General features: G+C 49.5%; 4 protein-coding genes and 2 long non-coding RNA genes across 22 annotated transcripts; 2 read left to right on the forward strand and 4 right to left on the reverse strand.

The window, feature by feature from the left end:
• Positions 1-10161: 10161 nt before the first annotated feature.
• Positions 10162-13950, reverse strand: LOC103629300 (uncharacterized). Its single transcript, XR_004850149.1, has 3 exons — positions 13210-13950; positions 11753-12153; positions 10162-11413 (listed from the first exon to the last, which is right to left on the reverse strand). It is a non-coding gene; the product is annotated as an uncharacterized lncRNA (long non-coding RNA).
• LOC100383420 (Protein MEI2-like 1) lies at positions 13319-21866 on the forward strand. Of its 17 annotated transcripts, none has more exons than XM_020539094.3 (17): positions 13326-13643; positions 13748-13837; positions 14358-14461; positions 14764-15002; positions 15091-15139; positions 15863-16186; positions 16328-16725; positions 16828-16986; positions 18124-18240; positions 18321-18472; positions 19152-19231; positions 19320-19712; positions 19942-20536; positions 20641-20725; positions 20806-20874; positions 20984-21163; positions 21250-21846. In XM_020539094.3, exons 4-17 carry the CDS (start codon positions 14892-14894, stop codon positions 21358-21360), a joined length of 2823 nt encoding a protein of 940 aa, XP_020394683.1. In that variant the 5' UTR covers positions 13326-13643; positions 13748-13837; positions 14358-14461; positions 14764-14891; the 3' UTR covers positions 21361-21846. The 17 variants fall into 17 exon arrangements, with proteins under 17 accessions (XP_008648112.1, XP_020394683.1, XP_008648116.1 ...); XM_008649894.4 differs by having other exon boundaries at positions 14767-15002; positions 16331-16725; XM_008649888.4 differs by having other exon boundaries at positions 13344-13643; positions 14767-15002.
• LOC109940631 (uncharacterized) lies at positions 17098-18116 on the reverse strand. The gene is made up of 2 exons (XR_002263248.1): positions 17660-18116; positions 17098-17279 (listed from the first exon to the last, which is right to left on the reverse strand). It is a non-coding gene; the product is annotated as an uncharacterized lncRNA (long non-coding RNA).
• Positions 21867-21883: 17 nt separating the features above from the next.
• LOC100384551 (uncharacterized) lies at positions 21884-25949 on the reverse strand. The gene is made up of 9 exons (NM_001366862.1): positions 25464-25949; positions 24452-24984; positions 24224-24349; positions 23920-24019; positions 23732-23796; positions 23529-23631; positions 23319-23457; positions 23001-23215; positions 21884-22908 (listed from the first exon to the last, which is right to left on the reverse strand). The coding sequence occupies exons 1-9, from the start codon at positions 25878-25880 to the stop codon at positions 22327-22329; spliced, it is 2280 nt and encodes a 759-aa protein (NP_001353791.1). The 5' UTR covers positions 25881-25949; the 3' UTR covers positions 21884-22326.
• A 555-nt stretch (positions 25950-26504) lies between these two features.
• LOC100276945 (uncharacterized) lies at positions 26505-28988 on the forward strand. Its single transcript, NM_001150635.3, has 4 exons — positions 26505-26566; positions 27284-27505; positions 28234-28294; positions 28416-28988. The coding sequence occupies exons 2-4, from the start codon at positions 27315-27317 to the stop codon at positions 28677-28679; spliced, it is 516 nt and encodes a 171-aa protein (NP_001144107.2). The 5' UTR covers positions 26505-26566; positions 27284-27314; the 3' UTR covers positions 28680-28988.
• Positions 28989-29139: 151 nt separating this feature from the next.
• Positions 29140-30699, reverse strand: LOC103629301 (Protein NEN4). The gene is made up of 2 exons (XM_008650465.4): positions 30064-30699; positions 29140-29968 (listed from the first exon to the last, which is right to left on the reverse strand). Exons 1-2 carry the CDS (start codon positions 30323-30325, stop codon positions 29304-29306), a joined length of 927 nt encoding a protein of 308 aa, XP_008648687.1. The 5' UTR covers positions 30326-30699; the 3' UTR covers positions 29140-29303.
• Between the last annotated feature and the right edge of the window lie 39528 nt (positions 30700-70227).

Genomic DNA, 70227 nt, shown 5'->3' on the forward strand with positions numbered 1-70227 from the left:
GCCCAGAACACCCGATACCCCTTCGTCTTGTCATTTTCTTAAACAGGCCCCCGGTTTCTTAGAAATAAATCCATCGTCCTGTCTTCTTACACCTGAGCCCCTAGTTTCTTGCAGAGAGGCCCCTTGACTTTTTTTAATCACAGAAATGGGTATAAATTAGGATTTTTGAATTCTAAAGCTTCCAAAATTCTTAACGTTTGCATATGAACTCCAAATTGGATGGTTCAAATTGCAAAATGTTCATTATGATATTCTCTATCTATTTAAATTATGTTCATCCACTTTTTCCATGTCTCAATTTTAGGGTTGGTCTCTAGGTTAGGGTAAGACTATGGAAACCCTATTAGAAATAAAATAAAGATGAAAGCTCTAATGAATATTCAAGTGCTTAACTTTGTAGACCTAATCCCATTTAATGTATGATCCCATCCTTGGAATAAGTTATTTAAGTTAGTAATTCACTAAGATGGACCCATTTAGAGAACAATAGACCAATTGGCATAGTGATCTACCCCAAACCTATAATGCACATGTGTGTCTTTACCTTTCTATTGAACCTGTGTTTGTTTTGTTGCATATGTTTGGTGTACTATTCTTTTGTCATTCCCCAAGTGTGTTGAATGAATGATTGCTTTTCATAGACAACGAGCAGTCCGTGGTTCCCGAGTGTGTTGCAGGAGATTTCCCTGAGCAGCAACCTGGTGAAGGCAAGTGTCCTCTAACCCATTATGTCCTACTTACTTTATAATTCATTGTCCTGCATACTATGATCAACCTAAGGATTGACTAGTGTTCTATTTTCCTGCCCTTGGTTATCCTTTGGGAATTAGTTACTATGATTGGTATTATGCTACTACTTTAATCAATGAACTTATTTCCGCTATTATTTTGAGCAATGTGTGATGATGTCTAATTATGTAATCATTGTGTACGTGGATTTCTGATCCTAACACGTACAAGGTCCGCATTCGGTTTACCTTCTAAACCAGGTGTGACAAAGTCCCTTACAAGGATATGGACCCAATACTGTATGGAGTAACATGCTTCCAGTCTTGGTCTGTTAGACAAATCGATGAAGCATTCAGTGGTGAACAGTGGACTGAAGAAGATCCCAGGTTCAGAGAACCTTGCCGCCGGTGATCTCCACGCCGCGATTCGGGCTTGCCTGGGAGATTCGCGCTGCGATAGCTCGGACAACGCAAGGGGGTAAAAGATCTCAGTGTAGAGGGGAGCTCGAGACCACGCCACTTGCAACACGATCGGTCGAGATGCCATCACCGGAGTTCGTCATTCCTCGCAGCCGTGCCACGTACTAGGGTGCGCTACCACGTCGATGTAAGTCGTGGCAGGTAGCCAGTAACTACCTTGGGCCATTGTTCCACCGCGCACCATGGCAAATGCGTCTCTATGGAAATATCGTGTCATCGCCGTGGACGATCTCATCTCAAATTCGCGAAACAAGCAATCGATTTCTTTAAATTGAGCACTCCCCCCGCTCCGCCTCTCTGTTACGCACCCAACCCACCCTCAGCTAACCCTTCTCATCCACCGTAGCTCGAGTTCTTCGGAATCCCCCCAAAGTCGGTCACTATCGCCGCCGTAAGGTGCTCCACCGTGGCCAGTAGGCTCGTGTTTTAGTATCCCAATGATCTCTTTTTTGCTCGTGAACTTGCCGATTGAACTGTACCATGGTGAGTTGACGAGAACACTGTCTCACCGTCTATGAGTGCGTCCGTAGCCCTCCTCGGTGTGGCCGGTTAATTCTGTCCTATTTCAGGTCCCTTCGGTCGTTCTTACAGTAATCTTATAAGCTACTGAAGCTCGCCTTGCCTCGTGATTGAACGCTACCACGCTGTGTCAACGGGAACAGTCTCGTTGGACCTTGGGGTCCGCTATGATTGTGAGTAGAGGGTATCCTGAGGCGGTTTAACCTGATTGGTGCACGGATTAGAGTCGCCTTGGCTCGAGGATGGTGGGTAGGTGCTCGATTTTGTCGGTCATCGTCGTTCGTAGAGAGTCCTAGCGAGGGGTGGTCGGGGGCGAGTGTGCCGTCGTCGGGGACTCGGAGTTGTAAAGAAGAGAAAAGGAGAGGGGCTTAAGTGAAGTTTCGAGTGACTTTGTAGAATAGTGCCACAGGCCTTTGTGCAAAGTCGCCAACGCGGGCGTGGATAGTTTCCTCGGTTCATGGTGAGAGCACCTAGAGGGGGGTGAATAGGTGATCCTGTAAAAACTTAACTTATAGCCACAAAAACTTGTTAGGGGTTAGCACAATAATTGCCAAGTGGCTAAAGAGAAGATCTTGCACAATACGACAATCACAGAGAATTCAACACAGAGGAGACACGGTGATTTATCCCGTGGTTCGGCCAAGTACAAAACTTGCCTACTCCACGTTGTGGCGTCCCAACGGACGAGGGTTGCAATCAACCCCTGTCAAGCGGTCCAAAGACCCACTTGAATACCACAGTATTTTGCCTTGCTTATCTTTATCCCACTTGCGAGGAATCTCCACAAATTGGAGTCTCTCGCCCTTACACTTAAGATTCACAAAGAAGCACAGAGTAAGGGAGGGAAGCAACACACACAAATCCACATCGAAACGCGCACACACACGGCCAAGAATCGAGCTCAAAGACTATCTCACAGTTTCTCACAAGAACAGAGCTCGAATCACTTAGAATCACAAACGGATGCGCAAAGACTGAGTGTGGATGATCAAGAATGCTCAAGAGTTGCTTGGTGTCTCCCTCCATGCGTCTAGGGGTCCCTTTTATAGCCCCAAGGCAGCTAGGAGCCGTTGAGAACAAATCTGGAAGGCCATCTTTGCCTTCTGTCGTCGGGCGCACCGGACAGTCCGGTGCACACCGGACAGTGTCCGGTGCCCGATTCCTTTCCTTAATTGGCGAAGCCGACCGTTGCAGATGCGGGAGCCGTTGGCGCACCGGACATGTCCGGTGCACACCGGACAGTCCGGTGCCCCCTTCCGACCGTTGGCTTGGCCACGTGTCGCGCGCAGAATCCGCAGCCGACCGTTGGCTCTAGCCGACCGTTGGCTCACCGGACAGTCCGGTGCACACCGGACAGTCCGGTGAATTTTAGCCGTACGCCGTCGGCGAATTCCCGAGAGTGGCCACTTCGGCCAAGGCAGCCTGGCGCACCGGACACTGTCCGGTGCACCACCGGACAGTCCGGTGCCCCAGACCGAAACAGCCTCTTGGTTGTACACAGCCAAGTCTTCTCTTCTCTTCTTCTTTCTGTTTCTACCACTTAGACAAATATATTAGTACACAAAACCAATGTACTAAGACTTAGAAACATACCTTTGCTCTTGATTTGCACTTTGTTCATCCATTGCATAAATTCACATTTTAAGCACTTGAGTTGGCACTCAATCACCAAAATACTTAGAAATGGCCCAAGGGCACATTTCCCTTTCAATCTCCCCCTTTTTGGTGATTTATGCCAACACAACATAAAGCAACTAGAACAAGTGCAAAAACACTTCAAATAAAACTCAAATTGATTTTGATTCAATTTTGGCATATATGGATCATCCTTTGCCACCACTTGGTTTGTTTTTGCAAATCAAACTCAAATCTCTATCTCTATGTCAAACACACATGTTGAGGCATAAAGAGAGTCATTCCAAAAGAGATTGATCACAGATTTCAAAAACTTCCCTTATTTCCCATAATTACATCTTCTCCCCACAAGAAGCCAACTTTTGACAAGAGACACAATAACAGAGTTTTGCCAAAACAAAAAGCTCTATTCTACTATTTTCAAAATCTCTCAAGTGGTAGCTGATCCATTTATCGCTTTGGCCTTTATTTTCTCCCCCTTTGGCATCAAGCACCAAAACGGGATCAATCTTGGCCCTTTAACCCCATTGCCTCACCAAAATCTTCAATTAAGAGTACAAAGGCAATAAGATCATAGAGATGAACTTGGAATAAGTTACCCTTTCATCAGAGTGCAGTGGAAGTCTTGCATGGTCCAAGTTCACCTTTCCCTTTCAATCCACCTTCGAGACTCCTTTGTTGAGGTCGGTGTGTCCGTCGGTCCCCATCGGAGTCTTTGCGGGCTTGGCGTCCTTCATCCCAAACCGCTTTAGCAGATCTTGCGTGTACTTCGTTTGGGAGATGAAAGTGCCGTCCTTGAGTTGCTTCACTTGGAACCCAAGGAAGTAGTTCAACTCGCCCATCATCGACATCTCGAATTTCTGCGTCATTACCCTGCTAAACTCTTCACAAGACTTTTGGTTAGTAGAACCAAATATTATGTCATCGACATAAATTTGGCACACAAACAAATCACCATCACATGTCTTAGTAAAAAGAGTTGGATCGGCTTTCCCAACCTTGAAAGCATTATCAACTAAGAAATCTCTAAGGCATTCATACCATGCTCTTGGGGCTTGCTTAAGTCCATAGAGCGCCTTAGAGAGCTTACACACATGGTCGGGGAACCGATCATCCTCGAAGCCAGGGGGTTGCTCCACGTACACCTCCTCCTTGATTGGCCCGTTGAGGAAGGCGCTCTTCACATCCATTTGGTACAACCTGAAAGAGTGGTGAGCGGCATATGCTAGCAAGATTCGAATTGACTCTAGCCTAGCCACAGGAGCAAAAGTCTCCTCGAAATCCAAACCTGCGACTTGGGCATAACCTTTTGCCACAAGTCGAGCCTTGTTTCTCGTCACCACCCCGTGCTCGTCCTGTTTGTTGCGGAACACCCACTTGGTTCCCACAACATTTTGCTTCGGACGAGGTACCAGCGTCCAGACTTCATTTCTCTTGAAGTTGTTGAGCTCCTCCTGCATGGCCAACACCCAGTCCGGATCTAGCAAGGCCTCCTCTACCCTGAAAGGCTCAATAGAAGAGACAAAGGAGTAATGCTCACAAAAATTAACTAATCGAGATCGAGTAGTTACTCCCTTGCTAATGTCACCCAGAATTTGATCGACGGGATGATCCCTTTGAATCATCGCTCGAACTTGGGTTGGAGGTGCCGGTTGCGCATCTTCCTCCATCACATGATTATCTTGTGCTCCCCCTTGATCATCCGCCTCCTGTTGATGAACCTGTTCATCGTCTTGAGTTGGGGGTAGCATCGTAGTTGAGGAAGATGGTTGATCTCGTTTATCTTGTTCCTGAGGCCGTACTTCCCCAATCGCCATGGTTCGTATAGCTGCCGTCGGAACATCTTCTTCATCTACATCATCACAATCAACAACTTGCTCTCTTGGAGAGCCATTAGTCTCATCAAATACAACGTCGCTAGAGACTTCAACCAAACCCGATGATTTGTTGAAGACTCTATATGCCTTTGTATTTGAGTCATAACCTAACAAAAACCCTTCTACAGCTTTGGGAGCAAATTTTGAATTTCTACCCTTCTTCACTAGAATGTAGCACTTGCTCCCAAATACACGAAAGTACGATACATTGGGTTTGTTACCGGTTAGAAGCTCATATGACGTCTTCTTGAGGAGACGGTGAAGGTAGACCCTGTTGATGGCGTGGCAAGCCGTGTTCACGGCTTCCGACCAAAAACGTTCGGGGGTCTTGAACTCTCCAAGCATAGTCCTCGCCATGTCGATTAGCGTCCTGTTCTTCCTCTCTACCACACCATTTTGCTGTGGTGTATAGGGAGCGGAGAACTCGTGCTTGATTCCTTCCTCCTCAAGGAACTCCTCTACTTGAAGGTTCTTGAACTCGGACCCGTTGTCGCTCCTTATCTTCTTCACCTTGAGCTCAAACTCATTTTGAGCTCTCCTGAGGAAGCGCTTGAGGGTCCCTTGGGTTTCAGACTTATCCTGCAAAAAGAACACCCAAGTGAAGCGGGAAAAGTCATCAACAATAACTAGACCATACTTACTCCCTCCTATGCTCAGATAGGCGACGGGTCCAAAGAGGTCCATATGCAGCAGCTCTAGAGGTCTTGAAGTGGTCATCACATTCTTGCTGTGATGTGCTCCTCCCACTTGTTTACCTGCTTGACAAGCTGCACAAGGTCTATCTTTTTCGAATTGCACGTTAGTCAAACCTATCACGTGTTCTCCCTTTAGAAGCTTGTGAAGGTTCTTCATCCCCACATGTGCTAAGCGGCGATGCCACAGCCAGCCCATGCTAGTCTTAGCTATTAAGCATGCATCTAGACCGGCTTCTTCTTTTGCAAAATCAACTAAATACAGTTTGCCGTCTAATACACCCTTAAAAGCTAGTGAACCATCACTTCTTCTAAAGACAGACACATCTACATTTGTAAACAGACAGTTATATCCCATATTGCACAATTGACTAACAGATAGTAAATTATATCCTAGTGACTCTACTAAAAACACATTAGAGATAGAGTGCTCATTAGAAATTGCAATTTTACCTAACCCTTTTACCTTGCCTTGATTCCCATCATCGAATATGATTGAATCTTGGGAATCCTTATTCTTGACGTAGGAGGTGAACATCTTCTTCTCCCCCGTCATATGGTTTGTGCATCCGCTATCAATAATCCAGCTTGAACCCCCGGATGCATAAACCTGCAAGGCAAATTTAGGCTTGGGTCTTAGGTACCCAACTCATGTTGGGTCCTACAAGGTTAGTGCAAATATCCTTAGGGACCCAAATGCAAGTTTTGTCTCCCTTGCATTTTGCCCCTAGCTTCCTAGCAATAATTTTCTTATCCTTTCTACAAATTGCAAAGGAAGCATTCAAAGCACAATAAATTGTAGAAGGTTCATTCACTACTTTCCTAACAACATTTCTCCTAGGCATTTGATGAACAACATTTCTTCTAAGCACATTTCTACCATGCATAACATGAGAACTAGAAGCAGTCATAGCATAAGAGTCATAAGCATGTGAATCAAAAACATCATGACCTCTAAAAGCATTTCTAGAATATCTCCTATCATAGTACATGAAAGCATGATTCTTCTTAACACTATTAGCCATAGGAGCCTTCCCTTTCTCCTTGGTGGAGATGGGAGTCTTATGGCTTGTTAAGTTCTTGGCTTCCCTCTTGAAGCCAAGCCCATCCTTAATTGAGGGGTGTCTACCAATAGTATAGGCATCCCTTGCAAATTTTAGTTTTTCAAATTCACTCTTGCTAGTCTTAAGTTGGGTATTAAGACTAGCTAATTCATCATTCAATTTTGAAATGGAGACTAAGTGTTCACTGCACGCATTAATATCAACATCCTTACACCTAGTGCAAATTTCAACATGTTCAACACAAGAGTTGGATCTATTTGCTTCTACTAGTTTAGCATTTAAGTCATCATTAATGCTCTTTAATTTAGAAATTGTCTCATGGCAAGAAGATAGTTCACAAGAAAGCATTTCATTTCTTTTAACTTCTAGAGCATGAGATCGTTGAGCTTCTACAAATTTATCATGCTCTTCATACAATAAATCCTCTTGTTTCTCTAAGAGTTTATCCTTCTCATTCAATGCATCAATCAATTCATTGATTTTATCAATTTTATTTCTATCCAATCCCTTGAACAAACTAGAATAGTATATGTCATCATCATCACTCGACTCATCACTAGAAGAATCATTAGTACTAGCGTTACGAGTGATTACCTTCTTTTCCCTTGCCATAAGGCAAGTGTGATGCTCGTTTGGGAAGAGGGATGACTTGTTGAAGGCGGTAGCGGCGAGTCCTTCGTTGTCGGAGTCGGACGAGGAGCAGTCCGAGTCCCACTCCTTGCCTAGATGCGCCTCGCCCTTTGCCTTCTTGTAATTCTTCTTCTTTTCCCTCTTGTTTCCCTGTTCCTGGTCACTATCATTATCGGGGCAGTTAGCGATAAAATGACCAATCTTACCGCACTTGAAGCATGAGCGCTTCCCCTTTGTCTTGGTCTTGCTTGGCTGCCCCTTGTGACCTTTTAGTACCGTCTTGAAGCGTTTAATGATAAGAGCCATCTCTTCATCGTTGAGTCCGGCCGCCTCAACTTGTGCCACCTTGCTAGGTAGCGACTCCTTGCTCCTTGTTGCCTTTAGAGCAATGGGTTGAGGCTCGTGGAGTGGACCGTTCAATGCGTCGTCGACGTATCTTGTCTCCTTGATCATCATCCGCCCGCTCACGAATTTTCCAAGTACTTCCTCGGGCGTCATCATCGTGTACCTGGGATTCTCACGAATATTGTTCACGAGATGAGGATCAAGAACGGTAAAGGACCTGAGCATTAGGCGGACGACGTCGTGATCCGTCCAACGCGTGCTTCCGTAGCTCCTTATTTTGTTGATAAGGGTCTTGAGCCGGTTGTAAGTTTGAGTTGGCTCCTCTCCCCTTATCATGGCGAATCGTCCAAGCTCGCCCTCCACCAACTCCATCTTGGTGAGCATGGTGATGTCGTTCCCCTCGTGAGAGATCTTGAGGGTATCCCATATCTGCTTGGCATTGTCCAAGCCGCTCACCTTATTGTACTCTTCCCTGCACAAAGACGCTAAGAGAACAGTAGTAGCTTGTGCATTTCTATGAATTTGTTCATTTATAAGCATAGGGCTATCCGAGCTATCAAATTTCATTCCATTCTCCACAATCTCCCATATGCTTGGATGGAGAGAGAATAAGTGACTACGCATTTTGTGACTCCAAAATCCGTAGTCCTCCCCATCGAAGTGTGGAGGTTTGCCAAGAGGAATGGAAAGCAAATGCGAATTCGAACTATGTTGAATACGAGAATAATCAAATGAAAAGTTCGAATTGACCGTCTTTTTGTAGTCGTTGTCATCATCCTTTTGGGAAGAAGTAGACTCATCACTATCGTCGTAGTAGATGATCTCCTTGATGCGCCTTGTCTTCTTCTTCTTCCCTTCCTTCCGTCTATGCCCCGAGCCGGAGTCGGTAGGCTTGTCGTCCTTCGGCTCGTTGACGAAGGATTCCTTCTCTTTGTCGTTGATCACGATTCCCTTCCCCTTAGGATCCATCTCTTCGGGCGGTAAGTCCTTTTGTGAAGAGAACGGCTCTGATACCAATTGAGAGCACCTAGAGGGGGGTGAATAGGTGATCCTGTAAAAACTTAACTTATAGCCACAAAAACTTGTTAGGGGTTAGCACAATAATTGCCAAGTGGCTAAAGAGAAGATCTTGCACAATACGACAATCACAGAGAATTCAACACAGAGGAGACACAGTGATTTATCCCGTGGTTCGGCCAAGTACAAAACTTGCCTACTCCACGTTGTGGCGTCCCAACGGACGAGGGTTGCAATCAACCCCTCTCAAGCGGTCCAAAGACCCACTTGAATACCACAGTATTTTGCCTTGCTTATCTTTATCCCACTTGCGAGGAATCTCCACAAATTGGAGTCTCTCGCCCTTACACTTAAGATTCACAAAGAAGCACGGAGTAAGGGAGGGAAGCAACACACACAAATCCACAGCGAAACGCGCACACACACGGCCAAGAATCGAGCTCAAAGACTATCTCACAGTTTCTCACAAGAACAGAGCTCGAATCACTTAGAATCACAAACGGATGCGCAAAGACTGAGTGTGGATGATCAAGAATGCTCAAGAGTTGCTTGGTGTCTCCCTCCATGCGTCTAGGGGTCCCTTTTATAGCCCCAAGGCAGCTAGGAGCCGTTGAGAACAAATCTGGAAGGCCATCTTTGCCTTCTGTCGTCGGGCGCACCGGACAGTCCGGTGCACACCGGACAGTGTCCGGTGCCCGATTCCTTTCCTTAATTGGCGAAGCCGACCGTTGCAGATGCGGGAGCCGTTGGCGCACCGGACATGTCCGGTGCACACCGGACAGTCCGGTGCCCCCTTCCGACCGTTGGCTTGGCCACGTGTCGCGCGCAGAATCCGCAGCCGACCGTTGGCTCTAGCCGATCGTTGGCTCACCGGACAGTCCGGTGCACACCGGACAGTCCGGTGAATTTTAGCCGTACGCCGTCGGCGAATTCCCGAGAGTGGCCACTTCGGCCAAGGCAGCCTGGCGCACCGGACACTGTCCGGTGCACCACCGGACAGTCCGGTGCCCCAGACCGAAACAGCCCCTTGGCTGTACACAGCCAAGTCTTCTCTTCTCTTCTTCTTTCTGTTTCTACCACTTAGACAAATATATTAGTACACAAAACCAATGTACTAAGACTTAGAAACATACCTTTGCTCTTGATTTGCACTTTGTTCATCCATTGCATAAATTCAGATTTTAAGCACTTGAGTTGGCACTCAATCACCAAAATACTTAGAAATGGCCCAAGGGCACATTTCCCTTTCACATGGGTCGACTCGTGCTGGTTTGAGCGGTTGAGCCTAGACCTGTTCACGTTTCATTCTTTTCTTTTTGCTAATAACTTGCAAAATCCAATACAAATTGCAGAAAAATGGCAAAACTATGAGACCAATTATGTTAGATTCATAAAATTAGATAATATTTAACAAAAATAGTTTTGAGATTTTATTTGCAAATAATAAATTATCTAGCATTTAAAAGTGCTTATGAAAGGACCATTAGAATTTTAGAGATATATTGCAAATTCCAAAAATCATGAAAAATTGAGGGTAAACTTAATATGTTTATATTAGCCTGTGGATGAAGTTTGACACTGTTTCGACACTGTTTCGGAGATCCCCAGCTGGGTATTAATTGATTCGGGTCGCCGTTACTTCTCGGATATGAAGATGTGGTCACTGCACTACACCATAGTGACAAGTAAACTCAGGGTTTGATAAAAGATGGGTAGTGTATGCCAAGTGCTTGATCTAGAGTAGGAACGAAATCTAGATTCGGTAAATTACTTAACTTGACAAGTAAAAAGAATTTATAAGGACCAACTTTAGTAAGCTTTGTGCAAACTGAGTCATTGGTTCTTGATAAACCTTACCTTGACTCCTAAATGCCAGCATATCTTTAAGAGTATTTTCTTTTAGTCGGGTAAGACTTGCGAAAGTACACTTCGTACTCAGGGTTTTCGAACCCATGTTGTTGTAGGTGAAGAGACTACAGAGTTTTGCTGCTTCTGTTCCAAGATCGTCCCCAAGCAGGAGGATGAAAATTAAGTATAAACTTATGGAAGGTGTCTACCTTCCGGTGATGTAATAAGTAGAAGCACTCAGACCCTTATATTGTAATAAGCACTCTTTCTATATTATTACTTTAACTTATCTATGTAAAATAAGTTATTGTAACTCTTTTCTCTTTTACTCCGATATGTGTAATGTCTGTGAAATGGGATATGCGCTCTTGGGAGATGTTGAAGAAGATACAAGGACCAGGTCCTATCAAGCTGTTAGGTACATCTGTATGGCTGTCTAAGGTCCTTGGGACGAGGATAGGTGTAGGTGGGTCTAATATCTTGGAAGGTTCCGTCACAATCTCCTCTCTATAAACAAGCACATAGTAGTAGGTAAAAAATTTCGATAACACCTCCCCTGCACAGGAGGTTTGTAAAACCTGCAAATACAAATTCATTTCACATTCATCACATTGATCCACATGAAACACATTCACTAAATTCAAAGCATCACTTTCATCATGTTCACTATCATCACATTGACGATCGTCCCTTAACATTAACAAAATCAACAACTAATGATCACATGAAACACATTCATCGAATTCAAAGCATCACTTTCATCACATTGACGATCATCCCTTAACATTAACAAAATCAACAACTAAATATTTAGCTACATTTATAATTAAACTAAATTAATAACAAACTACAAAATTTATTGGCTAGATACTAATTTTCCGAACTAGAAAATTTTGCTAATTTTGTAACTAAATTACCTCGTGCAATGCGAGCTCGACAGCCGGCGGTGAAGTCGAGGCAGAGGTCAGCGGCGATGGTGCGGGCGTGGGGAGCTGAGGGAGGCAAGATGGCAGAGCGGTGGTGTGTCAGCATGGTGTCGCGCAGGCGTCGGGCTCGACGGCTTGCCGACGTGGGGCCACGCGCCGACGCCTTTGTGCGCGGGTGTGGGCCAGGGCAACGGTGTGGGGCGATGCGGCGGCGCGACGATGGTTGGAGGTGGAGGGTGAGAGGAAGCGACGAATAAGCGTGAGCGAGAAAAGAGAAACCCGATGGACATGTATTAAGGGGTTGTCGCCACGAATCTTGGCACCGGCCCCCGCCACGTCGACGCCAAGATCTCTGGCACCGACCCGCCACGTCACCGACCACGGGGAGCGTCCTGGCCATGTCAACAAGATCTAGACGTCAGAGCAATTGGTGCCAACACGTGTAAAGTCGACGCCAATTGCGACGACGCCAACCTGAGGATTCATTTACTAAATTCAAACTAGAAAGGACATATTTGTGAAAAAACCTAACAAGGGTCAAAATAGAAAGAAACCAGACCAAACTACATGTTAGGAGTATCATAATCACAGAATTCTCAATCTCCGTGAGACTAAACACAACATTAGAGTATGTACATTCTCATTTAATATGAGATTCCTATAAGTTAATTGAAAAAAATAAGAGATAGACTTTTCACGAAGAATTCGTCTTTACACGATTCTCCATATATATTTTCTTAAGGGCTCGTTTGTTTCGTTGGAATTGAATTTCATTTTAATAATTATAATTTAGACAAATCTAATTAAGTTTATATATTTATATATGTAATATATTTATATATTATCTTAAATCATATGAGAGAGATGATTATATACTACATTTATGTTATAGAGGTGCAAGTAGAAGAATGTGCTATAAGTTGTACATCGAAAAAATAGCATGTAAATCTATAGAATCGATTTCCATCTCTCACCCCATGAATTTGAGTTAAGCTTATATGATAACTTTGGAAAGTGGTGGAATGTCATATTCTAAAAAAATAGTTTATTTCATTAGTAAGATTCAAATTCTTCGAAATGAAAGGAAACAAACGGGACCTAATTGTATTTATGATCTAGAAGCTTAGAGTTAGATAATGCTGTTTTTATATTTGAAAAACCAATCCAATTGTTCAGGGATGAAAATGTTCCGTCCAGGGGTTAGTTGCAACCGCGGGACAGCGACAGCAGCAACACGATTGCTTGCTTTGTTTTAGCGATTTTTTTTTCTGTGGCGTTCCAATTCCATCGAAGACAGAGACGGAGGCGTTTCTTGTTGTGGCTCCCCTCTCCTTTCCTCGTGTTCCTCGCGGCAGGAACAGGAACACAAGGACCTCCAGTCCAAGGAGATTAGAGGAAGGCGAGAGCATTATTCTCATATCATTTGTAAAATAAATAAATGTACTTACTTCGACCACGTTGGTTCATCTTCATTGTTGTTATCATCATCATCCTCTGTTCCTGTGATGGACTGCATTCTCTCTCTCTCTCGTCTGCACCCATCCCGCCATCATTATTGTTCCCCACCCAACCAAAACAGCACAAAAACAACGGGAGGAGAGGAGAGGGAGGCAGCAGCTGCCTGAACCAGCCATTTCTCTCTCTTGTCTAGTACTTCCTGCCACTGCTAGTAGCACAGTACTACCTCTCTCTCTCATCAGTCAAATCAATCAGAGTCGGAATCGAGTTGTGTAGTTGGAAACGAAAAAGAAACAACAAGACAAGCATCTGCTGCCTCGTCTCCTCGGGCTCCGGCCGGCGACCCGCCCTCGCCCGTCGCCCCCGCCGAGGAAGCATCGCATCGTACAGCAGCAGTACATGCGACCTAGAGAGAGAGAAAGAGGTGCGGCAATGGCATACTCAACTCTTTTTACATGCATCTGCCTGTGACTGTCTGTTCTTCCCCTGCTTGCTCTCTTTCTCTAAAAAAACTCTCATCAGTCTCAGATAGTCCAGAGGAAGCAAGGAAGGAGTACGTCGTCGACGTCGATCTATTCCTCCTCCTCCTCCTCCTCCGATCCGTGAATCCAAAGTCCAGTAAGCAACTCCACTTAACTTGCTGTATGCGTAACGGCGGGCGTGTTGGCTGGCGTTGCGTGCGGCGGCAAGCCATCTGCGCCATCTGTTGCTTCCCCAACCCCATCCCCCCCAAGCGAAGCTGAAGGCGGCGGAAGGTGATTTGGACCGGAAACGTGGTCGGAATTGGAATCGCGTACGCGTGCTGCCTAGCTTATCCTTCCGCGCACTCCCGTTTCCATTTCCATCTTCCAGCATTCCCTCGCCTCCGCATCCTCTCTCGCTTCTCCAACACCGCACTCCACTCCAATGGAGCCCCTCCAATCCATCCCCTCCACTTGCCGTCTCAAGCAATAATGCCTTCTCCACTTCTAATCCCCTTCTTTCCCTCCCGTCTCTTCTCTACTTCTCTTCTCCGAGAGGGCAGGGGCAGGGCGTGCTTGCCGCTGCGACACGATCACCAAGCAAGCGCTAGATAGAGGACCCAGCCTGCCTCGCTCTGCCATTACCACTGCTTACAAATCGCTCTGCCATACTGCAGGCACAGCCGCCCGCTGATTAATCTTGGGGGGCTACCGGTCCACCATACCTCATAAGCCAATAGCAAGCAAAGCATTCAAGAACCGGATTTCCCTTGTTGTTTCGGTCAGTTCCGATTTCCCCCTTTCCTCCTCCTCCTCCTCCTCCTCCTCCCTCTAACCTGTCTCCATTTGCCTGCTCCGCATCCTTGCCTCTCTTGATCGAAACCATTTATGAACTACTTACTTGCCTTCTTTAAAAGCATAAGTAAATAAATAGATAGATACCGTGAATCCTTTCCATGGCCACGATCAAGAAAACCTGTCTTCGTCGCCTGCTGTCTATTCGTCAATGACGATCGGATAACTACCTGCAGTGAATGAACCAACGAGACTTTCTCCTCATGCATCCTTTCGATGTTTCTTAAGCAGGAAGCAGTTAATGGTCGAGAGGGGCCACAACCTCCAGCCGTTGCAGTTCTTGCGTTGAGTTGGATTGGGTTGCCAAGCCCCGCCAAATAAAACAAAAGGGCTTCCTGTAATCCTGCGCTGCACCGATGGTGATAGCGTCGGGAGCCGTTGACAGGGGCCACCTGTCCCCGATTGCTCCCCTGTCAGAGTCGCCGTCGTCCTCATCATTCTTCTCCCAGGATCTCGTCCCCACTGAGGTTAGCAAGCTTGTTTCTTCTTTTCTTTTCTTTTCCCTTCTCTTGTCAGATTAATCAGGCAAAAATCAGTCGTGCCTTTCTTACACAGAGGCAAGTTGGATTCTGGAAATCGTCAGAGTCAATGGTCGATCACAAAGGTGCGCAACATGCTTCATTTCTTTAGGGAAAAAAAAGAACTTGCGGCTGCTGTTTCATATGATTGTTTCTTCTTGCATGATGCAAACTGTCAGTTAGGCCTTTCTTTCTTTCTTTTCACCCCCTCTCTCATTCCCTCGTGTATTGACACCCTTGCAGAATGTATGGACCTTTCTATACTTGCTGTTGCCTGTTGGTAGTTAGTGGGGTTATTGTACCTTCAATAAATAAATTATCCTAAAATGATACATGCCTAACTTGCCTTAGTCCAACTCGTCCTCCAGATACCAACTGATAACCTCGTGATTCATGTTTACAAATTGTGCAGGGATGGGGAGATATCCTGTCCTGATTTTCCTTTGCACCTTATTATTAACAACTAACTGGCCAAAACCAGAAAATTAGTTCACTCTTTCTCTTGCCAGGACTGCTACATACATGCCACTTAGGTTTCCTAATCCATTGGCGTCCAACTTTTAAGTAAGCATTTTGGATGCAGTTGGGCACGGAATGAGCCTGGCCATCCCTTATTCCTTGAATGTTTATACAGCCTCTGCTCAAGACCATTAGGTAGGAATTAGTTGGATGGTTCACTGAGCACAGTTAGCGATTAAATGCCCTTGATCAACGTATCATCAGACTCATTTGTTGAAGGCTGTAACATGACAATAGACTCAACAGCTCTTCAGGAACTGAGTGTATTTGTTCATGTTCGTTGATGTCAGGGAGCAAGCCTATTTTCACTTCTCCACTCGATAAGGCCCATCCCATAGGCTCAAGTCCTGCAGGTGGTCTGGAACATCAACGAGGTCAAGCCTTCAAGGGGAAGCTGGGCATGCTTAACCTTGGTAATTTGGTGGACCAACAAGAAAATGCTCCTGGCATACCTTCGATTTCTTGGGGTGATGTCCTCAGTACCTCCAGGTCCAGTCTTGGCTTGTCTACAGGAGGGACGGCTTTTGTTGAACCACCCAGTGCTGATCAACATGTGCAAGACTATGGAGACTGCTTTTCATCCAGCTCCTTCACTGAAGTCTTCGGTAGAAAATGTGAGTTCCTCTTGCATTTTTTTCAAGAAACTAATACTTACTAGGGATTGGAGAGCTGGTACCACCATTATTTCGTCCAAAATGTGCTGTTAACCAGTTTATTTACCTTAACAATGTTTTCCCCTTGCCTCAACCCCGCAGCAGCAAGATTGATGGCAAGTGGCGTTTATGGCCAATCAGCTGGTGCAAATGATTCCGGTTATGACGGAGATGAACCTCTAGGGTCCATGAAAGAAATGGAAGCTCAAACTATTGGTGATCTCCTTCCTGATGACGATGACCTGATGTCGGGAATTATTGATGGCTTTGAATACACCGGCTTGTCTAACCAGGATGATGCCGATGAAGATATATTCTACACTGGAGGAGGTTTGGAGCTAGAGCATGATGATTCCAACAACGTCGACAAATTTCGTGATGTGTCCTTCAAGATTCAACTTTCTGAGAAGCACTCTATCGATAAACACCATTCCAGAGCTCTTATTGTAAAAAATATTAATCCAGGCATCGAGGGTTCTGATTTAAGGGCTCTGTTTCAGGTTTCATTTTTTTTCTCATTCTCTCTTGATATTGATTTTCTCTTAGTAAATACTGTCCTTCCAGACCCAAATTCGTAATATGTTCTTCGTTTGGACCTCCAGCAATATGGGGACGTACAGACATTCGACACATCCTGCAAGAGCCATGGAATTGTTACAGTGTCTTACTATGACATTAGAGCTGCACAGGACGCAGTGAGAGCAGTCCATAACAAACCTCTGGGGCTGATGAAACTTGATGTTCAATTTTCCCTTCCTAAGGTAGACACACTAGCACTTTTCTTGCAGTGGAAATGTTTAGTAACCTGTCCCCTGTTTAATCTGTTAAATTAATTTGTCATTATACAACTGGTTTATGCCTTAATAAGAAAGACAGAAGAAAACATTATTTTGCTATGTGTCAAAAGGTGGCATGATTACATGAGCAATTTGAGGATCATGTACTTGGCACCCAGTGAAAACTGCCAATAATTAACGTATAACAACTTAATTTATACTCTATAAACCTCTTGACTCTTTCACCTCTACTCTGTGGAATTTCCATATGTGTTAGGCTGAAAAAAGGAACAAAAATGCAGTTCAGACAGAGTCCTCTTAGTAGACTAATATGGCTAGCTTAATGCTGCAAATATGTAACATGTGTTGATGGCAAGGTTCAAGAAAGCGCGATTAGGCGTGCGATTAGGCGCGGTTAAGCGCTGAGCAGAGGGTCAACGCATCGCTTACCTACTAAGCGGGCAATTAAGCGCTGGCCCTGCTTAATCGTGCCCATCCGGCATGTTTAAGGGAGAAGAGGAGGGAGAGGAAGAGGAGAGGAACACCTCCGGCGTCAATCCAGCAGGCAGCAAATCGACGGATCGTAATCGACGGATCGACGAGAGAGAAGAGGAGAGACTTCAAGAGACAGATAGAGAGAGAGAGAGAGCGGACGGACCTGCGATGGCTGCAGGCAGCAGATTGGTGAGAGAGAGGCGGAGCGGCTTCGCGGTAGAGGTGAAGATCGCACGAGGGAGGAAAGGCTTTGGGAGAGGGAACCGGAGAGCGTACGGCACGGGGAAGGATAGGCTTCGGGAGAGGGAGGTGGAGAGCACAGGGCGGCGGCGTGGGGCGTGGAAGGAGGCAGCAGAGTACTACGTCATCACGGGAGAGGGGTTTTGCGTTGAGCCTCCTGGCAGGTGGGCCTAGTGGGCTGCAGACTCATGAAGAGAGGAGGGGGGGTTAAGGGCTGCTGTAGGGTGGCCCAATATCATGTCTTTTTTTCTCTTTTTAACAAAAACGCTTAAGCACGCTTAAGCACGATTAATCACGCTTAAGCTTTTTCACCACCATACCGCTCACTCAGCGCTTAGTGCTTTCTTGAACCTTGGTTGATGGTATCATTGTGTGATGCTTTGCTAGGAAAATGTTCCAAACAAAGATCCCAACAATGGAACACTGGTGGTATCTCTTATTGACTCTTCCATCTCCAGCCATGATCTTCTCCAAAAATTTAGTGTTTATGGCGATGTCAAGGAGGTAATATTGCTTCTGAACTTTCTTTGTGAAATTCGAATTCCAAACAATTATGACAATCTTCTTTGTCTTTCGGGTTCTAGATTTACAAGTCTCCTACAAGCTGCAATAAGAAATTTGTAGAATTCTATGATATCAGAGCAGCACAAGAAGCACTGAATGACCTCAACAAGGGTGAAATATCATGCTCACAAATCAAAGTTGAGCATAGCTTTTCTGGAGGAGCAGGATCTTGGTAATTAACTTGGCTGGCATTGTTTCACCATTTCCAGTACTATCTCATAACAACCAATTATCTTGCCAAACATACACTGTATACTATCATCTTTCTTCATTACATGGGGTTAGTACTAGTACGCTCTTAGTAACCGGGAACTGGGAACTTGGCCACGTTCCTCGTTCCGGGAATGTTCGTTCCGTTCCGGGAACGTGGGAACAATCTCGTTCCAGTAGTGTTAAATCCTAGTTTTAGTAGCGTACCGCGTACCACGTTCCTGTTCCTCGATCCCATCGATCCAGGAACCTGGTTACTACGCTAGCAGATTTTCCAAAGATATTGCAAGTAGAAATATATGGGTAGTGGGACAAAACAAGTTACCAAATGCTTATAGGTGTAACGGAAACAAATGTTGCTTCGCATTTTCACAGTTTCTCTTGTAGCCTTTTTTGTGCTTCCATCACGGTAATTGGAGACCAACTTGCACAAATCCTTCTAGCTATAGGATTTGCATGAGAACCCTACAGATACCCAATAACTTAGTACTTTTATCATGTCTAATGGTTGAGTGACGTACAACTTCAACTGAATTTTAAACTCCCATTCTCATGCATTCTGGTTGGCAAGTTATATTATGTAGCCACCTAACCCTATCAGTTTATGTGGTGGAGTAACATGCTTTCTCTGTGGTTACCAGCTTCGCAGAGCAATATTCAGGAGAACAGAAGCAAAATGCCGTAGCTCACCAACTTAAGAACTCTCCACCTGGGACCATTGGTATGTAACATATGATTTGAAACGTTATTCACCCCTTCCTAGTATTCATACATTTTGAGACTGCACTTTCTTTTCACATGTCAAACAGGGAAGTTAGATACTAAGAGTTGGGACAGCAGCACTGTTCATAATTTATATTCTCCAGTTAGACCGCAACACGATAAATCACAACATGGCTTCTCTGTGAATCCTCCTCAGAAGTTGTCATCGCCTATCAGAATTGAATCTACACAGCAGCATAGTAATCAAACTGCTTTTGGTGAACATAGTGGATCTCTTGGTCATGGCAACTTTGGAGGTGGGCTGCAAGCCTTCCACCCGCACTCACTGCCAGAGTGTCACAATGGTATTTGCAATGGCTATAACTCCATGACATTAAATGCAAGGAATTCTAACTTCAGATTTACTGAAGGAATAGACTACAATAATCACAAAGTTGACCACAGTGACCTTCATGGTCATTCCTCTGATCAAAATGAAGGTAAAATTTCTTCAGCAAACTGCTTATAATTTGTCTTTTCGATGCTTTGTTTAACTGCTTTATCTGTTTGGGCATGGATTTTAAAAATTGCTTCCTCTTTTTTCCACTGGATTTAATATGGGTACAAACGTTGATGTGTTAGCTGATGTTATACTTGTAGGTTATTGCTGATTAGATTGTGTCATGCTCCTTTCTTTTATTCTGTTTAATTCATTATTTTTTTTGGCAGCAATTAGAGTTGCTGGAATTGGAAGTTGCCCCCTTCATGGACATCACTATACCTGGAGTAACTCAAATGGTTTTCCTCAAAGCCCCTCTGCTCCAATGATGTGGCCTAACTTTCAGCAACCAGTGCATATGCATTGCTACCCTGCTATGCCTCCTCACATCCGGCGCAGTGCTGCCCATCCTATGGACCAACATCACTTGGGTTCAGCTCCAAACAGTGTTGGTGGTTTTGCAAATGCACACTCTTTTCATCCAGGATCCCTTGAAAGCGTAGGGTTTCCTGGCAGCCCTCAGCTGTATCCATCAGATCTCTCTGTATTTGCATCTGCCAGAGGAAATTACAGGGAGACCATGTTCTCTGCCATAAGTGCCGGGTTTCCATCAATTCAGCAAATTCTTCATGCGACCAACGGAAGGAATCCTATGATGCACGTCTCCACCTCATATGACGCCACTAATGATCGCATAAGGAGCCGCAGGCATGATGGAAATGCTGCCCAGTCTGAAAACAAGAAGCAGTTTGAGCTGGACCTTGACCGCATAGCTAAGGGTGAAGACTCGCGCACCACACTGATGATAAAAAACATTCCTAACAAGTACGTCTACGCCTTATGCCAACTTTTGATTCCATACACCCAGGCTATTGTTTCAGGCTGGCGTTTTTTTTTCTTTGTAGACTTATAGTTGATGCCATCAACAGGTACACCAGTAAGCTGCTTTTGGCTGTCATTGATGAGAATCACCGAGGAACTTATGATTTCATCTACCTTCCAATTGATTTTAAGGTATGTCATTATGTGTGTGAAGGTTGGAACTTGTAGTGAGATTAATAGGGTCTGACTCTTGTGGTGTTTGCTTTCCTCAGAATAAATGTAACGTGGGATATGCATTCATCAATATGACGGATCCACAGCAGATAGTTCCATTTTACAAGGTATGTTCCTGTGCCCATACCTTGATACCTGACAGTAAGGGAAAATATATCTAGTTTAACTCCAGAATTGGATGTGAGAAGATTAACTATAGCTGATACTTCTGTGCAGACATTCAACGGCAAGAAATGGGAGAAGTTCAATAGTGAGAAAGTGGCATCACTTGCGTACGCCAGAATCCAGGGAAGGAACGCTTTGATTGCTCATTTCCAGAATTCTAGCCTGATGAATGAAGAGAAATGGTGCCGCCCTATGCTTTTCCACAAAGATGGCCCGAACGCAGGAGACCAGGTACGGGTAATTATCTTGTTGTCGGCGCTCGCTGTACCTCCATGTTTGTGCAATGACTGACGCAGAGTTGCATCCGTTCTTATCAGGAACCATTCCCTGTGGGTAACAATGTTCGTTCTCGGTCCGGGAGGAACAGACCACTTAGCAGTGGTTCGGAGACTACCAAAGAGGCAAGTCCATCAACCTCTCCTAACTGAAGAGAAGCCGGCTCCCGATATTCCAACTCAGGACAGGCAGGCGGTATTTGCTCACTAACTGGAGGCTGAAGGGCATGTAATAAATCATCCCCAGTTTTGCTGCTTCTTTTTCTTTTGGTCCTCGTCAGCAAGGTGACCTGACTTGCTGAGTGTGACTAGCTAACGAGAATTCTGCACTGCATGAGCCTGCTGAAGATTCACCTTAAAGTAACTATGCCTTGGTTTTGCCATACCATTGACGTCAACGGCTACAGGTAATGGAGAAGACCTGGAGTGGTAGAGGGAGGTGTGTTTCAGGCGGGTGAAAATTCAAGTTGTACAGTTGAACTCACCAGGATTGGAAAATGGTCATCAATTCAAATTTGAGTTGTTTTTCTTAGGGTTCTTCTTGCTATGTTTGATCTCGTTTATGTGCGTGTCATGTGTCCACGGTGTGAGCCCAAATGTTTGAATGCCTTGTCTTTGTGCAATTTCTCTCAAACCTCAGATTCTGGTGTGCTGGTTCATTCCATGTCCTCTTTTGTTTTTCAAATTCAAGATTTATTACATCATAAACATGTTACAAAGATGGGGGGTCATGTTGCCCCGAACAATCCAAGTTTCAAAACACATGCTAGATATTACAGGTTGGAGAATGAAGCCCCTAGAGAAAAGGCATGGATTTGGGGTAGTTGCCCGTCTTGCTTTTTTTTTGCAAGAACATCAGCTATCTTGTTTCTCTCTAGGAACCTGTTGTGCCAAAATCATGGCGTAAGCCAACACCTGGCTGCCAGTTAACAAAATTGCATCTCGCAGATCGAGTGCAGCAGCTACCTTGAAATTAAATAGGAATTGCATCCTGGAAGAAAGAAGCATGGGGAATACCTGTAGCAGGTCGGTCTCCCCCAAACCAAAAGAAATGGCTGCAACACTGCGCACAGCAAAGGTTCCACACCCAAAAAAGAGGGCGCCCAGCACCCACTACCTTCAGCATGCTCTGCCACGGCTTCTGGTCCTCCTCGCTGGACTGTCATCAGCTCCCGTGGCATTCACACTGCTCCGAGTCACCCTGCGGCCGCTGCTCACAGCAGGGCTGCCGTTGCCGTCATCATGCATATCACCACTCTTCCTGGTCCGTTTCATAGGAGTGACGCACACATCAACCTCTTCCACTGCAGCACTGCTCTTCACCCTCTTGCCACCAGTCTCAGCATCAGCCTTGTGCTTCGTCTGTTTCGCAGCAGCATCTTCATCAGCCGTGCGCTTCTTCGGCTGTTTCGCAGCAGCATCTTCAACTAACACATCCACCACTTCAGCCGCGCCCATCTTTGACTTTTTATCATCTTTTGCACCCTCCATTTCAACCACAATCTTCACAGAACCATCAGCGTCTACACCGTCTTGACCTTCCTCGTTCAAATTGCTATCATCTTCTCCCTTCACCAAAGCACCACCATTTTCCTCCGAGTCACCATCACCAGATTCCTCGGCATCACCTGCAGCCATCTTGCCTTCTTCAACAGCCTTGCGTTGCAAGGACTCAATCAACTCCATCATTTCTCGGTTGATCTGAAACAAAACACATAACAAAAGGGTATCATGTGACCAACTATGCACTCTAAAGTACATATGCTTCAAACAAACTCAGTACTTCAACACACCTGGGGATTTTCTAAGAAGTCGCAGATGTCAGTAGGGCAGGAAGGGCACGTCTTCACAATCTTCTGTGCCCTTAGAGTCCGACCACCACGGCTTCTTTCCCTCATAGAGGACTGGCTATCATATGCACCAAGCAAACAAGTCTTGCAGAAGTTGTGAGCACATGGTGTTGTAAGTGGCTCTTTAATCACCGCCCGGCAGATAGAACAACCAAACTCTGCAGGATCAGGAAACACAAACAAATCCTAAGACCATGCTTTTTACAGCAACACCATAAAAGGAAACTAAGTAAGTAACAGATCAAACAGAAGAGCAAGAACCTTTAAGCAGCCTTTCAGCAACAGATAAATGAGCACGCTTTGTTGCTTTCCGGATTAGCTTGTCGGTCTCAGGATCACCAGAGAGAACAGGCCTCTTGCTGACTGGCGGAGGCACCATCCATTTCCAGCCATCTTTCTCCTATCACAGTGAATACAAACCATCCATAACACAGTACAGTAACACTGAAAAAAGAAAACAGATGTACATACATCATAATCCCATGAAGGACGCCCTTTCCTCTCTGTTATATCAGTTGCACCTTGTAGCTCCTTTATCTTTGGCAAGGGTCTCGGACGGTCACCATGATCATCGCTAAAAAACAGAGCAAAGATGTCAGCAGGAATACTCACGCATTTTTTCCTTAAGGTCAGGAACTAGTCTAGTAGTGATGAAGCAAATAGTTTTGTCCAACCTGGTCCAAGGAGCTGGTTCATTGTCACAGCGTACAAAGAGATACCTGCAGACCTTGAACTTACCCTATGGCAAAAAAAGACAGAAGAGTAGATACATTTCCACATGTTTATACACTTTGTCATCTACATCTGCATAGCACGAAAGTATAGCAACATCTGCAATCTGTATAGAGGAGAACTAAGTTACCTGAATACCAATCTTCCTCCAACACTTCTCAATTCTGTAAACCCCATCATACCTCACACCAGATTCAGGAGCATACGAGGATCGCTTCTCTTTGTGCGACCTATTAAGACAATATAGTGAGACAAAGTTCAGACGATCAGGAAACAGAGAAATAGACAAGGAAAGACAATACAGGAAAAATCATTAAAATTATCAAGCACAGACAGGGCCCCAATCATAAAAACAAAGAACCACAGAAGATCGCATGAAACTTGAAGAACAAACATTGCAGTTTTATGTATAAATATGGCAAAAGAAAGCATACCGTACAACCCTAACAGGGTAGCCCTTCAAGCAACTAATGCGTAAAGCAGCATTCAGCTTCTCAAATTTCTGATCAGATGACTGCTCCTTGTTTGTTCGCTTGTTACCACTTAGGTCCCTCCCGCCGCTGCATTAATAGATATAGTTTTGAAGACATTTCAATAAGTTGAATACATGTAGGATGAATCATGAAAAGTAAGCAGGATAGCAAGTTATTAAATTAGCAAACCTTCCAGTGTAAAGAAACCACTCCCCATGGTCTTCATCATCTTCATACCCTCCGGAGAGGGCTACTGATTGAGCCCCATGCGTAGACTGGCCGGCAATACCAGCCACATGAGGAAAGTGAGCACCCCATTGCCTGCACTCAAGCCTGTCCTCCCACGTTTCCCCGACTCGAACACCCATATTCCTGCGGGGGTCATTTTCTGCAAGTATAGGGCCAAAATGATCAGGTGCAATGGTCACAAAGATCTGGCCACTCGATGCGTTTGCTTTTCCAGCCTTCTTAGCTCTGTCAGTTGTAAATGCCTTATCAGGCCTATCATCATTTCGCATATAGTGGTATGGAACAGCTGAGCCAGCAGAGTTATGATTCTTTGAAATCTTAGCCATCCTGATAACTTCAACTAGCGCAGAGTTGATTCTTGGCTGCTCGGCCATTTTGGCAGGGATCGGTGCCCGACATTTCCCACAGGTTCTCTTCTTGCTTTGAATCCACTTCTGGAAGCATTTCAAGCAGAAGTTATGCCCACATGGTGTCTGCAAAAAAGAAAAGGTACATATAGATTAGAATTGGCAGTTTGGCACAAGCAATTATTGAGTGAAATGGTAAACCATCTCCAAAAGAGACTAACAATATGTTACCAATTAAAGAACAGCAAAACAATAAACAGTTTTGCTGAAGACATACAGACAATGCATGATCCGTAATATCTGGTAAGTTTCAGTAAATTAACACTTACCGATGAAGAAACATGACAAATAAACATTATGCAGGTATCCCGAAAGTTAAAAAATCTGATAGGTAAACAAGGATACACATACATGCGGAATAAAAGTGTAGTGTTATCAGTTTATATCTGAACAAATAAAAAAACGGAGAAAATATTCTAAAATATACATGAGGAGGCTTGTTTTTTTATTTCGTTTTGTTTTATTTAAAAAGACAGCAGAAGCACGGGGACACTCTGCAAGACGGATCGGCGTCTGATGTAAAATGGGGAGAGAGGAATCGTTACGGTGACGGGTCGTTCAGGGAGCTTCATGCAGAAAACGCAGCTGAAGTTTTTGCCGACGATTTCGAGGGTATCGTCGGCCGCGTCGTCGTCGTCCGCGACGTCGGGGGCGTCGCCGGCGAGGAGGGCCTGGCGGCGGCGCGCCTTCTCCTGGTCGGAGAGGGTGTTGTCGGACTCGATGGCGCGGATGGCGGCAACGAGGGTGTTAGCAGGGGCCGAGGGAGCGGCGACGGTGGCGGAGTCCAGGGAGCAGTCGGGGCAGCTCCAGCTGGCGGCGTCGGCCAGGGCGGGAGCCTTGGAGAGGCACGGGGAGTGCCAGGGCGTGGCGCAGGTGGAGCAATGGAGGAGGTCGACCTCCGGCGGGGAGGTGACGCGGCAGACCATGCAGACGCCATCGCCGTCGCAGGGGAGGTCCGGCATGGCGGCGGAGGGAGTGGTCTCAGGGTACGGTTTCGCGGGCCGAGCGGGGGAATGATGGCGGAGTGGTGGGGAGAGGAAGTGGAGCGAGAGGCGGAGGTGGGGTAGTAGTAGTGGTAGTGGGGCGGGGTTCAAAATTTTGGGTTTGCCGTTGGGCGCGCGAACGCGAACACCTCCGCTCCAATTTTCCCGTTTCCCTCCCAATTTCCCCCCTCTGCCTGGCGCCCGGGGTCGCCTGGGAAGAGTCCCACCCCGAACCCGGCGGTGCATGCGGGTTTCTGTGTGCCGCCGCCACCGGGTCCCACTTCCGGCTGGGGCCCAAAGGTCGGTGAATTAAAGAGTCGCAGCCGTGGCCGCGAATCAAGGCTTTCAGTTTCGTGTCGAATTGAGGCCTCCACGTTCTCACCACCGTCGATGAGCAGCCACGTCATCAGCAATGAACCATGAGTTGAGTAGAGAGGAAGGAATTGATAGCCCAAAACGAACTTGCGGCCCAACTACGAATCGGCAGCCCAGCCCAGATTCACCTGGCTTCCGTTTCATCTCGCCTTGCTTTTCTTCCTCGAGGCAATCTTCACCCCCCCCCCCCCCTCCCTCGACCTCTCTTTCTTGTTGCACGCCTGCCTGGGCGAACCGTCGCCGCTATACACCAGGCGCCCAGGGCTTCGCCGGCGCCGAGTAGCCACCAGGTATGCGTATGCCCACCCGCCCCTTCTGTTCCCTTCGCTTCTCTTGACTTCCCTCCCCTTCCTGCCGTGTGGAACCGAGTTCCCAAACCCTAACTTAAGCTATTTGCCTGTCCCTGTTCGGATCTGATCCAACTGCAACTCTGTGCAGTATACATGTAGCGTCACTGCTACTGTTAACTTAAACTTCTTCTGCAAAAAAAAAAAAGATCGGCTGTGCGCCCATGTCCTTCACTGGATCCGCAGTATGCACCTTGTTTACATGACTACAGACCACCGATGAATGTCCGCCTATCTGATCTTGTGTTATCAAATACTTTTACAGTCTCGTCATGTGTAGATATATGGATCCGGTATTTAAGTTTGTATTGGAAGATTTTTTTTTCTTTTCATAAACGTCTTTTGCATATTGTGAGATGATGACTTGTGCAAACTAACCAGTAAGAGGTAGCTGATGACTTCTGCATATTAGTTAGTGCTGTTTCCATCAAATCAAAGAGGAAGACATGTATTTTTGTTAGACACAACCTGTTGTTTTGGGCCCACAGCCACACCATGGAGGTTCAAGAAGTCTGTAGCGCTAGGCTAGTACAAGTCTATGCTAGTTTCCGTAATTTCATATGCAAAACAATCGGTTCTGTGACTGTCTGATTGAATTGATACCTCATCTGTGCTTTCGTCTGTTCCTCCCTGAAAATTTGAGATTTGTTGTCAATGCAGCTGCCGCTCAACATTCACCTCTGCCAAGGGCATGGACCACATGACGATGCTCGGCGCCGGAGCCCCCCACCAGCTCTCCAGGGCTGAACCAATGCCTGACCGTAGGTCAAGGTTCTGGCAGACGGATGTGCAGCCTGTGCCTCGGATAGACATCATCTGTCCTCTGCCTTGTCGCCCTTCCCGCTCACTGCTCCTCAATAGGCCCAGCCCCAAGCCTAATGGGTTAGTTCTTTCTTCACTCTCCTCTTTACACCACGGACTTCCATGCAACATACTAATGTTGAATAAAAAATTGTTGAACCGGCCTCATAGGTTGCATACTTTCAGCGTTAACTGGTAAGCCATAGGTTTTCGTGTGTTTTGTATGGCTGCATCCTTGCTAGATTTTGAGCGCCAACTGGTAGTCCATACGTTGCATGTTTGTATTTACTTTATTTCCATCCATGCTAGATTTTTGAGCGATAATTGGTAGTTTGCATATCTTTGAATGCATGCATACATGCTAGATCTGGAAGGCCAATCGGTATGCGTATGCTCCAAGTAAGGTCAGCAGGTATAGTATTATTGGTTCGCTCCAAATTTTCCATGCAATGTAACGCCATATGTTTCAAGAGATTTGTTCACGTAAGCTTGGGGTCCGCAAGCTGAGCATTAACGGACGAAGCAGATCGCGTTACATAAGGCGACAAAACAGAAGTACTTATGGGGCAGGATTTCGTGCATGACTTTTATAAGCTTCCGTCAGCAACATGTGCATATAGCAGGCGAAAAAGGCGGCAATAGACGTTACTTATTGTTACATGTGTTGTCCAATAAATTTGTGGATAGGCAGATATCCGTTGCCAACTTGCTTCGTAATGGTTTTTCTGTGAATGCTAAATTTACTTGATAATTGCTGTAGCCAAGCACAAGACTGGTCCTTTTGCTGAAACTGTGTTCTGCGGTTGCAGGGCACTCCCATTGTATGGAGCAAACCCTACTTATGATATCGTTGATCTCATCCTTAGCAAGGTATGCTGCCATATCAATGTCTTTTTTTGTGTGTGTTTACGTAGGTTATATGCGTGCATTATTGCAGCACAACATGTTGTTCTTCTGGGTACCTGATGGCCAACTCTGTCTCCTCTTTCAGAATGACCCTGATGTGGATACTGATTCAAGCAGCCAGGCGGCCTTTTTCTGTGGCTCGCCTCCTGCCCGCACTAACAACCCTGTTATCCATGACCCACAGTTTGGAAAGAAAGCACCATCCTTTTCTCCTCTAGGAAGCTCTTCTGGAAAAATGGCAGCTGGAAGAGCTGAAGTAGGTTCTCCGTCCTGCAGGTCGAGCAGCCCAAAAATGAGAATCGAAGGTTTTGCTTGCGGGAACAAAGAGCCCCCTCACTGCTTTGCCTGATGATCCCCATTGACCCTGCCTAACCCTGTTTTGCTACCCTGCAACCTGTACATTTTCGCTGCCCAGCTGAGAGTTCGTTTCGTTATAAGCTGTTAAACTAGCTGAGAGTCCCATGTGATTGTGGCTTTTGAAAATTGCATGATCCAAGGGGACGGATGTAAATAGGTCGAGTTGTCCGGTGTATGTACTAGATGTTGTATGCGTCTGGTAAATGTAGTCATGCTGGGTGGGTCCATGTGTCGGCGTCTGTAAATACAGCCATGCATTTGGATGTGAAATTTAAATGCGTCTTCAGTTATGTTGCCATGCTGTTCATTGTCAGGTCACTTCTTCTGTTCTGAGGTTTTTTTCAGCAAGAATCATACTGATCATTTGCTGTGCAACCGAGAACAGATAATTTGCAACAAGTGTTTCCAAAACCTGGAATCACACTTGACGTATGTGCAACCGAGAAGAGTGATTGATACGAATGAACAGTTTATTCAGAGGAATTTACAACACCAAACTATATATCTACACCAGTTGAGCTAGGGAAAGACATGTTTGAGCCGAAGCAAATTAAATAAGAATCTTCTTCTCACCCATTGTCATGGATCATCCAAAGAAGAAAGAAAGAAAGATGGATCATCTGAGGATGGCCCTTGAGTGCCTGAGGATCATGTGGAAGGGCGTGGTCGCCGTCACGGGGCGCCTGTTTGTGCTTGTGCTATTACTGCTACTCAATGGAGCAGTGGTCGCCGTCACGGCCCTCGCCACCACCTTGCCCAGGCTATTCCTCTTGCCGCATGGAGTGGTGGGGGTGGGGGTGGCCGCATGTGCAGGTGCAGCTGTAGCTGTAGCTGCTCGGTCGTGCACAGGGGTAAACGGCGGCAGCTTGGTCAAGACGCCGGGCCGGTGTTGGTGTACTTCATGTTTAGGCGGAGGCGTCTGCTGCGCCGCCATCCTCCTGGTGGTGACCACGGCGCCGTCGGCTTGGCGAGACTGGTGCCTGCCGCAGAGGACGTGTGGCAGGCTGGACTCGAGCAGCAGGACGGTGGCGCAGTGCTTGAGCACCTCCAGGTTCATGCGCGCGTCGTCGAGGCTCCTGTGCTTCTGCTTGCCGATGCCGAAGTAGGTGGCGAGCGTGGCCATCTTGAGGTCCCCGGCGCGGCGGCCGAACTCCGCGGCCAGGACGTTGAGGGAGTCGATGACGCCGGCGGGCTCCGGGGCGGGGCGGCCGATGTCGGCGAAGGCCTCGCGGATGCGGGGGCAGTCGAAGCGCTGGATGTTGTGGCCAGCCCATACGCGGCCTGCATTTAATTTGCATGATTATAATCCATCGTCACCGATCGATGCATGGGGCGGGGGACAAGCAAGAAACTATCTAGCTAGCGTATATACACACCGTCCAGGATGCCGAATATCTTGTCGGCCACGTCCTTGAAAGGTGGCGCCGACGCGATGGCCTCGACGCCGTCCGTGAACCGCCTGGAGACGGCGGAGAGGTCGCCCGGGCGGATGAGGGTGTCGTAGCTGCCCACCTCCACCAGCTTCCTGGGGCACACCAGGATGGCGCCGAACTCTAGCAGCCACCACCGTCCCGCCGACGTCGGAGCCGTCGTCTCCACGTCCAAGAAGACTATCTCATCTCTCGACGTCGTCGTCATTTCGTCGGTGAAGCTATAGATCTATGGATGATGGTTGGAACGACTGGATGGATGGATCGATGGGACTAGCTGCTCCTGCCTCTTCTTTTTTCTCTTATCTCTTCTTCCTCCTCGTGCTTGACTATGAACGCAAGCAGCAAGCAAAAGAAGAAGATCGAGGAAGAAGAAGCTACCGTACAACGTCCGATGCTCATGTAGTAGAACACCTAGCAGATGGATCTATATATCATGTGCATGTAATGGTTGCCGTTAATGGACGGAAACACACAGGTAGATAGGCAGAACGACAAGCAAGCATCTGTATATATATTTATTCCTTGCGGAGCTGTTCGGACTTCGGAATATATCGATGGCTTCATATGTTGGGGATCGGAAGGAACGAAGGCGTGTGCATGCGTACGATCGGCGGCGGACTAACTCTTCTCTCCATGCAAAGCAAAGCACTGCAATTTAAATGTGTAACGCAAAAGCGTCGTAGCTAGCTGGCGGCTGTGCTTCTCTTCTCTCGCATGCATTTTCTTGTTCTAGGTCAATTAGTGCTTCCGTGCGTGCATGGGTCGCCATTCTACACACGCACCAACTTACCCTGACCTGGATCGCCGTCCAGAACGCTGAAGCATGCATGCCTTGCTCGCTCGTACATTAGTAGGGAGGGAGAGGGAGGAAGCTATAGCTAAGAGGCCACATACAAGATGTAGGTGCTGGTGCAGTGGGAAGATCCAAGCTAGCACTACAGTAAATAAAACAATTTTCGACGGCCAAAGCTATCGGATATAAGCTCTAAACCGTCGGACGTATCTTATGTCCGACGGCTTTGGATTATCTCCGACGTTTTTTAGCCGTCGGACATAAGGCGTCGAAAATAGTGTTATGTCCGACGGCAGCCGTCGGACATAACTTATCTCCGATGGCCAGTGACGGATCCAGGATTGATTCAAGTGGGGGCTAATAAGCTAAGGCTATAATTTTTTTAAACTAAATAAAAAAATATAATTGATGTTTAATATGACACAAGAATCAAAATATAATTTAAACATTTAAGAAATTTGTAGCCAAAAAATAAGTTGACACGAATTCTAGAAATACAATAATCAATGCGTACCGTTCATGAGTTGATGCTGCGAGATAAATTTATCTTCTAAGTTTTTAAGCCTTGAAAATGCTTCAAATTTTATCCTAATTGTTTTAGAATTAGAAGCATCTTTTTTTGGTTCTTGATGAGAAATTTGCCCATCTTATTCCTATAATCAAATCAAATCAAAACTTCAAATCAAGCAATTAAGCAAACGATAGCACACTGCAGTCTGCACACGTCTGCACCTTCACGGCGTATGCAGTCTGCTCGGCTTCATGGCTTGCTTGCTTGTCTGCAGTTCGCGCCCACCCGGCCATCCCTGCTCGCTGCTCACCTTGTCGGGGACCATAATTAGGGCTGGTACACCCAAGACTCCTAATCTCAGCTGGTAAACCCCATCAGCACAAAGCTGCAAAGGCCTGATGGGTGCGATTAAAGTCAAGGCTCAGTCCACTCAAGGGACACGATCTCGCCTCGCCCGAGCCCAGCCTTGGGCAAAGGCAGCCGACCCCGGAGAATTCACGTCTCGCCCGAGGGCCCCCTCAAGCAACGGACACACCTTCGGCTCGCCCGAGGCCCAGTCTTCACAGAGAAGCAACCTTGGCTAGATCGCCACGCCAACCGACCGTATCGCAGGAGCATTTAATGCAAGGATCGCCTGACACCTTATCCTGACGCGCGCTCTCCAGTCGACAGAGCCGAAGTGACCGCAGTCACTTCGCCGCTCCACTGACCGACATGACAAGAAAACAGCGCCGCCTGCGTCGCTCCGACTGCTGTGCCACTCAACAGAGTGAGGCTGACAGCAGCTAAGTCCAGCCTCGGGCGCCATAGGAAGCTCCGCCTCGCCCTACCCCAGGGCTCGGGCTCAACCTCGACGCTGGACGATGAACTCCGCCTCGCCCGACCCCAGGGCTCGGACTCAGCCTCGGCTCCGGAAGACGACGAACTCCGCCTCGCCCGACCCTAGGGCTCGGACTCAGCCTCGGCTCCGGAAGACGACGAACTCTGCCTCGCCCGACCCCAGGGCTCGGACTCAGCCTCAGCTCCGGAAGACGACGAACTCCGCCTCGCCCGACCCCAGGGCTCGGACTCAGCCTCGGCTCTGGAAGACAATGAACTCCGCCTCGCCCGACCCCAGGGCTCGGACTCAGCCTCGGCTCCAGAAGACGACGAACTCCGCCTTGCCCGACCCCCGGGCTCGGACTCAACCTCGACCTCGGAGGAGCCTCCGCCTCGCCCGACCTAGGGCTCAGACCGACCACGTCACAGGGGGGGCCATCATTACCCTACCCCTAGCTAGCTCAGGCTACGGGGAACAAGACCGGCGTCCCATCTGGCTCGCCCCGGTAAACAAATAATGATGGCGCCCCGCGTGCTCCATGACGACGACGACTCTCAGCCCCTTACGGAAGCAAGGAGACGTCAGCAATAATTCGACAGCCCCGATAGTTGTCCTTCCACAGGGCTCCAGCGCTCCTCCGACGGCCACGACATCACATGAACAGGGTGCCAAAACCTCTCCGACCGCCACGACGGCATGTACTTAGGGCTCTAGCTCCTCTCTGCTAGACACGTTAGCACACTGCTACACCCCTCATTGTACACCTGGACCCTCTCCTTACGCCTATAAAAGGAAGGTCCAGGGCTCTCGTACGAGAAGGTTGGCCGCGCGGGGGAACGGGCCGGCGCATAAGGCTCTCTCTCTCCCACGCGGACGCTTGTAACCCCCTACTGCAAGCGCACCCGACCTGGGCGCAGGGCAACACGAAGGCCGCGAGTTTCCCCTTTTGCCTGTTTCTTCCCCCCTTCGTGCTCCGTCTCGCGCCGACCCATCTGGGCTGGGGCACGCGGCAACAATTTACTCGTCAGTCCAGGGACCCCCCGGGTCGAAACACCGACAGTTGGCGCCAGGTAGGGGCCTGCTGCGTGTTGACGAACAGCTTCTCGTCAAGCTCCAGATGGGTAGTCTCCAGCAACCTTTCCAGCCCGGGACGGTGCTCCGTTTCGGGAGTCTTGAGTTCATGTCCCTCGACGGCGGCTACGACATGATACTCCTTCCTCCGCCACGCGACAGCGACAATGGCGACCGTCAGCTCGCCCGCCGGCGGCGGAATCAACGACGTCTTCCCCACATGGCAGAAGAACAACATCCGGGTTTGTCCCGTCACCTCCCCCGCCAACGAAGGAGGAGGCAGGGCAACCATGACCAAGCAGGAGGCGGCACCTCGTCGACTGTCGAGCAAGTCGACGACGCCGGCGCCCCAGCGGGGGACACGTCGGGCTTCGACCTTGCGTCTGAGACGAAGACGAGTGTCGTTTCCCCGCAACACGCCAACTCCAAGCAGACGGACGACGCCAGCATGCTCGCAAAGGACTTGCTGGGCGTCGCCCTCGTACCTGAGACAACGGTGCAGTCCGCCCCTGACGCGACTTCGTCACCGCCCGTCGACCAAGAGGTACCGACCGATTCCCGTCTCGTGCCTTTTGGATTCAGCTTCGACCCACCAAGCGACTTCGCTTCGGTGGAAGCCTTCATAGAGGCATGTACCAACCCTCCGGGGTACCATATGCAGTCGCCCTGGGATAGACTGACGGCCGTCTCGACCTACGGGCCCTCGAGTTCCGAGGAAGATGACGAGCCCGACTTTTGTTGGGATTTCTCCGGGCTCGGTGACCCCAGTGCCATGCGGGACTTCATGACCGCATGCGACTACTGCCTCTCCGATTGTGCCGATGGTAGCCGCAGCTTCGGCGACAAGGACTGCAGCCCAAGTCGTGAATGTTTCCACGTCGATCTAGGGGGTCCCGGCGAAGGCAACCATCTTGGTATGCTGGAAAACGGCGACCCCCCTAGGCCTGCGCCTCGCGTTGACATCCTTCAGGAGCTAGCTGTGGTCCCAGTCCCTGCGGGGGGTCAGGACGCACAGCTCAAGCAAATCCGCGAGATGCAGGCCAGGCTCGACGAGGGAGCAGGAACACTTGAGCAGTTCCGCCGGAACATCGGACAGGAATGGGCAAACCAAGCTCTGGCCAGAGAAGTGCGTCATCTACCCCAGGGCATCCAGCACCGCATTGCCAACGACGTCAGGGCAAGGCCGCCATCATCTTCCAGTGGGGTCGGCCAGAACTTGGCTGCAGCAGCAATACTACTCCGCGCGATGCCAGAACCATCGACCACCGAAGGGCGGCGTATCTAGGGAGAGCTCAAGAATCTCCTAGAGGATGTCACGGTCCGACGGGCCGAAAGCTCTGCCTCCCGAAGGCAGGGGTACCCCTCGGAGCATCGCGCCGCGACTTCCCGATTTATGCGGGAAGCCTCGGTCCACACCTGGTGCACACGCAACATGGCGCCTGCGGCCCCGGGTTGCCTCGGCAACGAGCACCACCACCGCAACCGTCGAGCCCACCTCGACGAGAGGGTGCGCCGAGGCTACCACCCCAGGCGTGGGGGACGCTACGACAGCGGGGAGGATCGGAGCCCCTCGCCCGAACCACCCGGTCCGCAGGCTTTCAGCCGGGCCATACGACGGGCGCCGTTCCCGACCCGGTTCTGAACCCTGACTACCATCACAAAGTACTCGAGGGAGACGAGGCCGGAACTGTGGCTCGCGGACTACCGGCTGGCCTGCCAGCTGGGTGGAACGGACGATGACGACCTCATCATCCGCAACCTCCCCCTGTTCCTTTCCGACACCGCTCGAGCCTGGCTGGAGCATCTGCCTCCGGGGCAGATCTCCAACTGGGACGACATGGTCCAAGCCTTCGCCGGCAACTTCCAGGGCACGTACGTGCGCCCTGGGAACTCCTGAGATCTCCGAAGCTGCCACCAGCAGCCGAGAGAGTCTCTCCGGGACTACATCCGGCGATTCTCGAAGCAGCGCACCGAGCTGCCCAACGTCACCGACTCGGACGTCATCGATGCGTTCCTCGCCGGCACCACCTGTCGCGACCTGGTGAGCAAGCTGGGTCGCAAGACCCCCACCAGGGCGAACGAGCTGATGGACATCGCCACCAAGTTCGCCTCTGGCCAGGAGGCGGTTGAGGCCATCTTCCGGAAGGACAAGCAGCCCCAGGGCCGCCAGCCGGAAGACGTCCCCGAGGCGTCCACTCAGCACGGCGCCAAGAAGAAGGGCAAGAAGAAGTCGCAAGCAAAACGCGACGCCGCCGACGCGGGCCTTGTCGCCGCCGCTGAGTACAAGAACCCTCGAAAACCTCCCGGAGGTGCCAATCTCTTTGACAAGATGCTCAAGGAGCCGTGCCCCTATCATCAGGGGCCCGTCAAGCACACCCTTGAGAAGTGTGTCATGCTTCGGCGCCACTTTCACAAGGTCGGGCCACCTGCGGAGGGTGGCAGGGCCCACAACAACGACAAGAAGGAGGATCACAAGGCAGAGGAGTTCCCCGAGGTCCACGACTGCTTCATGATCTACGGTGGGCCAGTGGCGAACGCCTCGGCTCGGCACCGCAAGCAAGAGCGTCGGGAGGTCTGCTCGGTAAAGGTGGCGGCGCCAGTCTACCTAGACTGGTCCGACAAGCCCATCACCTTCGACCAAGGCGACCACCCCCGACCGCGTGCCGAGCCCGGGGAAGTATCCGCTCGTTGTCGACCCCGTCATCGGCAACGTCAGGCTCACCAAGGTCCTCATGGATGGAGGCAGCAGCCTCAACATCATCTACGCCGAGACCCTCGGGCTCCTGCAGATCGATCTGTCCTCGATCCGGGCCGGCGCGACGCCTTTTCACGGGATCATCCCTGGGAAACGCGTCCAACCCCTCGGACAACTCGATCTGCCTGTCTGCTTCGGGACTCCCTCCAACTTCCGAAAGGAAACCCTCACGTTTGAGGTGGTCGGGTTCCGAGGAACCTACCACGCAGTACTGGGGAGGCCATGCTACGCCAAGTTCAGGGCCGTCCCCAACTACACCTACCTCAAGCTCAAGATGTCGGGCCCTAACGGGGTCATCACCGTCGGCACCACGTACTGACACGCGTACGAATGCGACGTGGAGTGCGTGGAGTACGTCGAGGCCCTCGCCGAATCCGAGGCCCTCATTGCCGACCTGGAGAGCCTCTCTAAGGAGGCGCCAGACGTGAAGCGCCACACCGGCAACTTCGAGCCAGCGGAGACGGTTAAGTTCGTCCCTCTCGACCCCAGCAACGACGCCTCCAAGCAGATCCGGATCGGCTCCGAGCTCGACCCCAAATAGGAAGCAGTGCTCGTCGACTTTCTCCGCGCGAACGCCGAAGTCTTTGCGTGGAGTCCCTCGGACATGCCTGGCATACCGAGGGATGTCGCCGAGCACTCGCTGGATATCCGAGCTGGATCCCGACCCGTGAAGCAGCCTCTGCGCCGATTCGATGAAGAAAAGCGCAGAGCCATAGGCGAGGAGATCCACAAGCTGATGGCCGCATGGTTCATCAAAGAGGTATTCCATCCCGAATGGCTTGCCAACCCTGTGCTTGTGAGAAAGAAAGGAGGGAAATGGCGGATGTGTGTAGACTACACTAGTCTAAACAAAGCATGTCCGAAGGTTCCCTACCCTCTGCCTCGCATCGATCAAATCGTGGATTCAACTGCTGGGTGCGAAACCCTGTCTTTCCTCGATGCCTACTCAGGGTATCACCAAATCAGGATGAAAGAGTCTGACCAACTCGCGACTTCTTTCATCACATCTTTTGGCATGTACTGCTACGTTACTATGCCATTTGGTTTGAGGATTGCGTGTGCGACGTACCAAAGGTGCATGAACCACGTGTTCGTAGAGCACATTGGTCGGACCGCCGAGGCTTACGTCGATGACATCGTAGTCAAGACGAGGAAAGCCTCCAACCTCCTCTCCGACCTCGGAACGACATTCCGGTGTCTCAAGGCGAAAGGCGTAAAACTTAATCCCGAGAAGTGCGTCTTCGGAGTCCCCCGAGGCATGCTCTTGGGGTTCATCGTCTCCGAGCGGGGCATTGAGGCCAACCTAGAGAAAATCGCGGCCATCACCAACATGGGGCCCATCAAGGACTTCAAAGGCGTACAGAGGGTCATGGGATGCCTTGCGGCTCTGAGCCGCTTCATCTCGCGCCTCGGCGAAAGAGGCCTACCTCTGTACCACCTCTTAAGGAAGGCCGATTGCTTCACTTGGACCCCCGAGGCCGAGGAAGCCCTCGGGAACCTGAAGGCGCTCCTTACGAACGCACCCATCCTGGTGCCTCCCGCTGCCGGAGAAGCCCTCTTGATCTACGTCGCCGCTACCACTCAAGTGGTCAGCGCCACGATCGTGGTTGAGAGACGAGAAGAAGGGCATGCATTGCCCGTCTAGAGGCCGGTCTACTTCATCAGTGGGGTACTGTCCGAGACCAAGATCTGCTACCCACAAATTCAGAAGCTGCTGTACGCAGTGATTCTGACGCGGCGGAAGTTGCGACACTACTTCGAGTCTCATCCGGTGACTGTGGTGTCATCCTTCTCCCTAGGGGAGATCATCCAGTGCCGAGAGGCCTCGGGTAGGATTGCAAAGTGGGCGGTGGAAATCATGGACGAGACAATCTCGTTCGCCCCTCGGAAGGCCATCAAGTCCCAAGTCTTGGCGGACTTTGTGGCTGAATGGGTCGACACCCAGCTCCCGGCGGCTCCGATCCAGCCGGAACTCTGGACCATGTTTTTCGACGGGTCGCTGATGAAAACAGGGGCAGGCGCGGGCCTGCTCTTCATCTCGCCCCTCGGGAAGCACCTCCGCTACGTGTTGCGCCTCCATTTCCCGGTGTCCAACAACGTGGCTGATTACGAGGCTCTGGTCAACGGGTTGCGCATCGCCATCGAGCTAGGGGTCCGACGCCTCGACGCTCGCGGTGACTCGCAGCTTGTCATCGACCAAGTCATGAAGAACTCCCACTGCCGCGACCCGAAGATGGAAGCCTACTGCGACGAGGTTCGGCGCCTGGAAGACAAGTTCTATGGGCTCGAGCTCAACCACGTCGCCCGACGTTACAACGAGACTACGGACGAGCTAGCGAAGATAGCTTCGGCGCGAACAACGGTTCCCCTGGACGTCTTTTCCCGAGACCTACATCAACCCTCAGTCAAGACCGAAGACACGCCCGAGAAGGTCTCGGCCCAGCCCGAGGCACCCTCGGCTCAGCCCGAGGCGCCCTCGGCTCAGCCCGAGGCACCCTCGGCCCCCGAGGGTGAGGCACTGCGCATCGAGGAAGAGCGGAATGGGGTCACGCCTAATCGAAACTGGCAGACCCCGTACCTGCAATATCTCCACCGAGGAGAGCTGCCCCTCGACCAAGCCGAAGCTCGGCGACTGGCGCGGCGCGCCAAGTCGTTCGTCTTGTTGGGGGACGGGAAGGAGCTCTACCACCGCAGCCCCTCAGGCATCCTCCAGCGATGCATATCCATCACCGAAGGCCAGGAGCTCATACAAGAAATACACTCGGGGCTTGCGGTCATCACGCAGCGCCTCGAGCCCTTGTTGGAAACGCTTTCCGACAAGGTTTCTACTGGTCGACCGCGGTGACCGACGCCACTAGAATTGTCCGCACCTGCCAAGGGTGTCAATTCTACGCAAGGCAGACACACCTACCCGCTCAGACTCTGCAAACAATACCCATCACCTAGTCGTTTGCTGTGTGGGGTCTGGACCTCGTTGGTCCCTTGCAGAAGGCACCCGGAGGCTACACGCACCTGCTGGTCGCCATCGACAAATTCTCCAAGTGGATCGAGGTCCGACCCCTAAACAGCGTCAGGTCCGAACAGGCGGTGGCGTTCTTCACCAACATCATCCACCGCTTCGGGGTCCCGAACTCCATCATCACCGACAATGGCACCCAGTTCACTGGCAGAAAGTTCCTGGACTTCTGCGAGGATCACCACATCCGGGTGGACTAGGCCGCCGTGGCTCACCCCATGACGAATGGGCAGGTAGAACGTGCCAACGGCATGATTCTGCAAGGACTCAAGCCACGGATCTACAACGACCTCAACAAGTTCAGCAGGCGATGGATGAAGGAACTCCCCTCGGTGGTCTGGAGTCTGAGGACAACGCCGAGCCGAGCCATGAGCTTTACACCATTCTTTCTAGTCTATGGGGCCGAGGCCATCTTGCCCACAGACTTAGAATACGGTTCCCCAAGGACGAGGGTGTACGACGACCAAAGCAATCGAACCAACCGAGAAGACTCACTGGACCAGCTGGAAGAGGCTTGGGACATGGCCTTACTACACTCGGCGCGATATCAGCAGTCCCTGCGACGCTACCACGCCCGAGGGGTTCGATCCCGAGACCTCCAGGTGGGCGACTTGGTGCTTCGACTACGACAAGACGCCCGAGGGAAGGGTCATTCGTCATCGCCAAGGTTTTGAAGCCCGGGACGTACAAGCTGGCCATCAGTCAAGGCGAGGTCTACAGCAATGCTTGGAACATCCGACAGCTACGTCGCTTCTACCCTTAAGATGTTTTCAAGCCGTTCATATACCTCGTTTACATATGAAGTCTAACCATCAAGGAAGGGTCAGCCTTGCCTCGGCAAAGCCCGACCCTCCCTCGGGGCTAGAAGGGGGGCACCCCCTCCACGTCAAAATTTTCCTCGAAAAAAGTCTTCCATCAAAACGACTTTCACGTCTCTCGGCTATATCAGTAACAGGACCCCAAGTAACGAATAAGAGTGCATGTAAGTGGCAGGGCCGACCGAGCCGAGGGACTCCTACGCCTCTAGGATACGGATACCTCACTCATCGCCTACAGCGAAAAATAACTCTTACATGGGTAAGCAACCCTGCTACTGACGAACGAGCCCGGACACGCAAAACAGGAGGAAAAGAGACACAACCTTATATTACGATGATAAAGTATTCGGGCCTCGGCGGCCGCAAAAGACACATATGCATTCAAAATAAACTACTCCGGCAGAATCAGGCGTCGCCCGGAGAAGGAGCCGCGCCCTCGGCCTCGTCCCCACCCTCGGCGAGATCCGTCCCGGCCTCAGACGACGGCGCAAGCGGGAGGATCTCCGCTTCGAAGGTGGTCGCCAGCACCGCGCTTGGGCCCGCGACGGCCGCGTCAAGCCTCTGGACTTCGGCCAGGGCAGCTTCATCTTCGTCGGGAAGGCAATACCCCTCGCTGACCCGCTCCAGATCCACGTCGTAGTGGGAAGCGAGCACGGCGAAGGCCCGCCTGACGCCGTGGTGCAGCGCCTCGCGGAGTCTGCCGCGCGCATGGTCACCCAAGGCCTGCAGGCGACTCTGAGGGGAGCTTCCGAGGGGACGTCGTCGAAACCAAAGACCCGATAGAAGGCCGAGATGGCCTCGAACATGGCCGCGTGGTCGGCCTCCCTCTGCTCGGTCGCCTGGGCAAGTGCCTTGGTGGACTCATCGAGGGCAGACTCGAGCTCTGCAAACAGCCAAAGCGGAAGACTTCAAACATGAGTTGAGGAACGAAACTGAATCAAGATCTTAAAACAGCCAAGACATACCTTTGGCTCGGGCACGCTGCTCCGAGGATGCGGCTTGGGCCACAGCTAGGTCTGTCGCGAGGGCTTCGGCCCGAGCAGACGCCTCGGCCAACTGGACTCCAAGAGCCTCGGCCCGGCTTTCAGCCTCAGCGGCCCGACCCCGAGATTGGTCCCGCTCACCAATGACCTGGCCAAGCTCCAACTGCTGCCGCTGCGCCTCTGCGCGTGCCGCCGCTGCCTCTGCTCCCAGATCGACACAGAGCAACCGAAGGTCCGCCACCTCGGCGCTCCATTGGGAGAGGTGCTCGATAGCCCCGGCAAGCGTGGTCCTCAGGGACCGCAGCGAACCCCAGACATCGGCCTCGCGACGGATGAACGACGACTTGGCGGCGCTCAGATCCGTCAGATCCTGAGGAAAGGAAGCAGGGCGTCATAAAGAATGCCTTGATCACGTGAAAGGTATGCTTGAAATCATTACCTGGAGGATCTTGGGAACGTCCCTGCAAAGGACCTCCAAGGTCGACCGAAGCGACCCCACCGTTGCCTCGGCACACGCACGAAGCCCGTCCCAAGACTGCTCCTCTCGCTCATCGTCAAGAACGAAGAGGGGATCCGAAGCCCCACTGGTCCAGAACCGGAGCGACTGACGCCGCCCGTCGGGACTGTGCCGCGCGGGGACGAGGTTGCCGCTCCCCAGGACGGGTCGCGGTTTGGTGCCCCCTCCTCCGAGGCATCAAGCAGCGACGCCTCGACCATCTCAGCATCGGCGGCGACGGGTGGCTCCACGGCCAGAACGACAGCCACCTCGGCAGAAGCCGGTGCTAGCGCCGGCGACGCGTCTGGTGGGCTCGAGGCCGCAGCAGTGCCAGCAGTCTCCCTCGGCACGACGGCTGCCTCGACGGAGGAGTCGGCCTCGGGAGCTCGCCCCACAACAACTTGTGCCGCCTGGGCCCCCCGCTTTGGGGCATCTTGTAAGGAGGCCAGCTGGCCGGCGAGGCCCGGTGCGGCACGGGCCGTAGAAGCCGGCGCCGTTTTGAGGACCTTCCGGGGAGCCAGACCGGTCGAACCATGCCTCCGTTTGCTGGGAAGAAAAGAAAGAGCAGGATCAGGACACACGAAGGAGGAGCCAGGATGAAGGTATCCTAAGATACTTACCTGCTCCGGGCCATGATCAATCGTGCCTATGGGGAGGTCTCTCGAGCCTCGATCCCCGAAGGTACCACCGAGGTCAGCCCCACTGCCGGCTTCGGCACCGTCCTTGCCTTGGGCACCCGAGGCACCAGAGGGACGGACTGCCCAGGCACAGCCACGATGACCCGAGGATCACCCTCCTACGCAGCCGGCACAGGCAACGGTTCTTGGGAAATAGGCAGCTCGGCCTGACTGCCCGGGGTCACCTCAACTACCTCAGCCAAGGGGTCAAGTACCCCCTCAGCCTGCCCCCGTTCTTCGGACCGAGACCTCGACGTCCCGACCCCGGATACCGACGGCGCCAGCCCGCTCGGGGGCTGGCTTGACGACCCCTGGCCCAGCCTCAGATCCGGGCTGAGGCCGAGGCAGGCCGCCATGTCGTCGTCTTCTTCATCGTCTTCATCGTCGTCGTCGTCATCAGGCGTCTCCGGCGATGGCTCCCTCGGGAGCCCATCCCTCTCCTGCCGACGACGAAGCCTTTCCAAGGCGTCCCGAGCCCGCGTCCGCTCGCGGGCCTGAGCCTTCTTCATGTCCTTCTTCTCCTTCCTCTTCTCCGCGGCGACCCTCCGCGCAGCTCGGTCCATCGCGTCCTCCGGGACCGGTGGCAGGGAAGGCTTGTGAGCCCCTACCTCCTGGAGATGGACGAAAAGTCTTGGCTGTGAGAACCAAGGGCAATCCGACACAAGAAGAAAGAAGGAGCGGACACTCACCAGGGACACACACCCGTGATCGGGACGCATCGAGAGCTGGGAAAAGGCGCCGGCGTCTAACTTCCCTACCGTGCCGGCTACCCGCCTGTGGAGGTCGTCGACGGGAAGGGGATCCGAGGACATCTGCAAACCCTCCAAGTCGACCCTCGGCGTCATCTCCCAAAGCGGCAGCCGCCGCTCCGTCAAGGGGAGCACCCTCCGGCGATGAATGGCGGCAACCACCCCCGCGGCGGTGAGCCCTCTTTCTCGCAGCTCCTCCAAGGCCTTCAAAAGGGACTGGAGACGCGGAGTCCCATAGCGCCAGTTATTGGCGGCGGCGGTCACCACTCGTTGAGAAAACGACGGGAGCCTCCCGTCGTCATTTCGGAGATAAAACCACCGGCGCTGCCACCCTTTGTTCGAAGACACGAGGATGGCAGGGATGTACTGCAGCGACCGCGCCTGCCTCAACTGGAGGATGCAGCCACCAGCCCGCACCGCCACACGAACTCTTCTTTCCCCCGTCGACGAGGCAAAAAGCTCCGCGGAGAAGAGATGGGTCCACAGGTCCCAGTGGGGGGCAATCCCCAAATATCCTTCGCAAACCGCCGTGAAGATGGCTGCTTGCGAGATGGAGTTGGGACTGAGATTGTGCAGCTCCACCCCGTAGACGTGCAGAATCGCCCGCATAAAACGGCTCGCCGGCACTCCGAACACCCGCTCATGAAAGGAGACGAAGCTCAGCACATACCCCGGCGGCGGGGACGGGGCAGCTCCGCTCGGAGGGGCCATCCACTCCGGCTGTGAGTCACCGGAGAGAGGGCGAAGCAAACCTTCAGCAACAAGGGCCTCCAGATCACCCGCCGTGACGGTGGAGAAAGGCCACGGGTCGCGAGGCGAAACAACGGTCACCCGGTCGGCCATCACCAAGCAGAAGAGGTGGCGGCGGAGAGGACGAGGTGCGCGGTTTCCTTTCTCTGGCTATTCCCTCGGGTTGCGAAAACCTAAGTGGGAGGTGAGCAGCAGAGTAAAGAACCGCCACCGGTCCCTCTCCCGAATATATAAAGGCCCAGGCGAGACCCGTTCAACACTTCGCCCGAACCCGCCGCGAGATTCAAAACTCAAAGCGAGACGCCCGTTCCTCGAACGGCTGACGCACGCACAACGGCTGCCCCGCGAACCACTCATCCCGTCACATTAACTCTGTGGCAGGACATGCGACACCTTTGGCAGGCGAAGCAGGCGACGCTTCACCTCCGCCATGATGACCGCGTCAAAAAAGGTGCGCCACGTCATTCGATTTCGTATCCTTTTCCACTCCCTCTTTCTCTCTCTTGCCACAGGGAACGGGAAAGGGGATACTCCGAAAGGGATCCTTCTCCGCGAAGGAAGCGGGCCCCGAGCCCCCCTACTGATCAGAGGTTCGAAGGCTAGCCCCTCGGAAGGGTTCAACAACCGCCTCAGAGCACTCGGGCTCCGCGCCCACTACTGGTCAGAGGTTCGAAGGCTGGCCCCTCGGAAGGGTTCAACAGCCGCCTCAGGCCATCCGGGCTCTGCGCCCACTACTGATCAGGGGTTCGTAGGCTGGCCCCCGAAGGGTTCTAACAGTCGCCTCAGAGCACGCAGAGCAAGGGATGACCCTGGGTACGTTCGATACATAACCAAGGCTCGGGCTACGCTCCCGAGGTACCCTAGGACATTTTCGAGACCAACGGGAACGATTTTGTAACTGAATCCCACCAGAGGGAGGCATCAAGCCCTCGGACCCCGTCAAAAGGGGACCGGGTCCGGCGAATCACCCGCAGGTACTTTTGGAGCGCGCCTCTGGGCCACTAGCCGACCCCTAACGAATGGGGCATGGGCGTCCACTCGGATTACCCATTAGCAACTCACTGGAGACACCATGTTCGGCGCCCTCCGAGGGCAACATGGCGCTTTCCCCCCTCCTCCTTGCGGAAAGGCGACGTAGGGGCGTATAAAAAAAGCCGAGTCTGTCCTTGACCGTCCTCTCGCTCTGTGCGGAGGCTTAGGGCTGCTCTCACAAACCTGGCTCCGGCCGAACCGTTGACAGCGTCAACATACCAGCCCGAGAACTTGGGACTCGACTATGCACCCGGGCTACGGCCAGTTCGCATGAGGGAACAACCAGACCGGCCGAAGCATCACGAAACGCATTAAGACCTCGAAGGAGTCAAACCACTCCTCCGAGGCCTCGGGGGCTACACCCGGCGGGTGCGCTCGCGTGCACCCACCGGAACGAAACGCAACCGAGAAAGGCCGGTCCCCTTGCAAAAAAGTGCGACAAAAGCCTCCAAGCGAGTATCAACACTCCCTTCGAGGCTCGGGGGCTACTGTCGGGGACCATAATTAGGGGTACCCCCAAGACTCCTAATCTCAGCTCGTAAACCCCATCAGCACAAAGCTGCAAAGGCCTGATGGGTGCGATTAAGGTCAAGGCTCAGTCCACTCAAGGGACACGATCTCGCCTCGCCCGAGCCCAGCCTCGGGCAAAGGCAGCCGACCCCGGAGGATTCACGTCTCGCCCGAGGGCCCCCTCAAGCAACGGACACACCTTCGGCTCGCCCGAGGCCCAGTCTTCGCAGAGAAGCAACCTTGGCTAGATCGCCATGCCAACCGACCGTATCGCAGGAGCATTTAATGCAAGGATCGCCTGACACCTTATCCTGACGCGCGCTCTCCATTCGACAGAGCCGAAGTGACCACAGTCACTTCGCCGCTCCACTGACCGTCCTGACAAGAAAACAGCGCCGACTGCGTCTCCGATTGCTGTGCCACTCAGCAGAGTGAGGCTGACAGCAGCTAAGTCCAGCCTCGGGCGCCATAGAAAGCTCCGCCTCGCCCGACCCCAGGGCTCGGGCTCAACCTCGACGCTGGACGATGAACTCTGCCTCGCCCGACCCTAGGGCTCGGACTCAGCCTCGGCTCCGGAAGACGACAAACTCCGCCTCGCCCGACCCCAGGGCTCGGACTCAGCCTCGGCTCCGGAAGACGACGAACTCCGCCTCGCCCGACCCCAGGGCTCGGACTCAGCCTCGGCTCCGGAAGACGACGAACTCCGCCTCGCCCGACCCCAGGGCTCGGACTCAGCCTCGGCTCCGGAAGACGACGAACTCCGCCTCGCCCGACCCCAGGGCTCGGACTTAGCCTCGGCTCCGGAAGACGATGAACTCCGCCTCGCCCGACCCTAGGACTCGGACTCAGCCTCGGCTCCGGAAGACGACGAACTCCGCCTCGCCCGACCCCCGGGCTCGGACTCAACCTCGACCTCGGAGGAGCCTCCGCCTCGCCCGACCTAGGGCTCGGACCGACCACGTCATAGGGGGGCCATCATTACCCTACCCCTAGCTAGCTCAGGCTACGGGGAACAAGACCGACGTCCCATTTGGCTTGCCCCGGTAAACAAATAATGATGGCGCCCCACGTGCTCCATGACGACGGTGGCTCTCAGCCCCTTACGGAAGCAAGGAGACGTCAGCAAGGATTCGACAGCCCCAACAGCTGTCCTTCCACAGGGCTCCAGCGCTCCTCCGACGGCCACGACATCACATGAACAGGGTGCCAAAACCTCTCCGACCGCCACGACGACATGTACTTAGGGCTCTAGCTCCTCTCTGCTAGACACGTTAGCACACTGCTACACCCCCCATTGTACACCTGGACCCTCTCCTTACGCCTATAAAAGGAAGGTCCAGGGCTCTCGTACGAGAAGGTTAGCCGCGCAGGGGAACGGGCCGGGGGAATGGGCCGGCGCATAAGGCTCTCTCTCTCTCTCCCACGCGGACGCTTGTAACCCCCTACTGCAAGCGCACCCGACCTGGGCGCAGGGCAACACGAAGGCCACGGGTTTCCCCTTTTGCCTGTTTCTTCCCCCCTTCGTTCTCCATCGCGCGCCGACCCATCTGGGCTGGGGCACGCAGCGACAATTTACTCGTCGGTCCAGGGACCCCCCGGGGTCAAAACTCTGACACACCTGGACTTGCTTGCTTTGCTTTGCTTGTCTGGACTCTGCTTGCTTTGCTTCACGGTTTCACTGCTTGCCAGGAGGCCTCACCTACACTGCTTTGCTTCACGGTTTCACTGCTTGCCAGGAGGCTTCACCTTCACTGCTTGCTTGCTTTGCTTCACAGATGGAGGCTAGCCGGCCAGGAGCCCAGGACCAGGAGGGAGCGCCTGCGGCGCCACGGGCCCGCGACGGTGCTCCGGCCTTCGGGCGTGACACGGCGCGAGACGAGTGACGGCTGCCGGCTGCCGGTTAGGAGCCCAGGACCAGGAGGGAGCGCCCGCGGCACCGTGGGCCCACGGCGGTGCTCAGGCCTCCAGCCTCCGGGCGCGAGACGACGCGAGGCGAGTGGCGACTGGAGGGAGGCGTAGACGCGTAGTGGCGGGCTGGTGGAAGCTGGGCCGCGACTGGGCTGCAGCCCAGCTAGCCCCGGATGCAGATCCGCCCCTGCCAACGGTCGCAACCACCTGTCGGAGATAGAGACTGTCAACCGTTTTACCGGTCGACTGGTGGGACCCACAGCTGTTATGTTTGACGACCTGGCGTCAGCCGTCGGACATAACAGTATCTTATGTCCGATGGTTTATATTTAAGCCATCGGACATAACATGCCCTTATGTTCGACGGCTGACGCCAGGCCGTCGGACATAACAAATTTCTGAAATTACACAAAATTCTGTTTTCTTAAAAATGTTACAAAAATAAAACAGATTTCATGCAGATATACACATTCAAATTTCGGCCATCGCACATAATAAGTTAAACAATATTTAACATACTAATTATTTAATAACAAAAATGGCAACTACAAAACAATATTAACATATACAAAAATAATACTTAAATTACTCACTTGAGAGTGCGGGGCGGGACAGGTCCCGCGCGGGCGGTGCTGCGGCCGGCGGCGACGGGGTAGCACAACGGTGGTGGGGGCGACTGCGCGGGCGGCCGACGCGGGCGGGGCTGCGGCCGACGACACCAACGACGACGGGTGAGGCTGCGGCCGGCGGCAGGCGACGATGGCGGGCGGGGCGGCAACGAGGCGACGACGGCGGGCAGGGGATTCGGAGGTAGCACGCGGTGAAGATGCAAAATGAAACAGTGCTGCCTGGCTCGCGGGTTAAAATCCTTAATCTCCGACGGCCGGCCATCGGACATAGGCTAATGTCCGCCGGCTGTAAGACAGGTCGTCGGATGTTAGCTTATGTCTGACGACTGTCAGACAGCCGTCAGAGATATGCCGTTATTTCCGACGGCCACCAAAGGCTCTCGGACATAAACATATCTCCGACGGTCTCGTACGAGACCGTCGGACATAAGAAGGCCGTCGGAGATTTACGTTTTTACTGTAGTGTAGCAGGCGATCGACCTCTCTAGCTATTAGCTAGTGCGCTCTGTATCATGTGCACACGTTACTCTCTGGTGCACAAATGCACAAACAAAATATTGGCCGTCGATGCACAAATTTTGCAAAATAGCCATCCCACACTCCCCACAGTTCATCCTTTCAAAAACACCCCCTCCCGACCCTTTTCTTCCCCATGTTGAACATAGTCGCTTGGGCTTCTCGTGTAGTCGTGTACATGTACATGAACACCACCATCGCTTTCCCCTGACGCCACCCCCGGCCCACGCTCGCTGAGCTCGTCACAAACGCCACTGTCTGTCGTCGTCGTCCCTTGCCTACACCAATCTCGTCACGAACGTCGCCATCACATGTCGTCGCTGACATTCCATGCCAACGCCATGAATGTTGCCGTCCCCTACCAACGCCATGAGCATCGCCACCCCTGACCTAGGGTTTCGAGGCCGCCGCAAAACAACAACAAGCTTGGCCGCGATGGTGTTCCCTGTGACACTTTTGTGCAATTGACGTCATCGCTCAAATGACAACTCAGAATAAATTGATTGCCTAAGCAAAGAGCATATGTGACATGCATCAGATGGAGCATCACACACTTATTTTAGTGCCTCTTGGAGGATAGAGGTTCCGAGTCCCATTGTCATTCATATCTCTACTCCTTTAAAAGGAGAGTTTCATGCGTCCTTCTTCCTTTCTTTTTCATGCGTCGTCCGTCTCCGCGAGCCGTCCTCCTCCCGACCGCGTGCGTCATCCTCGGCCTCATCGCCGCTCGTGCATGTCACCCGCTCATCGCCTGGTCAGTGCCCGTCGTCGCACGCGCACCTCCTCCCCAGCGAGACAGTGTCGTCCCTATCACCCCGTGCGCACCTGTCACACCCGGGTTTCGGGGCACCAAGACCCGGGCGCGAACATAATCACCAGGTGTGCTAGGACCAAGTCTCACACATATGATGAATCATGGCACAGGATCGAATGTCACATCTTTACTACTTAACAGGAATTCTATACAAAATAAATAATTACATTATAAGGAGACAACGGTCCAGCAACCCAAAGTTGACTGGGAGACGACGACCTAGACCTCTCACGAACACATCGTAGCATCCTCCATGCGCCTCATCCTGGGGTACCTGTTCTTGACCTGTGGGGGGGTGTGAGACATCAAGAGTGAGCTCACATACGTTCATCGCTCAACAAGTTGTGGGGAATAATGTGCATGAACTCGCCAAAGATGGGAGCTCACGTGAAGTGTAAGGCTTACCAAAGAGGATGGTTAGAGCTGAGCATTGCTTTTAAAGTTGGTCAAAATTTTATTAGCAGTTACTAAGTATAAGTAAATACCAACCCAATTAAGTAGTAGAACAAAAGTAACAACATCACCTGCGATGCAATGCATATGACAAATTGAATTTAGTTCCATAAATTAATCATCAGAGAGTCCTGAGCTGCTCATGACTGTGAGCTCGGCTAGTATACCAGTTTTACACTCTGCAGAGGTGGTACCCTTTACCCACAAGTCATGTTACCCATCTGCCAAGGGATCGCGACTTCCCATACACCTCTACCGAGGAGGCGAGGCAGGGTAACACTACGAGGCCTTTACAAAGTTCCACTAGCTTCAGAAAACCCGCTACAGTTTATAGGAAGCTCCAATGCAGGGTTCTTGCCTGACCGCCATCGCAGCAAAATCAACCAAGGACCTCCCTACACTGACCACTCCCCTACTGCCCTTGCCCCTTTCGGGTAAGGTAGTCCTCCACTAGCTTTCCTAATTAATCAGCCAAGGGCGTCCATAAACCCTTGTGGTGGCACATGTTTCTCAAGTTAAGCTCTATGTTCCAATTAACATTAATGATCTTGACATGAACATAAATAAAATAACAAAATAACTGGAACATAGATATGATAAATAATTATCCCAAATCCATGTAAAGCAATAGCAAACTACCCAAGTGATTCAGGGGTAAACAAGGTAATGAGATAAACAATCTAGGGTAACCTATTGGGTCCCATCAAAATTAACCTATGCATGAATGAATGATATTGAAGAACATTATTGGGTAAAAAGTGGTCAAGGGCACAACTTGCCTGGGACTTGAGATTCCAGGTACCAGGATGATCTTCAGATTCTCGTGTCCTCACTGCTAAACGTAGCAATACAGACAAACATGGTATAGACAAAAATTAACATTACACCAAACATAAGAATAAATCGCGTAATAATAATCTACGCTTTGCTACGAGCTCGTAGGAACCAGAACTACTAAAATCGAAGCTACGGTTATTAAGTTATGAATTTTCGAAATTATTTAGTGCTTAGAATAGATTAATCCTAATGAACAATTTTAACTCAAATTTCATGGCTAAACAGTGTTACTGGTTTGTAGACAATATTAATACAAAATTAATGAAATTGGAATGGATCAATTCGGACTTAATATGAATTTTCTATGAATTAAACAAGTTTCTGGAATTATTTTGTATTAAAAATCGATTTCTATAATTATTTTTCTAATTCTATCTGATTTCTGGATTGGGCGCTAAATTCTGAAAAACCCAGGGACTGATCTACAAATACACCCTAGACTCAATGATCATCGCCCACGGACGGCGGGTTGATTTTTAAGAAAGCCAGGGGTTCTTTAGAAAGAAAGCCAGGGCGAAGGGGTATGGACATCACACAACCGCTTGATCAGATCCGGACAGTCCAGATTAGATTCATATCTTAAGCATCCCGCGTCGAATCCCGATCGCAGGATTCGAGACCAACGACTCAGATTTTTAATAGCCGAGAACTACTCGCGCCCACCCGATTGAAATCCAACGGTCGACACTTAATCCTGGCGAAGGGGTACCTTCATCTAATCTGGGGCGCTCATCTACCATCGAACGGCCCATGTCCATCTACTTCCTCAGCCCTTCACCATCCAGATCACCGTTGGCTAGGATCCAACGGGTCCGCGTTATCGCCTTCCCTAGACACGGCCCGATGGTGGCGGAGCTCCATCCGTGGCGGCACCATCGCCAGCGAGCAGCGCGCCCAGGGCCCCGTTTCACCAACCACCGCTTCTCGGTGCTACGCAATGCTACGGATTCCACGAATCCAACAGAGGACTTACCAGAGCGGGAGACGACCCACCGACGAGTGTCCACGGCGGATAGCGGCCCGCGACGGAGGCACGATCTCGGCGACGAATTCAGTGCACCACAGTCGATCTCCACCCGCGGCGCCCCAACGGCAACCAACCTGAGGCTCGAGCCGTGCGTACCGGGTGGTTTTGGGGCAACACCAGTGACGACGGTGAAGCTGTGGATCTACATCGGCGGTGGCTCGTTTTCTAGCTTCCTCCCTCACGGTGCTCTCGTTGCTCCTCACAGTTATGACGACCGTCCTACTAGGATGATGAGGGGGTCACGGGGCCGAGTAATTTATAGCTAGAATCAAGTCCGCGATGGGGGTTTGGCCGGAAACGCGTGGAGCCCACGGCGGCGGATTTGCCGCGGTTCTGCTGGGATCCGAAGGGGACGCTGAAGCTGACAAGGTGGGTCCATGCGTCGGTGTCAGAGCCGTTCGGTTGTGCGGAGGAGCGAGATTTGCGCGACGAACGGCCCGAGCTCCGTGGAGCCACTCCTCCATCCGCCCGCGCAGGAAGCGGAGAAGAGGTAGGAGAGGGAATGGGGATGGATCTGCCGGCTGGGGCCCACATGGCAGCGACCAGGAAGACGTTCGCGTGCGCACGTGTGAGAGCCAGGAGCTGTCCAGTGGGACCTAGTCGTTAGCGTGCGGCGGAAGGAGGATGTTTGGGCCGCGCGGGGTTAAGGGTTAATGGGCCAACAGTGAGGAAAACGGCCCAAGCGCAGGTCTGCTCTTTTTTTCTTTTCAGTTTTCTATTTTTTTCTTTTGAATTCTATTTGAAATTTATAATTTCACACGAGATTCAAATTTAGGATTTGAGTTCAAATGCACATACAAAAATTCAGCATGAAATGCAATTGTATTTTTATATTAAATACTTTATTTATTCGAGAATGTCTCCAATATGCAACATATACACACATTGTTTGAAGTCAAATTAAAAGTATATTCAAAAGTTCATATTCATCTATTTTTATAGGAAAGATTTTCTAATGCACAATCTTTTATTAGTAGATTGTTTACCTGATTCTACATAGTTTACTACGGCAGTCATTCATATTGGACCTTTTATTTAACCACTTGTTTCAAAATATAACTATTTTCACTTCAGAATATTTTTTTCCTAAATTACCCAAAATGATATTTTGGGGTGTTACAAATCCTACCCCCCTTAACAGAAATCTCGTCCTCGAGATTTGTAAGGACAGAGATGTAAAAAGCTTTATTTATAGATTAGCCTTTAACTTCTAAGAAGTGTCATGTTATTTAGAAAGTGGTTAGGAAAGCATTGGTATATATATGTACAGTCACCTTATTGTGTAGAATGAAAGATAGGTTAGGGAAAGAATAGCCTAAGGTGAGAAAGTTTATGGTGGGAAAGTATTCCTTGTTGAGTGGTAATGCATCTGAAGATTGAGTTTGACTTCTCTCCTTCCTTGACGAGGTTGATCTTTTCTTCTCCAGTCTTGGTCTTATTGATTTGAGGTTAGTGTATATCATCGGGTTGGGAAATATGGTTAAGATAGATATAGATGATATAGACTACATGATGCAGGTCGAAAGTTTGTTTGATGTTAGGTGGGATAGGTAGATTATGCCATTCATCATGACTCTATTGGTTGAGTTAGCTCTTATACTTATGGTTAAGTTGATATTATACGCTAAGTTATCACTTTGCTAGAAGGGTCCAAGTACCACTAATATGTTTAAGTAGATCACATTAGATTAGGTCATATTAGCTTCCATAATCCTATTTAAGAATACTATTTAGCTAAGCATAACAAGCTAACTTTATCTTTATGAAATTCTAGTATATTTTCTTTCTCAGTGGGACCTCCAATTAGAATATATTTTTATACACCTAAAATTTTCATGCCATTAACAGGTGTGGCATAGAAATCATGGGTACATCAGATTTTGGCCATTAGGTGAGTGTAGAGAAGATTTGGGGGCAGAAGAAAGTTTGGTAGGAGAGATTTTTTTCGGGTAGTGGATCTTGATTCATCTGAAGATTTTTTTTAACTTGTATCCTTCATTTTCGAGGTTAACCTCCTTCTTGGGCCTGATTTAGTAGAAACAGATCTTCAGATGAGGTAGGGTATAGGTTAGATTGGATATAACTAGATTAGACTGGTTAAAGTTAGATATATCTACCAGGGTAGGATACATATTACTAGGATATGTTAGAATCTTTCGAGATAAGATGGATTATATGATGTAGGTAAGTCAGAATATCTGTTAGGTTAAAACAAAGGAGTTATGCAACTATCGGACGGTTAAGGTAATTGCATATGGCTAGGTTGTTGTATGTGGTCTAGTCTAAATTGGAATCTCAGTCCAACTTGGATTAAAACATATTTATAAGAGTAGGGTCCAATCTTATTTTACCAGTATTATCTAACATGTTTGTACATTAGGTTAGATCTGATTAGATTAGATGGGACCAGAATTAAATTGATGTAATCAGATTAGACTAGATAAGATCTAGTTAAGCTGCATTAGATCATGGTTGTTAAACTAGGGTGGATAACTATGATTATTAGGATAAGATGGATCTATAAAGATAAGATGGAATCTTTTGAGGTTAGTAAGATCTATCAGGATATGATAGAATCCTTTCGAGAAGAGATGAGTCTAATAAAGTAAGAGAGTATCTTTTAAGATAGGATGAATCATTTTAAGATAAGAGAGAGTCTTTTAAGATAAGAGGGATCTCTACGAAATAGATACATTTTAATGGAGGATAATCTAAGTTGTTTAGTTATCTCGTGAATTTCTATTTATTTATATTTATATCCATACGTACATGAAGATGTAATTGTGGACATTGATCCACAACCGATCACGCTCAATCAAAGATCCAAATCAGACAAATATCATAAGAACAAGCATTCAAGTTCATAGATATCTATATAAAAAATAGTTTTGTTTTTTTTTGTTCCTAAGAATAGGTCTCCTACTCCTAAAGGTCACTTTAAGCACGAGATTTCAAGAGTGTGAACTCCACATTTGTCTTTAGAAGGAAAAAGGTAAGAATAATCAGAGTAAGCGGAAGTAGATGAGAAAAGATTAAGAAAAGTTTCAGAAAGAATCAGAGTAGCAAAGGTAAGTAGGGTTGTCCAGTTTTATTTAGGTTTCGTCCTACAGTCAACATTCCTCTGATACCACTTCTGTCACACCCGGGTTTCGGGGCACCAAGACTCGGGCGCGAACATAATCACCAGGTGTGCTGGGACCAAGTCTCACACATATGATGAATCATGGCACAAGATCGAATGTCACATCTTTACTACTTAACAGGAATTTTATACAAAATAAATAATTACATTATAAGGAGACAACGGTCCAGCAACCCAAAGTTGACTGGGAGACGACGACCTAGACCTCTCACGAACACATCGCAGCATCCTCCATGCGCCTCATCCTGGGGTACCTGTTCTTGACCTGTGGGGGGGTGTGAGACAGCAAGAGTGAGCTCACATACGTTCATCGCTCAACAAGTTGTGGGGAATAATGTGCATGAACTCGCCGAAGATGGGAGCTCACATGAAGTGTAAGGCTTACCAAAGAGGATGGTTAGAGCTGAGCATTGCTTTTAAAGTTGGTCAAAATTTTATTAGCAGTTACTAAGTATAAGTAAATACCAACCCAATTAAGTAGTAGAACAAAAGTAACAACATCACCTGCGATGCAATGCATATGACAAATTGAATTTAGTTCCATAAATTAATCATCAGAGAGTCTTGAGCTGCTCATGACCGTGAGCTCGGCTAGTATACCAGTTTTACACTCTGCAGAGGTGGTACCCTTTACCCACAAGTCATGTTACCCATCTGCCAAGGGATCACGACTTCCCATACACCTCTACCGAGGAGGCGTGGCAGGGTAACACTACGGGGCCTTTACAAAGTTCCACTAGCTTCAGAAAACCCGCTACAGTTTATAGGAAGCTCCAATGCAGAGTTCTTGCCTGACCGCCATCGCAGCAAAATCAACCAAGGACCTCCCTACACTGACCACTCCCCTACTGCCCTTGCCCCTTTCGGGTAAGGTAGTCCTCCACTAGCTTTCCTAATTAATCAGCCAAGGGCGTCCATAAACCCTTGTGGTGGCACGTGTTTCTCAAGTTAAGCTCTATGTTCCAATTAATATTAATGATCTTGACATGAACATAAATAGAATAACTAAATAACTGGAACATAGATATGATAAATAATTATCCAAAATCCATGTAAAGCAATAGCAAACTACCCAAGTGATTCAGGGGTAAACAAGGTAATGAGATAAACAATCTAGGGTAACCTATTGGGTCCCATCAAAATTAACCTATGCATGAATGAATGATATTAAAGAACATTATTGGGTAAAAAGTGGTCAAGGGCACAACTTGCCTGGGACTTGAGATTCCAGGTACCAGGATGATCTTCAGATTCTCGTGTCCTCACTGCTAAACGTAGCAATACAGACAAACATGGTATAGACAAAAATTAACATTACGCCAAACATAAGAATAAACCGCGTAATAATAATCTACGCTTTGCTACGAGCTCGTAGGAACGAGAACTACTAAAATCGAAGCTACGGTTATTAAGTTATGAATTTTCGAAGTTATTTAGTGCTTAGAATAGATTAATCCTAATGAATAATTTTAACTCAAATTTCATGGCTAAATAGTGTTACTGGTTTGTAGACAATATTAATACAAAATTAATGAAACTGGAATGGATCAATTCGGACTTAATATGAATTTTCTATGAATTAAACAAGTTTCTAGAATTATTTTGTATTAAAAATCGATTTCTATAATTATTTTTCTAATTCTATCTGATTTCTGGATTGGGCGCTAAATTCTGAAAAACCCAAGGACTGATCTACAAATACACCCTAGACTCAATGATCATCGCCCACGGACGGCGGGTTGATTTTTAAGAAAGCCAGGGGTTCTTTAGAAAGAAAGCCAGGGCGAAGGGATATGGACATCACACAACCGCTTGATCAGATCCGGACGGTCCAGATTAGATTCATATCATAAGCATCCCGCGTCGAATCCCGATCGCAGGATTTGAGACCAACGACTCAGATTTTTAATAGCCGAGAACTACTCGCGCCCACCCGATTGAAATCCAACGGTCGACACTTAATACAGGCGAAGGGGTACCTTCATCTAATCTGGGGCGCTCATCTACCATCGAACGACCCATGTCCATCTACTTCCTCAGCCCTTCACCATCCAGATCACCGTTGGCTAGGATCCAACGGGTCCGCGTTATCGCCTTCCCTAGACACGGCCCGATGGTGGCGGAGCTCCATCCGTGGCGGCGCCATCGCCAGCGAGCAGCGCACCCAGGGCCCCGTTTCACCAACCACCGCTTCTCGGTGCTACGCGATGCTACGGATTCCACGAATCCAACAGAGGACTTACCAGAGCGGGAGACGACCCACCGACGAGTGTCCACGACGGACAGCGGCCCGCGGCAGAGGCACGATCTCGGCGACGAATTCAGCGCACCACAGTCGATCTCCGCCCGCGGCACCCCAACGACAACCAACCCGAGGCTCGAGCCGTGCGTACCGGGTGGTTTTGGGGCGACACCAGTGACGGCGGTGAAGCTGTGGATCTACGTCGGCGGTGGCTCGTTTTCTAGCTTCCTCCCTCACGGTGCTCTCGTCGCTCCTCACAGTTATGACGACCGTCCTACTAGGATGATGAGGGGGTCGCGGGGCCGAGTAATTTATAGCTAGAATCAAGTCCGTGATGGGGGTTTGGCTGGAATCGCGCGGAGCCCACGGCGGCGGATTTGCCGCGGTTCTGCTGGGATCCGAAGGGGACGCTGAAGCTGACAAGGTGGGGTCCATGCGTCGGTGTCAGAGCCGTCCGGTTGTGTGGAGGAGCGAGATTTGCGCGACGAACGGCCCGAGCTCCGCGGAGCCACTCCTCCATCTGCCCGCGCAGGAAGCGAAGAAGAGGTAGGAGAGGGAATGGGGACGGATCTGCCGGCTGGGGCCCACATGGCAGCGACCAGGAAGACATTCGCGTGCGCACGGGTGAGAGCCAGGAGCTGTCCAGTGGGACCTAGTCGTCAGCGTGCGGCGGAAGGAGGATGTTTGGGCCGCGCGGGGTTAAGGGTTAATGGGCCAACAGTGAGGAAAACGGCCCAAGCGCAGGTCTGCTCTTTTTTCTTTTCAGTTTTCTATTTTTTCTTTTGAATTCTATTTGAAATTTATAATTTCACACGAGATTCAAATTTAGGATTTGAGTTCAAATGCACATACAAAAATTCAGCATGAAATGCAATTGTATTTTTATATTAAATACTTTATTTATTCGAGAATGTCTCCAATATGCAACATATACACACATTGTTTGAAGTCAAATTAAAAGTATATTCAAAAGTTCATATTCATCTATTTTTATAGGAAAGATTTTCTAATGCACAATCTTTTATTAGTAGATTGTTTACCTAATTCTACATAGTTTACTACGACAGTCATTCATATTGGACCTTTTATTTAACCACTTGTTTCAAAACATAACTATTTTCACTTCAGAATATTTTTTTCCTAAATTACCCAAAATGATATTTTGGGGTGTTACAGCACCGCCGCCCATGCACATCGCCACACGATGCTCGCGAGGTCCACACCCGTCCCTAGGCGAGACACTACCCCCGCGCGCCCTCTGCATGATGCATGCCTATTGCCATGCTCCGAGATTACTTCGTGATGCCCGCGTGTTGTAGCTAGTCCTGCAAGTTGGGTCGGGCCGTGCTGACCCGGCACGGGCCTGTCGTGCTTCGGGCTTAAATAATTCGAGCTGGGCTAGGACGAATTGCATTCGGACCGGACTAAATCGTGCCCACGTCCTAAAATGTAGGCCCAACACGGCTCTAAAGCACAACGGGCTTGCATCGAGCCGTGCTGGCCCAGACCCGGCCTGTAACACTGTCGCTGTTCGCGGCGGGCGAGGGCGAGATCATGGCCTCGCTCAGCTCCCCGCACGTGCTCCCCTGCCTGGGCTTTCGCGCTGCCGCGGGAGGGGAGTTCTAGCTGCTCCTCGAGTTCGCAGCTGTGGCGACTCGCTGGTCGATGCGGTGAACCGGAACGGAAGCTGCCTGGAAGAGCCCGTGTGCGAGCGAACGTGGCGGACATGGCCCGGGGGATCGCCTACCTCCACGGGGAGGAGGGCGTGGTGCACGGTGACGTCAAGGCGAGGAACGTGGTGAGCGGGGCCGACGGTCGCGCCATGTTCGAGGAGGAGCAGGGCCCCGCCGCTGACGTATGGGAGGAGGGCGTACGCTGCCACAGGAACCGAGGAGGAGGACCACCGCCACCATAGGAACCGAGGAGGAGGAGGAGGGAAGAAGCGACGTCGGGCTGGGCGACTTGCGGATGCGGACTGGCGGAGTGGCGGTGGCGTTCCTAGTCGCGGTCGCGGAAGAGAAGCCAAGGAGCCGCCGCCACAGGAACAGAAGGCGAGAACCTAACCCCCCGAGACCGTCGCCACAGGAACGGCTGGGGCTGGAAATAAATATAGCGCGACACGAGACTGCGGCTCCCTAACCCTAAATCGTGCCGGGCTGGTCCGAGCATGGCCCACGATGGCGTGCCGGGCTATTTGGGTCGTTGGGCCACCCGCCGGAGCACGACCCAGCCCGTCTAACGTGCCGCGCTGGCCCGATTTTTTCTATTTCGTGCTGGGTCGGACTACGTGCCATCTATTTCGTGTCGAGCTTGTGCTGGCCAGCAAGCACGGCCCAAACTCACAGAACTAGTTGTAGCGCTTGCATCGTGTCGCATCGTGTCGCGATGTCAACCCCTCCACCGCGTGATGTGTCGACCCATCGCCGTGACGACATTACTTTGTGATGCTCGCGTGCTGTAGCGCTCGCATCGAGATACCGCCCCCCTGCGTGCGTGCATAAAAAGGGACACGACAACGAGGGAAAGTTTTGGAGCAGTGGCTGTGCACAATGGAGCCAGAGATACCACCGCCAGGCCTCGAGGTGCATAGGTCTCTCCTCCATGATATCCTTTTTCATTCTAGGTTGCTTGTTGTGGCTAGCGATGTGCTTCTTTATTGTCTTCGGAAGCTAAACCATGATAATACATCAACCAGGTGCCCTAGAAGTACGTACGTGTTTGAGTTCTTCGAGAGGTGTGGCTTCCGGTGCTCGTAGAGGAAAGGTGTGATATATCTTAATCCGGTACCATGTTTAGTTTTCAATCTACAGATTTGGCAAGTTAAATGCTTGTTTATAATATTGGCTACTTGCTTTGTTAATATGTTTTAAATTATAGTGTGTACATGATGCTTACATATATTTGATGTTTTCTTGAAAAAATGCCTTGTATTTTTTAAGGTTCAGTAAGTGGAGTCCTAGACTGAGAAGGGACATATATAGGCAGTATACTGTGTGCAGCCTTTGCTTAACTTTTGCAATTCAACTATCCTCAGAACGGCCCAATTCTTAATACATTATTTTCTGTTAGTTCATTAAAAAAACTGACAATATCATGACCATGTGGTGGTTAGTGTTACAAATAAAAAATCACACTAATGTTGAATTAAAGAATGGGATGGAGGTGTGAGAGGCTGAAAAACACTAATGTTGAATTCAGCTGTACATTTTTCATATCAGGATGAGTTGCAGCTTTGGGCGATGAGGCTGAGGTTCAACTACCTCCATATGAATCCAGGCGGTCTGGAAGATAGCATAGCTGATGTTTGTTTTGGGCTTGGTTACTCTCTACTGCACCTCATCAACAACCCAATCACTCCCTTTGTCGCCCTTTGGAGTATGGTAGATGGGGCTTTCTATGCCAAACCTGATTAGATAAAGGAGTAAAAATGACTAATATAATGCATAATATTGAGTCCACATAGAAAGTTGGAAGGCTGAGGACCATTTTTCTTGATCTTTACTATCCTAACTTCAGTGTCAGTTGGCGTACACGGTAAAGAGTTAGGCAGTCAGAAAACAATGTAACACAATCTTTAAGTCTTTAACAGACTTGATGTCCTCACCTTTTGCAACCATCTTTATCACATTTCAGTATTATCTACTTCTTACTTGATTTTTATTTGATGTTACTATTATCCATCAGAAAAAATGTTACGGAACACAAAAGTGGAAGTAAGAATTCAATTTTGTTGTTAGCAAGATTCACAAGTATATTTACACTTGCAGAGCGGCATACAAGTTACTGTAGAACATCTAAAATTCACAGATGCTGAGTTCTGTGTGCTGAATTACAGTTTTCATTTCTGTTGTAACTAGAATGTTGTAATAGGATGAATTTATGTTGCACAGCTACCATATCTTGACCTAGTCTGAAATTTGAAATGGCGCAAAATTATTGAAAATAAGTTTGTTGAAACCATCAGTATTATGATCTTTCATGTTTGCTTCTCCTATAACAGTATTGTAAAACCCTAAAAGTCTATTATGGTGATTTAGGAAGAATATCTAGAGTTTTAAATTTGTGATATCTTCTAAGGTAGGAATTAAGCATCTGGAATTAATCTTCTAGATTAAATAAACGATACTATTGAAAGTTTCGATATTCAAAAAAAAGTAGATACTAGGTTATGAATTCATAAGCTCAAAGCTAAATAAACAAAGAAGATTTTTTTTCTTTCTTGGTTTGGGTGGATTACTCCTTTAATGGATTATTTAAATTTAGAAGTATTCGTCTAAATGAAAAAAATAATATATAAATAAAATATGTGACCCTGCATCCTGCTGGATTTTTGAGTGGGCATATAGATTTAAAATTTGAACTCAAACTAAGGTTGAAATGGAAATGGGCTTAACCATTTCCTATAATCGATTTTGGTGGTTGACGTCCATCACAAAACCACGTGGACTAACTAGTTTGTCTAGATATCATTTATCATAGGTGCATAAGGTTCAACACAAACAAAGAAAGAATTTCAGTTAGGGACTCAATCAAAAATTTAGAGCAAGACTTAGAGTGTGCTGATTTTTGGCGCACCGGACAGTACACTTCCAAACCAGCCACTCTCGGGTTTCTGCCAGGCGTGCTCCACTATAATTCACCGGACTGTCCGGTGAGCCAGCGGAGCAACGGCTCCCTGCGCGCCAACGGTCGACTGCGCAGAGTCTACAGTGATGAATAGTGCCGCGCAGAAGTCAGAGCGCAGAGTCTACAAGACGACAAGGCACTCCAACGGTCAACTGCTCCAAACCCTAATGGACACACTGACGTGGCGCACACCGGACAGTGAACAGTGGCTGTCTGGTGCGCCACCGGACTGTCTGGTGCGCCCATCGTTAGCAAACTTCACCAACAGCTATGAAAGTGGTTGGGGGCTATAAATACCCCCAACCACCTCATTCAAAGCCATACAAGTTTTCTGAACATCCCATTCATTGCAAGAGCAAAAGACTTCACTCCAAGACACATCTAATAGATCAAATCCTCTCGAAGCCTCCAAATCAACTCAATTCCATTGGAGACTTGAGAGAGGGTGTTTTGTGTTCTTTTGTTGCTCTTGTCGCTTGGATTGGCCTTTTCTTTTTCCCTTCTTATTTCTCAAGAGACTTGTAAGCGAAGCAAGAGACACCAAGTGTGTGGTGGTCCTTGCGGGGTCTTAGTGACCTGGGAGATTAAGGAAAAGGCTCACTCGGTCTAAGTGATCGTTTGAGAGAGGGAAAGGGTTGGAATAGACCCGGCCTTTGTGGTCTCCTCAACGGGGACTAGGTTCTTTGGAACCGAACCTCGATAAAACAAATCACTGTGTCTACTCGCATTGATTCTCACTTGATTTGTTTTACACGTTTTCCTCTCTCTAACGTTTGAGCAACTCTTAGCAAGAGAAACAATCTTTCGGACTTGAATTTAATTCTAACGCTAACCCCCGGCCTTAGTGTGTGTTTAAGTCTATAAATTTTAGGTTTCGCTTATTCACGCCCTCTAGGCGACTTTTAATTGGTATCAGAGCCAATGCTTCATTAAGAGTCTAACCAACTCGAAGTGATCTCTGGAGATCACGCCAAGAGGGAGATCATGACCGGCGACAAGCCCACGGGCTCGGGGAGGACTCTATCAAGGGAGTCCGACAACAAGTTAAAGGAGGAAGCCTCTTCCTCCATCAAGTCACTTAGGAGGGGTGACAAGAAGAAGAAAATGAAGAAGGTGGTCTACTACGAGACCGACTCTTCATCACCCTCACGTCCGGCGTCGAGTCTACTACTTCGACGCGCCACGAGCGCAAGAAGTATAGTAAGATGCTGAAAGGATCACGATGCCCAAGAGGGGGGGTGAATTGGGCTTTTCTAAAAATCAACAATAATTAAACCCTAAGCAAGAGCCCAACTTCACCCCAACAACTAGCAATAAGAGAATACTACTAGAAATACAAAAAAAGCTAAGACAATACTTCAACTACTTGCTAAACAAATGCACAAGATAGAGTACTTGAATTAAGTGCGGAATGTAAAGTAAAGTTTAGAAGACTCCTCCAATTTTTCCCGAGGTATCGAAGAGTCGGCACTCTCCCCTAGTCCTCGTTGGAGCACCCGCGCAAGGGTATCGCTCCCCCTTGGTCCTCGCAAGAACCAAGTGCTCACTATGAGATGATCCTTTGCCACTCCGACGCGGTGGATGTTTCACGTCCGCTTACAATCACGAGCCGGGTCACCAACAATTCCTCCAAGGTGATCACCGAGCTCCTAATGCCACCAAACCGTCTAGGTGATGCCGATCACCAAGAGTAACAAGTCGTAGACTTTCACTTGACCAAGAGAAGCCTAATGCATGCGATGTGTGCTCTAGGTGGCTCTCCCTAGCACTAATGAGAAACCCTAAGTTCTGTTTTCTTCTGATTTTCAAATCAGTTTTCGTTCTAATTCGTGAGTATGTTCTAGAGTGACACCTAGCACTTATGTGGGTGTGAATATGCACCAACACTACACTAGAACTCTCTTGGTCAAACTACTCATCGACAACCCCTCTTTATAGTACGGCTAAAACAAAATAAAAGACCTAGCTATATACTGAGTGTCCACAACTCCTTGACACTCGGAATACGAAGACCTTCATCTTTTGTTTCATCATTTCAGCTGTTGCTTCAAGTTCTTTATCTTAGGGATTGTTTTCACCGTTGTAGTACATCTTCCTGTAATGCGACCTAACTTACCATTTGTCTCTGCAAAACACACGTTAGTCACATATAATATTACGTTGTCATTAATCACTAAAACCAACTAGGGGCCGAGATGCTTTCAATCTCCCCCTTTTTGGTGATTGATGACTGAAAGGGAAATAGGGTCAAACCTTTTCCTAAATGATTTTGGTGGTTGAATTGCCCAACACAAATATTTGGACTAACTAGTTTGCTCTAGATTATAAGTTCTACAGGTGCCAAAGGTTCAACACAAACCAATAAAAAGGTCCAAGTTAGGGTTCAAAAAGAAAGGAGCAAAAGAAACCAAAGGCTGCCCTGGTCTGGCGCACCGTACTATCCGGTGTGCCATCAGACAGTGTCCGGTGCACCAGGGAGATCAACTCTGAACTCCCCACCTTCGGGTTTCTGGAAAAACCACTCCGCTATAATTCACCGGACTGTCTGGTGTAGCATCGGACTGTCCGGTGCGCCAGCGGAGCAATGGCTACAGCGCAACGGTCGACTCTAACGGAAACCTGAAAAGTGCTACAGTGCACAGACAGTTCACACAGAAGTCAGAGCAGCGCCAGAAGGTGCACCAGACAGTGAACAGTGACTGTCCGGTGCACCACCGGACTATCCGGTGGCCCAGGATGTCAGAAGTCCAACGGTCGAACCCTAACGGTTGGGTGACGTGGCGCACTGGACTGTCCGGTGCGCCTATCGACAGCAGCCCAACCCCAACGGTTGGTTTGGTGGTTGGGGCTATAAATACCCCCAACCACCACCACTTCAAGGCATCCAAGTTTTCAGCCATTGCATTCAATACAAGAGCTCTAGACTTCACTCCAAGACACAAATCAAGAGATCAAATCCTCTCCAAGTCCAAATTCACTCCAAACACTTAGTGGCTAGTGAGAGAGAGATTTTCGTGTTCATTTGAGTTCTTGTCGCTTGGATCGCTTTTCTTCTTCCTCTTTCTTGTTCTCAAGCAACTAGTAATCAAAGCAAGAGACACCAAGTTGTGGTGGTCCTTGTAGGGGTCTAAGTGACCCGTTTGATTAAGGAGAAAAGCTCACTCGGTCTAGGTGACCGTTTGAGAGAAGGAAAGATTTGAAAGAGACCCGGTCTTTGTGACCACCTCAACGGGGAGTAGGTTTGCAAGAACCGAACCTCGGTAAAACAAATCACCGTGTCATCCGCTCTATTTCTTTGGTTGATTTGTTTTCGTCCTCTCTTTCGGACTCGATTATATTTCTAACGCTAACCCGGCTTGTAGTTGTGCTTAAAGTTTGTAAATTTTAGATTTGCCTATTCACCCCCCTCTAGGCGACTTTCAATGACAACCCTACAAGAGTGTGAGAGTAGTTTGTTTAAAATTTCTGTTAATAGAGAAGATGGTTAGTGATACTCAATAATCTTTGACAGAAAGAGTGTGTATAATAATAATAAGAATGAGCGCAAACACAATGTAAGTTTCTTGTTCATATAAGAATGAAATGAAATTGATGAACAAGAACTAGAAGACTGGTGATAACATATTAGGTGAAAACACAATACACACATAGTCAACATAAGCATCGAGAGCATATAATAGAGTTTGTGAGTAAAATTGTCATACAAAAGTGGAGCTAGTACAAAGAGTATCAAGCACATATATTACATCCAAATACACAAGACACTCTCAACTAACTCCCTAACTCCCCCTAGCTCTCACAACTCTCATATCTCTCCCCCATTAGCGTCAAACACCAAAAGGGTAACCCGAACCTACAGCCCAGAAGAGGAAGGAGAAGGCGGGGGTGCATCCAGTCGCGGTCATGGCAGAAGAGCAAACGCCAGCTAGGGGTCAGAGTCAGTCTCGGATCTAGGATATGTCATAGAAGCTGGAGCTAGTACTGACTCGGACTAAGGCTGCGCTGTAGGAGCTGCCGGAGCTGAAGTGGTCACAAACACCGCCACAACAGCAGTGGTAACAGCAGGCGCTGGTGGCACTAGCGGCTGAGCACTGACGGAGCTGATAACCGGTGACGAGAAATCTAGGGTGACCAGCCGGAGCGGAGAGGGAGAAGGACCGAACGAAGGTAGTAGGGGTCCTACCTGAATGGCTGGCACAATCGCTGCCTGAAGAGGTAGAGGAGGTGCAGACTGAACAGGAGGAAGCTGAACACCAGTATGCTGAAGAATGTGAGTCATGAAGGCCCGGTGCCCAGCCTTGTCTGCCAAAAGCTGCTGCTGCAGAGTGTCCTGTCTGTCCTGAATAGTCTGAAACATGGATAGCATCCTCTCGGACATCTGCTGCTGGACCGCTGCCTGTCGTGCCTGCTCGGCTGCCAGATGATCCTGCTGCTGAGTAAGAGACTGGAGGATCGCAGCCAGAGCAGGGTCAATGGCAGGCGGGCAGCAGGGGCAGCACTGGAACTCCCAGCCTCATGATCATGTGAGCGTGGAGGCACATGAGGCGGAGGTGGGATCCCAAAAGCATCATCATCATCATCATCAAGAATAGCTGTGCCCTGGGTCTCGAACTGGTGGAATGCCGCATCCTCAGCCTGAGTGTCTGGCACTGGATCTAGTGCTGGCACTGGGTCCTCAGGGGCTGGACGATAGGATCCAAATTGGAGGCGTGAGACCTCGAGGGTGCCCTGGAACTGAGGCGACCAGATCAGCTGCACGAAGATGTAGCAGAGATAATGAGCATACGACAGTTGTCGGCAAGCACGAAGACCATCTAACACGGTGTCCTCGATCTCACAGATAAGGAAATCAACCACATCAAACTATGAATGTGAGACCAGGGCACCAAGGAGCCAGAGCTGAATATGAGTGGTGGCCTCCCTATAACCCATTTGGGGCAGTAGTGTCCGTCTCATGATCTGATAGAGATACTTGGCCGCTGGAGTGAAATCTGCTGGAGAGCGTCGCGACCCATCTGTGAAAGGCGGTCGGAACAGGGACGCGACATGAGCTGTGGCCGGAGCGACTCCGATGTGAGGGCGTCGAGGAGGATCAGAAGTGCCATAGCATAGGCTGTGAAGGCGAGTCGATGACTTGGGAAATACAAACATCGGGCGAATCTGGCTGGCATGAATAGTGGCATCCTCTCGCTCAAAACAGAACCTCATCCACTGGTGATTGGGGTCGATCCATACTGAAGCATAAAACACTCGGACCCACTCCTCAACATATATGCCACTAGTAGTCAGTAGAGTGAGAAGTTCAGGCAGATAGGAGAGGTGCACCTCAGAATCCGCACCGGCTGCTAGCAGAAAAGCAGGGAGATCCAAAAGCTGGTGCGCTCGCAGAGCTATCTGTGCTGACAACTGAGCTCGAAAGAATGACTCCTGAATTCTGGTGCTGAACAATTCTGTTGCTGCAGGGTCCCTCTGAGCTGGTATCCAAGACTCCACAGGTACGTGTTTGAACCGATGTACCCGAGCCGCAGTAGCACGCTGTAGATCAATCAGACTAGGATCGACAACCATTGGTCGCACCTCGGTATCGTCTCGCTCCCGAAAGCGGGCTGGTGGAATGGGTGGAGCGGAAATGGGAGCGGGAGGAGGAGCAATGGAAGCGGGAGTGGTGGAGGTGGTAGGTATGGCTGAAGTGGTGGATGGCTCGAGAGCGACTGGAGCTGGCAAAGTGGGAGGTGAGTGGTAGCTGTGGCGGGTGTAGAGGGAGCAGAGGAGCGAGGTCGAGACACGAGACGACGGACTCTGTAGGCAATCTGATCTGATGATATCTGTAGTTGTCCACCTTACTCTGCCTGCTCTGCCGCTGCTACCGCTGCAAGAGCTGCTCGGGCTGCTCTATCCAAATGTCGCTTCTTGCAGCCTTCCTGCTGCTCTAAGTACACGGTATTCCCCTTGACCTGCCTGAAGGGGTGTGGAGGGTCTTCGTCGTCTCCTCCCCTGGCGCTGACACATTCTTCGTGCGCACCATCCTGACCTGAAGACTGCATAGGAAAGTGAAAAACTAAGCACGAGTAGATAGCAGCTGATAGGATTACAAAAGAATGGATAACTACCTGGAAACCTCATGTGAGAGAGAGAGAGAGAGAATCCAGGCAGGACAGGAGACGGCTCACGAGTAGTCGAGATCACTGAAATGACAGAAGAGGTGAGCACGTATTAGTCACATAGTCATAAGTATATGAAATGTGAATAAATACATACACAGAGAATTACGACGCGAAAACGACGTTTGAACGAGGAATAATGCCATAAGAGGTTTGAAATTGGAATTGAAGCATGAATTGACTTGGAATTGAGCCGATACTTCACGAGTAGGTTTATATGGGTAAATATGAGTGAAGTTGTGCGCTTGGTTTGAATTTAGGCGAAGAAAGTGAATTTTGGGCACTCGGCTCGGAATCGATTGCTATAAATGTGGATTTGTGAAAATTTGGAGTCTAGGATATCGGATTGGCGTGAAATTTGGCGAATAAGTTACTAGAGAGGTAATGGAGGTGCTGGAAAAATCTGGGATCAATTTCAGCAAATTTGGCTGGTTTGGGCATTTCACCGAACACATGGTGTGCAAGGATTTTAGGTTTGAGGTGAAATGGCTATTAGAGGTATTGAAACCCTCCCAAAGGGAGCTAGGAACCTGCAGGGGGATTTAAGGAGCATATAGGGACACATCCAAGCATTTGATTCACAGGAATTGGACAATGATTTGGAATAGAGTCAAAGAGTGGAGGGGTGAGCTCTCCATATGCTGCAGAGAGACAAGAGAGAGGGGGAAAGGCAGTGAGGCTCACCAGAGAGGAGGGCAGTCACTAGCTGGAGCAAAACCACCGGAGCATGGCCGCCGGCGAGGGAGATCGTCGCCGGTGAGAGGGTGAGATCACCCAGAGCCTAGTACAGAGGGGTCGGCTGAGAGAGAAGTGCCCTGGCCTCGGGCTTGGGCGAGGGAAAAGTTTTTTTAAAAAAACGCATTATGGGCGCACCGGACAACCTACAGTGCCTATCCGGTGCACACCGGACAGCGCACAAAAGAAAAGGAGATCTGCGCACGCCAGCCGGTGCACCGGACATTGCACAGTGTAGTGTCCGGTGCACACCGGACTGTCCGGTGAGCCTAGACAGAGGGGATTTTTTGAAATTTTTCAAATTTTCTATCTAATTTTGAATCAAACCAAATCCCAACTTATAAGCACACAAAAGAACACCTGTTGGGACATGTATTGGTGAGATTTGCATTGCGGCTTTGCACTAGGGGTTTTAATGATGTTTTGAGTTTTGAATACTCCCTCTAAGTGCAGTGCCACATGCATATCTCAAGAACCAACAATCGCATAGTAAATAAGAATTTAAGTACTAAAAAGATTAAAACTAAGACTTGTCAAATTTGAGCCCGAGTTAAGCTTTTCACTCGCTTTGTTGGCGGTTATCTTAACTAGGTTAGACGAGCCCTAGATGCAATACAAGGAATTTAAATATGCAATGCAGGCTTGACAACACCATTTCGAGATTTTAAATGAAATTTCTGAGATCAAGGATGTTTAATTCATTCCTCAACATACAAAAGCGGGTTTTATCTAGTGGTTTTGTGAAAATGTCCGCTAATTGATCTTTCGATCTCACTCCTTCTAAAATAATGTCTCCTTTAGCAACATGATCTCTAAGGAAGTGATGACGGATATCAATGTGCTTGGTGCGAGAGTGTTGTACAGGATTATTAGCAATTTTAACAGCTCTCTCATTGTCACACAACAAAGGTACATTTTCTAGAACTACACCATAGTTTAGAAGAGTTTGTTTCATATATAAAATCTGTGTGCAACAAGCACCTGCAGCAATGTATTTCGCTTCGGCGGTTGACAAGGCAACACTATTTTGCTTCTTTGATGTCCATGATACTAGTGATCTTCCAAGCAAATGGCACCCCCGGAAGTACGTTTTCTATCAATTTTGCAACCGGCATAATCTGAATCGGAATAGCCAATTAAATCAAAAGTAGCTCCTTTGGGATACCAAAGGCCAACGCTTGGGGTGTGCTTAAGATACCTAAGAATTCTTTTAACAACGGGAAGATGAGCTTTCTTAGGATTTGATTGAAATCTAGCACACATATAGAGAGTAAACATGATATCGGGCCTAGATGCGGTAAGATATAATAAACTACCAATCATAGAACGGTAGAGAGTTTGATCAATCGGGTGACCTCCCTCATCTAGGTCGAGATGTCCATTAGTTGGCATAGGTGTCTTGATTGGTTTGCACTTCTCCATGTTGAATCTTTTCAACAAGTCTTTGGTATACTTCTCTTGTGAGAGGAAGTTACCATCTTTCATTTGTTTGACTTGAAAGCCGAGGAAGTACGTCAGCTCACCAATCATAGACATCTCGAACTCCTTCGACATCAACTCACCAAATTCATTGCAATGATAATCATTTGTCGAGCCAAAGATTATATCATCAACATATACTTGACAAATTAAAATATCACCGTTATGTTTCTTTGTGAATAAGGTTGTGTCGATGGTCCCGATCTTGAAGCCCTTTTCGATGAGGAAGTCGCGAAGACACTCATACCAAGCCCTTGGAGCTTGCTTTAACCCATATAGCGCCTTGGACAACCTGTAAGCATGATTAGGATATCTAGAGTCTTCAAACCCAGGTGGTTGCTCAACATATACAAGTTCATTTATAAAGCCATTTAAAAATGCACTTTTTACATCCATTTGATAATGCTTTATATCATAGCATGATGTATATGCAAGTAGGATACGGATGGCTTCAAGTCGAGTAACCGGTGCAAAGGTCTCTCCAAAATCTAAGCCTTCAACTTGAGAGAAGCCCTTTGCAACAAGTCTTGCCTTATTCCACACAGTCATGCCTTGAT

This window comes from Zea mays, chromosome 6 (assembly GCF_902167145.1).
Source record: "Zea mays cultivar B73 chromosome 6, Zm-B73-REFERENCE-NAM-5.0, whole genome shotgun sequence".
In the NCBI taxonomy this organism is placed as follows: Eukaryota; Viridiplantae; Streptophyta; class Magnoliopsida; order Poales; family Poaceae; genus Zea; species Zea mays.

Coding starts and splice junctions, on each gene's coding strand:
- LOC103629301 (XM_008650465.4), bottom strand. CDS start 30,325: ATGACGACGACGTCGAGAGATGAGATAGTCTTCTTGGACGTGGAGACG. Junction 29,969..30,063: donor GATATTCGGCATCCTGGACG/GTGTGTATATAC, acceptor AATTAAATGCAG/GCCGCGTATGGGCTGGCCAC.
- LOC100276945 (NM_001150635.3), top strand. CDS start 27,315: ATGGACCACATGACGATGCTCGGCGCCGGAGCCCCCCACCAGCTCTCC. Junction 27,506..28,233: donor CCCAGCCCCAAGCCTAATGG/GTTAGTTCTTTC, acceptor CTGCGGTTGCAG/GGCACTCCCATTGTATGGAG. Junction 28,295..28,415: donor TTGATCTCATCCTTAGCAAG/GTATGCTGCCAT, acceptor CTCCTCTTTCAG/AATGACCCTGATGTGGATAC.
- LOC100383420 (XM_008649890.3), top strand. CDS start 14,892: ATGGTGATAGCGTCGGGAGCCGTTGACAGGGGCCACCTGTCCCCGATT. Junction 19,232..19,319: donor CTCTCCACCTGGGACCATTG/GTATGTAACATA, acceptor CATGTCAAACAG/GGAAGTTAGATACTAAGAGT. Junction 20,537..20,640: donor ATAAAAAACATTCCTAACAA/GTACGTCTACGC, acceptor TGCCATCAACAG/GTACACCAGTAAGCTGCTTT.
- LOC100384551 (NM_001366862.1), bottom strand. CDS start 25,880: ATGCCGGACCTCCCCTGCGACGGCGATGGCGTCTGCATGGTCTGCCGC. Junction 23,797..23,919: donor GGAGGAAGATTGGTATTCAG/GTAACTTAGTTC, acceptor TTTTTGCCATAG/GGTAAGTTCAAGGTCTGCAG. Junction 23,632..23,731: donor GAACCAGCTCCTTGGACCAG/GTTGGACAAAAC, acceptor TCTGTTTTTTAG/CGATGATCATGGTGACCGTC.